This window comes from Ischnura elegans, chromosome 9 (genome assembly GCF_921293095.1).
Source record: "Ischnura elegans chromosome 9, ioIscEleg1.1, whole genome shotgun sequence".
In the NCBI taxonomy this organism is placed as follows: domain Eukaryota; kingdom Metazoa; phylum Arthropoda; class Insecta; order Odonata; family Coenagrionidae; genus Ischnura; species Ischnura elegans.
In genome coordinates this window covers 114,402,019-114,462,966 of record NC_060254.1, presented here as the reverse complement: position 1 = coordinate 114,462,966, position 60,948 = coordinate 114,402,019, and the positions used below count along the sequence as shown (strand labels likewise).

General features: G+C 38.5%; 1 long non-coding RNA gene across 1 annotated transcript; it reads left to right on the top strand.

Annotated features, from left to right (window-relative positions):
- The first annotated feature begins 1,459 nt into the window (after positions 1–1,459).
- On the top strand, positions 1,460–48,961 carry LOC124165932. Its single transcript, XR_006866358.1, has 3 exons — positions 1,460–1,998; positions 15,908–15,990; positions 48,916–48,961. It is a non-coding gene; the product is annotated as an uncharacterized LOC124165932 (long non-coding RNA).
- Positions 48,962–60,948: the final 11,987 nt, after the last annotated feature.

Sequence of the window (60,948 nt, the reverse complement as noted above, 5' to 3'; positions counted from 1 at the left end):
CCTTTGATATTCATCGATAAATTTTATCGTGTCTGCCTCGGTAAACGGTACCCTCCGGCAACTCATCTACTCCTATAGAAACTAGGTCCCTGTGACGTCACGTGGAGTGGCATAGCATGGGCGCCAATCTGGCCTTTTTCAAATGAGGATAAAATTGACCATTGCCATTCGTCTAAACCAATATTTCTAAAACCAAATAATTTGTATATTACGAATACACTAATGGTGGGTAACGAATCGCAATCAATGCCTTTCGTTTTCTTTGATGAAGGAAAATACCATATATTGATTATTCTTATTCACCGAAACCGATAGGGAGGCATAATAAAGGACCACGGAATTTTGGAAGGAGCACACGAGGTTCAATAGCAATCAATTGACCCATTGGTTTCGAAGTTAGCAGAGATTTACGTTGTTTGCAACAAATCCATCAATTTTAATTGTATAGACAATATGTTTTTGCAAACTGTTAATACAAGTTTTGTGTTTCTTACGTCAAAATTGCTAACTACTGGAACGAAAATTACGGCGAAATAAACGCAAAAACGGGTACTTTTTTTTGAAAAAAATCAAGTAAGGGAAATGCTGTGGAGCTGAAGATTTTTTAAGTAAAGATTTTTAAGTTCCACAGTTAAGTTTTTTAAGTATCAACAATCCTTATTTAAGCCAAGCGCCACCAGCTAGCAGGGTACTCTGGTACCTGCTAGCATTCTGCGTCGTATCAGCGCTCAAAGCCTCGCCCCTAAGGTCACCTTACTTGCGGCAGCGGGAACCAGAACGACGTCACACGGAGTTTACCCAGCATTCAAACTTAGCCGTCGCGTTTTCGGGCGCTCGAAAATTTTCACTTTTCATTCAATCGCGAAAAATAGAAATCGTCATTTAAAAATCTAAAAGTGTGAAATACGTACTCCAGGAGTAATAATCTTTCGATTTAGGCAATAAAAAATAATAGGAAACCACCCTATTCTGATCGCTTTGTCTCTTTTGCAAAGCCGTTTAAATTCGCGGTGAGAAAAATTCGCTGATTATAAAATTCTTTATTTTGTAACATTGGTGTCTCTTGAATTAGCGTTTGCCGAATCTTTCCTGTTCAAAATAAATGTGCCGAGGTCCTGCCCAAGTGTAGTGCACAGTCCCCGTGGTACGTCTCGTGGGGGACATCTATGCTGAAATGAGCCGATGGAGAAATATGACGATCGTTATAATATTATACTTATGGATTTATGATTCCCCACCTCACCTTACGCTTTTACTTTACTGTCGAATCTATTGTATACCGCGGTGAGAGTTGGTCTTTTATCCCTCGCTTCATAATGAATCAGGCAATGCCCTCGGAGCGAAGAATGCCCATACGAATCCACCGAAGTGAGTAATAACTAAAATTTGCGCGTGCGGTAGACAAGGCGCATCACTGCCGTTTAACCGGACGTACCTATGCATTTTTTTAGGGACTAACAATTTGTGGGGTCATGTACTGACTGGTTGAGTTGATCGTGGCTTTAGGCCTTCGGCATGACTCAATATTGATTTGAGGGTGGAGAAAATTTCCGATCGGTGCGAAGCCACTCAGACCATAGTCCAGTTTCTGGATGGCCGTGTGATGAGAATGTCGAGTTTTTCCGAAAGGCGTGCCTTTTCCGTCTTGTGAAGTAATTATTCCATTTTTCAATAAATTTAAGGAAGTGATTTATGCATCTAAAAAACGCTTACTGTTCGTTGCGCATTGTGAACAAGTGCATTGATCTATGTGGAGTGGGATAAAATCGGTATTTGGAAATCACTGAGTCAGTCCATGGCATAGTGATAATTGTGTTCGATGGTGTGTGTGTGTGTGTGTGTAAGCACATGTGGTGATTGTATTACATTGTGTTTAGCATTTTGTGATACAATGAGAGTTACAGAAGAGGAATAAGACATCAAACGATACTCGGACCTTAGGATTAAACTTCATTCCTGTTGAAAGAGTCGGGGCTACAAATCCAAGGAAACAAGCAAGTAAGAATGATTTTAACATTTTTAAACTAATTATTAACTTTATCTAATAATATCCCCATGAAGTTCGGATCACCCTCGTTTGTAAACCAGTTAAAATGCATAGCGAGTGGCAGCTGAATGGAGAATCCTATATTTGATAATATTATAGCCTCTTTCATTTGAAATTGGCTCTCAGAATATAGTTCAATTGTTGGATAACCGTTTGACGGGTGTTGATTTTATTTCTCTGTGGTGTGCCTGTTCCGCCTTGTGAAGTAATTATTCCAAATTTTCCAATGACACGTATTATTTCCACGTAAATTCAATTCCACGCATGTGAGAAAATTATTATGTCGGAAAATTTATAATTGTGAAATTTGTAATAATTACTTACTCTTAGTTTAGTTAGAATTCTTTGCCTTAAAGGCGCAGCATTAGTATAGTCTCGGAGACAAAAACCTTACCACCCAGGAGCCGAAATTTTTCTCGAGAATAAACGTCGAATTGGCGACGACGCTAAACCAACCTTTCGACTTCGCAGAACAAAAAAACCCTCGTGAGTTTGAAGGGAGGGTCAATTGTTCGGACTCGAGCGCACCCAATCACAAAAATCACTCTGCTACTCAAATTCCCTTCCTCAATAACTAATCACTCCATTTGGACCCCACCTAAGAAAAGTCTCTCCCATTGCAGCGCTTGTAGGTTTGTTGTGCTCCCACGAGGAGGCGTGGTTCATCTTATGGTCTCCCACCTAGCGCGAATTCCTCGCCGCGTTGACTTACGAAGTAGACTAAAGTTCTCATTTCCTCCGCGGCTATAATTTCAATAATTATAGTGCGCTTTGCTGGGAAGGATGTGTGAGAATACAATTGAAAATGCAAAATGTCGCATCCATAGAATATGTCGCATTTGATAAATGGAAATGCCATCGTGATCGTGGTTATGTGGGATGTCTGACTGCTACGTGACGCCTTTCACAACATTAAATTTTGGCAAAAGCGACCCCCCCCCTTTGGCAATGACTTATATTGAGGTCATACATGCGTGTTAAAGATTCAGCTCAGAATTTTCAACGTTTAAAGTAGAAATTTAATATTTTCCTTTGGGAAAATATTCCTTAATATCGTTCTTATTAACACGTTGGTATCTGAGTAATATAAGTTTGCACTTATGAAGGCTGATTTTATAAATTAAATCGCATTATAATGAACATATAATAACATTTTTCAAATTTATAGCGACAAATATATACACAATTAATGTAAAATCTACTGACGTACCTTCTTGAAGTTGATCCATGCCCCAATTCCAATGCCTCCAAGTAATAATAAATTAGGTACTACTCGAAGTGGGTAGGGCAAGTGTGAGGAAAGAGTTTTTCAATTACTAACTCCAGTCTGTTTCATAGATCCTACAATTCTGGAGTTTTGTGATTGGTGAAATGCCGATTTAAATAAACTGCCTAACATCCTATTCGGTAAACACGTATGTCCATCATATGTATCACGTGACGTGGGAAATTCAGACATTAATGAACCCGGGGATGGAGGAAAATTAGGTACATATCAAAATGAAATACAATATATTAAAACTTAAATACTTTAAAATAAAATACTTTAAAACTTAATAACCAATTTAAGGCCACTAGGCTTCCCTCGAATGATTTCTCTTGTCACTCAAATGCGCATCAATTTGTTAATCGTGCGTACATATGTCACGTGATGCAATACCACATTACCATTGACGCTCTGAGGCATGTTGGGACCAAAGTAGTGACGTCACCCGTCCATTAACAATTATTACTATGAGCTCTATTGGTATGTACCGGAAATTTTTTATTAATACATGGAATAAGCAGTCATCACTACGACATCCACGCATACAAAGTGTTCATAAGACGTCCGGAAGTTAAAAAAACACTTTTCCCAGATGTATTATAGGTAGAGCTACTCTACCGGCTAAAATTGGTTCACATGGAATATTTTGTGCACCATCCCGGCGTTTTGTGTATTTTGCGTATTCCCCTTCCCAAATTGAACAAGCCATGGAATGAAATTCTACAAGAGGGTTTTGTGTTGGATCACACCACTCAAAAATTCTATAACTCTGCTAAGGATGATCATCAGCTGATGCTGGCTAAAATTTCTATTGATATTATCCGGTATCAAGTCAGATAGTTGTATCTACCAAGGAAAACAATCGTAATGAAATTAAACTTCTGATATTCATTTCAGGATTGATTCGCGATTTGTTCTGTGATTGAAAGATTAAGTGGTTTATTGTTCTGATCCACCATTAATCAAGTGATGAATTTATTTGTGAACAAGGCTTTGGCATAGCTGTACAGTTACGGGCGTCGAAAATTCGGATTCATATTTAGCGCAAAACAAGTCGAGGTGAATATAATTTACTTACATCAACATAATGTTATGTCTGTTGGAAACACTTCGTGATAAATTTTTGGAAATTGATGCCTATTGTGTTCGCGCGCAAGGACATTTCGTGTATGGAGTAGCTGATATCCGTAAACACCCTTATAGTAACCTAAGTCAGACCCACACTCCAAGAAATAATAAATTAGGTACTATTCGAAGTGGGTAGGGTAAGTGTGAGGAAGGAGTTTGGAGGTGGGGGCTCAAACGGTTCCTCAAAAATGTGCGAAAATCTGAAGGTCGTGGGAGGTAGCAAATCGGTCCAATAGTCGCTTGTTAATTCCATGGATTGCATTAGCGGAGGGTATATTTCGAAATGAATTTAATTTAAATTTCGATCTTTTTCTTCCATTATACACTGGAGACGCGCAATAGCAAGGAAAATACTCGTCGTCACAAGTGGAATTTTTTCGAAGATAAATTCCCTCCCCAAGAGGGAACTCTCTAAATGCATGTTCGTATAAAATTACTCTTTTACCCCGTCCTAACATTCACTGAGCTATCCAGCGGTCCAGACCAATTTAAGGGTCATCACCAAAAAATGTGAATATCACTTAGGATGGGGATGAGGGGCGCTTGTGAGAAAAAGTAGGCTTATTGGAATATACAAATGAATGGTTATGGGAGTAGGAGGCGAGTCATCTGTTTTGCAATATTTAATCTTCAGGTTTGTGATGGTGAGCCGTGGAGGGAGTTGGTACCCCTGTATAGATTGCAATATCACTTGCATGTACATGAAAATTAACTTTTTCACTTACGATTATTCCGGTGTGTTTCCGCTCCGCAAACATGCACGTAACGGTGTCCCCCACCAGATTTTCTTCTCACTTCATAGGCGTGACAACTGTCCCGACGAACACCGGGATCATTTGGCAGGACGACTCGTAGTTCAGCAACTGCAAAATTGCACACGCTAGAAATATTACTGGAAGTCGGGACAGTTGATAATCATCATAAATGAATGCTTTGAATAAATGCTAAGTATTATCTTCATCTGCAGTACTTCTTGGGAATGTATAGATAAAATGATTAAATGAACCAATGGCACCAGAAAATATAAATGATTAACCACAGATTTGTATGCTAATTAAATCTTGCTAAGAAACAGGAATGTAACTTGAGGAATTGAAACATTTAACTTTTATGGGACTGAAAATTGAGAAACAATGCCGATAATACATTAAAATCCACGCGATAAGTTTCGGGAATATTAATCATGGGTGCCAATTGAAGTGACGGTACTAAGTGCACGACTGAAAATTTGGGTTGGGGCGTAGAAGTTTAATTGAGTGGGATCATAAAAAATCTAACCAATTTCATCGCTCACTCATTTCCTCAAACCAAGTGATGGTTTGTATACATGCAAATATGGAAGTGATAGCTGAAAGGAGAATAGTATTGAGTGCTGCGTGAAACGGTTTTCCGAATTTCCGATCTAAGATGACGGCACTTAATAGATAGGACTTGTACTTCAACACTCACGTAATAATCACGATCACTCCATTGGATTTTGACTCCGCGCGCACGTCCGTACAAAATCTTCTCCTTTCACTCCGTAACAATCAGTAAATCACATTCCCCGTAAACAGAGAAGCAGATACAATGCTAGACCATAGGATCGTTGTCAAAACACACGGCGATGAAGAAGGATGCTGAAAAACGCACGTAAAAGACAGACACTAAGAAGTTTTTATTGCATTCCCGAGAGATTATCGGAGAATACCAAAGTTCGAAGGAATATCAGTTCTTACCCTCTATCACCTCTTAAGGAGCTATTTAGAGTTTGCTATATATTGGAATAGTATAATTTAATTCCGAAAATCGACATTATCTTTGTATTTTGAAGGTTATTTGTCAAAAACCCGCGCACTAAGTGATGGAATGAAAATTATAATGGCAATAAAACTACACAACAATTTTGTACTCACTCGCTTAATCACGATCGATAACGTGAATTTCGTCCAAATAGCCGCTGTTTGCGCCAGGTTACCTTCTAACTGAAGCTTCACTTGCACACAATTTTCACTCCTTTTTAATTTCTCCAGCGTGGTATGTGTGCAATAAACAGTCACGTCGCTGCATCCATGAATCCGTTGGGCGTCACATCGATGTAAATGGAGTAACTGACGGTGGTATGTCGGAGTGGACACTGTTGCGCAAAGAGTGCGGAAGTAGTTTGAAATGGCACGTGAGAATGAGTCATAGTCTATCGAAGGTAAAATAAGATCGTTAATATAGGGTGGGGGAGGAGATATACCGCGAAAGTTAGTGGGTGTGGAGGTCAACAATGGAATATAGTGGGACATGATTGAATAGGGCATTGAGACCGTCGGAGAGTCAAAAGCGGCCGGGCACCGAGACTAGCGAACTTATTGGGAAAGACGTCACAAGAAAACAAAAGACAATCAATTTTCGCCATAGGCGAACAGCATGTGACGTACCAATATTTACTCTCCATAAAAATTAGATTTCGGAAAAATTAACTATTTTACACGAATTGATATGAAGTATTACCTTTTAATATTTAATTCAAATAAATCCTATTCATTAATATATTATAACAATCCATTTTATAGTTTTTTTTGCGAAAATATATCTGACTTTCTCGTGACGTCACATTCGTTGTCCAATCAGGTAACTATCCTCTGGCGCTATTCATTCTGAAGCGCTTCGATTCATCAGTTTGATGTTAGCCGGCTTGGAGTGAAGAGGTAAGTAAGCAAGCCATCTTAAAGTTATCGGTTCCTTTTTATATGTGTGCCATTACTGTTTCGTGTTAGAGTTTATGATATCATTATATTTGGTGCGATTAATGCCGATAATTATTTTCGATTACACTGCTTTATTTCGCCTACGATAATATTTTACCGTTTGCAAAGTACGACATGGCTTAAAGGGAGTGTGCCTTTGTAATACTGGTTAAAGTGCGTTTGGTGGGGACATGAAGCAGGTAGTCCCAGGTTGGGCGTGGCCACCCTCGGAAGGGTCGCTAATCCTCGACCCTTTCCTCGACGAACTCACCTTCGCTGGCCCACGCCTTCCACCCTACCAGCGGGGGGCCTCCCTCCCTAAAAGTGACCGTTCCCACTGCAATTTGAAAATCAATCAATCGATCCAATAATCAAAAAATAAATGTTTTCATCGTACTCCTGTCAAGCGTGTGATCAAGTACGTCTTTGAACCGTGTTTCTGCGATGAAAAATAACGATTTTGTTAACTTTGCTGAAAACGTGGTTTCGGACCACCGGAAAATGGCAACAGCGGTTTGAAATGGGCAAGGTAGCGGGCTGTTTGAATGAGTTACGAGCGTGAGTTTGGCCATGTGGTACCGTTCAGTAGCACGCCAAGGCTTCAGTTAATTTACCAGAGTATTTTCTTACTCACCAGCTACTGATACTAAGTTCGCAGGCTTTCAAAATGTCAATCTTCCATCGTACTGCAAATGATAGCAACGGTATCTCAATAAGTAGATCATTACGTTACTCGCTATGATGACTACCCTAGAGGTGCCTAAGCTGTGTGAGTTTTAGACAGTGACTGCGAATATTTCGGAGTGCGTACATACCTCACGGTTCGTCTACGTCTACATAAAATCCCGCAAGCCGCCTAAAAGGCGTGTGGCAGGGGGCGTTAGGACACCCCCTTAAAGATATCCATTCTAAATTCTTTACGTTAGTCTTGTTAGTGCTAATACCTCATTGATGAACTCGAATGGAAATCTCTATCAGACCGCAGGCTGAAAAATAAACTGAACCAATTAGATAAATTCAAGAGGAGTGTATTTTCAGACGAAGGTAGACATATGTTACCAACCAACGCCATTGTACCACGGTAGATCAAATCATATAAATAATATCAGAGAGATAGACTGTAGAACAGACAGATTCATCGTCTTTTTTCCCACGATTTATGAGACTGTACCGACAGCATTTCCACGATAGATCATTATTGAGGTTTCGCATGATCTACTTTTCCTGAATACATATTGTGCTCTCATTAACAAGTTTTGCGCGTCTAGGTGTTCTACATCTACATTTTAACAATACCCCGCGAGCAACCTCTAGGGTGTTTGGCAGGGGGTGACAAATCACCAACATGCAGCATGCAAGAGGACCGCCACATGCACACCGCACGGTCATATAAATATTACGCATACTAGTAAAATATACATGCTTGTCCATAAAAAAACTTGCTAATGGTTATTTATTCGTAGAGCAAATACATACAAGGTTAGAACTATGAAAAAAACATGCAATGAGTGATCCTAGCGAGCGACGCTATTAATCCTATCAATTGAGACGACGTTGCTATCCTTAATAGAACGAGGGAAGAATGACATTTTAAATCTCTCTGTTCTGCAGTTTATTTATTTTATTTTATTCTCATGATCACGTCTACTATAGTACGATGGTAAACGAAGGATATGATTCTCGTCGTCTGAGAAAATATCTTTTTTTTCCTATCCCTTTTCTAAATCCGTGCTGTTCTTTTACTGAAAGATTTTGGCAATCTAAGTAGAGGTTCGAGGTTATCGTAACTCCCAGGTAGTTCACTTAGTATGTTGCCTTTATGTTAATACCATCCACAGATTAAATATGGCTATAATTGGACGAATTTCGCAAGAAATGTACCGACATGCATTTGCTCAGATAAGATCGAGTCCCCACTCTTGGCTCCACAAATGAACGTTGTTTAACGCCGATGATAGAATTTCATAGTCAGAGTGGTCCATAATTTCGCGATAGATGACAGCGTTGTGACCAAATAAACGAATTTTACTGGTATGCGGGAGCAGAGATCATTAATGTATACAATGAACAACAGGGGGCCGATTACCGAATTCAATGAATCAAACAAGAATTTGGCTTCTACTTTCCCCAAATTATTTGTTTGTAGTGTAATTACAAACAGTGGCGCCGACTCGCTGGGGCTTGAGGGGGCCCGACTCCCCTCAAAAATTCATTATGGGTGTGAGGAAAAAATGTCAGGCTTGTCGATTTTCCCCGGATTGTCTACATATCGACATTCGAGTTATCACGTTTCTAATGTTGATCATATGACTCTTCTAAAATGCTTATAAGCTTAAAACTCACTAATTATAAAATTTCCCAGTGCAAGATCCCCCCCCCAATATTTTTTTAAGTCGGCATCCCTGATTACACATCGGAGGGAAAGGACTTGGTACTCTTCTGGATGAAGTCAACGGAGGCCACCCCCTGCCAAACACCCAAGATGTGGCTCCCACGGTATTGTATAGTACGTACTTGGGGATAGACACAGGTAAAATGATGCTGCATGTGCCACTTTATTTCATCATTTCATAGCCAAGTTGTTAAGTTATAGAACGAATGATTCATTCTAGAATGTAGAGGAGACAGCAAAATATTGTTGATATCTATAATTTTCTCTACCCACCATCTCCATCGCGTTTGGTTGGCATCTAGCTGGGTGACACTGATGATTATTAACAAGTCTGCTACCACTATGAAATTGATTTGCCAAAAAATGCAAAGCAAAGCAAAAAAATATAGGTAGCAGCCCTGAAAAGAGCTTTGTTATGATGAATAGATGCAGCCATAAGCGTTGTCAGTTCCTTTACATACTACTTCTAAACATTTGTGTAAAAGCACTTGTGCGCTTTCACCAAATCACGAAATAGGTCCTCCGTCGTTGAGAGCCTGGATCGCCAAACAAATTCTGTGAGGAACGATTCCAGATTTCCCACACGTAATCTGCCGGTCCTCCTCCTCAAGTCCCGTTTCATTACTGACCACACGCTTTCGATGTTTTGCGTGTGGGTGCTTCTATCTCCGGGACGAACAAAATTCTGAGAGTGGTTGACGGTATCATGGATGTACCCCAAACTCTCCAGACCGGCGTACCCTCGCCACATATCTGTTTTAATCGTCGTTCCCATTCTTACGTATTTTGTTATTGCCTCGTTGAGAGTGGCGGCATCCCTTTTCTCCACGACGCAGAGAAAGGTCTCCCTGGTCTCCCGGTCAACACCACCAAGGACCCACTTCGTTTGGCAGAGACGACCGCGGTTATATTTTCGACGCCCGAATGCGCTCTCGTCGATCTCGACCACGTGCCCCGGACCGCCGATTTCTACACTCGTTTCCTGGAGCCAGGTGAAGACCATCTCTTGGAAGGCCCCGATGATGCTGGAAACCGTCCTCCGCTGGATGCCTATCTCCTTAGAAATTACACAGACTGGATAGCGATTAATCCAGCCTATGACTACGGCAAGGACGTCCTCCGGTCTAGTGGCAAACCATTGAAAAATGGTTCCCACTGTGATGGAGGAACATCTCCGGCATGTAGCCAACGGGCATCTAAATACAGGCAGCCTCCCCTTCCCCTTCGAGAGGGTAGTTCTCATGCTCCCACAGACGCACCAAGCCCCAAAGCACCAAGAATTGCACTATACCCACCACCCTAATATGGGCCTTAAACGCAGATATGCTCTTACAGAACTCCATGTCACTGGTTTGGCAGTTCAGTAGAGAGTAAAACTTTGCACGTAAAACCCTCTTTTTATAAGGAGCCATGCGAGTGTTGGAAAGTGAATGCGAGCACCTTAACGTATTTTCGCAAGAATATTTTCTTAAGAATTCGTCAATTGTCGTAATGACAAGTATTCTTTGAATTTCGCCAGACGTCAGTGACATATAAATGCATTTATCTACCACTCAGTCCTATTTCAGCCATTGCGGCGAAGTTCTTTGTAGATAAGGACTCTAGAACGCTAACAAAAATGCACCCCATGAAAGACCATCCAGATTAGTCGTGCAATTTGCATTGTACAGGGAGGGTCGTGGGAATGAAGTCGAGGACGGAAATTCCGATCTGGACTCTCAGCCTAATGACGGTCGGTCAGGACTAGCTTGGGTTTCGAACAGGTAACAAAAAATTAGCTGGTGCAAACGATAACTCAAAAGCTTTCATAATTTTTCCATGGGCATATGAGACAGCAATTTTTTGAAAATTTTAAAGAAGAACGTAGTTTTCATTTTTAAAAGAGCTGATTTAGATCGGTAAATTTCATGTCATCGATTCATATGTAAAATGCTTTACCCGCGTTTCAATAATCACGTAGTTTTCATTTTTAAAAGAGCTGATTTAGATCGGTTTAAGATTCATCTACATCTACATCCACATCTACATCTACATAATACCCTGCGAGCCACCTCTAGGGTGTTTGGCAGGGGGTGATCAATCACCAGCATGCAGCAGGCATTTGGACTCCCACATGCACACCACACCGTCCAAAAAACGTCCTGTATAATAACAAACTATACTACTATATGCTGTTAGAAATAGAATATAGAATAGAAATTCAGAAACATGCATTAAGTTTTACATAGGTTAGTAGGCTACACTACAAGTCATGCAATCTATTTACGAGTTCTCGTCAATCTATTTACAAGGCATCGCGTGCAAAGAAGAGCTGCCAGGTATGTGAAAGGTCGTTACGATAGTCTTGTTAGTGTAACTGACCTCTTAGATAAACTCGGATGGGAATCTCTGTCGGACCGTAGATTGAAAAACAGACTAAACCTTTTAGATAAATTCAAGAGCAGTGTCTTTTCTGACGAAGTTAACCATATCTTGCGGACGCCAACGTACTACGGAAGATCAGATCATATAAATAAAATAAGAGCGATAGATTGCAGAACAGACAGATTCCGAATGTCATTTTTTCCACGATCAATAAGAGATTATAACGGCAGCAATAGAACTCGTAAATAGCATGATCTACCTTTTCTGAATCCGTGCTGACAGTCATGGAGGAAGTTACGTCTGTCCAAGAAAGTCATGATATTGCTAACGACGATATGCTCAAGTATCTTGCCTATGATCGATGTTATTGAAATTGGACGGTAGTTGCCTGGGTCATGTTTGTTTCCCTTTTTAAATATGGGTGTAACGCTTGCAATGTTCCAGTCTAGCGATAACTTTCCTTCTGATAGTGACTTCTAGATATTATCTCTTAGTAAGGAGTGATCTGTGGAGCTAACTCCTTAGTTATTGAGCGTTGTGGAGCGTAATTTTCTTTAGCTTCAAGTTCCTTCAATTTATTACATGACGTAATGTACTTTCTGTACACGTTGTATAAATTGCTCTGCTTCCTAAGTTCCCTTCTGAAATCGTTGTTGAATTTATTATTTAATAAATGTATTTGTGATTTTGAATTTAGGTGTGCAATTAAAAATATGAATAGTTTCTTTTGCTCTCCCGAAAGGTTGCTATTTTTGAGATAATTGTTTGCTGGTAGCTCCTCTTTGCACGCGTTCTAACTCTTTTTTAAGCCTATTTCACGAGGATCCCAAACACTGACAGCGTATTCTACATGGAGTCTAATGAGGGAGAAGTAGCTAATTTCTCTCGCAAAAATGAAAAAGACACGTGTAGATCTTTTTTGTGTGAAAATAAAATAAATGCGGGACAATTATTAAAATCGAAAAATGATACAAAGGAAGCTCTTCTGGGGGCATCGAATGAATTCAAACGAAAAATAATGGGCAAATATGGCCATTATTTTAGCCCTAAGGCTTTTTGATTATTCGTAAGAGAGGTGCAGGTAAATAGCGCTGTAATAATAACGCTATAGCAAATAATTGTCACATGCCAAACACCCTAGAGGTGGTTAGGCCGCGTGAGTTTTAGACGGTGATTGCGAGGCCCTTTATATATTCTCCCCAGAGAAAGGAAAGAAAATTTTTTAAGAATACTTTAACTATCGCACTGACAGGTATTCTTTGAATTTATCACACATAAATGCTCACATATACTACTCACTACTCAGTCCTCTTTCAGCCATTGCAGCAAAGTTTTTTTTGTAGATATGGACTCTTAAAGCGCTAAAAAAATGCACCCCATTAATGACCATCCAAAATGTCGTGCAATTTGTATTATACAGGAAGGGTTGCAGGAATGAAGGCGATGTCGGAAATTCCGATCTGGACTCTCAGCCTAATGAAAGTCGGTCAAGACTAGCTTGGGTTTCGAGCAGGTAGCAAAAAATTAGCTAGTCTAAAGGATAACTCCAAAACAAACATATTTTTCCATGGGCATATGAGACAGCAATTCATACAATGAACTTAATCCGTCTTTGCCGAAATTCTGAGCATTAATCGGAACAGTACAATAGTATCAATACTGTACATTGATACTAACCAATGTTTCCCGGATCTTGGTAAGATTTCGATCGAATAAAAATCTAGCTGGAGGAATCGAGCTGGAGGTGGAGTATTTATAGCTGTAAAGAATTCAATCGTCAGCCAAGCGGTAACCGTAACAGAGACCAAGGTTGAATCTTGAATCGTTGAGTTAATAAATGAACAATATAGTTGTCCCAAGCCGCCACGAAGGAAGCGTTCAGGAATGCATTCACGAATTTTAAAAGAAAAACACTAGTAGAGCAGTTACGGAATAACTCAAGAGCATCATGGTCTTATGTCCGGGAAGTTGAAGGTAAAACGATCGATTTTTTCCACGGTCAATAAGAAATTATAACGGTAGCGATAGACGCATAAGTAGATTAAATGACTTTTAGTGTAACCTACTAACCTTTGTAAAACTTAATGCGTGCTGCATGCTGGTGATTTATCACCCCCTGCCAAACACCCTAGAGGGGGCTCGCAGGGTATTATGTAGATGTAGATGAACACACCGTATTCAGCTTATTAATTAAACACCTAGACGCGCAAAACTTTAATGAGAGGTCAACATGGATTCAGGAAGCGCAGATCATTTGAAACCTCAAAAATCATCTATCGTGGAATAAAATATATTCGGGAAATAACAGGTATTAAGTAAATTGGGTTTTGTAAAAAAATACTAGGAAAGGGCGACGACAAAGTGAGATACGACGGCCATTCAGTAAGTATTTAGAAAAGGTAATAAAATCAAATTTAACTGGGTCAATTGTTTTACATTGTTCATTATAGTCTTCTTTTATCAATACAAATTTGTCAAGCATTTTTTCAAGCATTATGAGCCGTCGTGAAAATTTAGAAACATGCATTAATGTTTAAGTAAGTTGTAAGCTACAATATAACTCATGTAATCTATTTGTGAGTTCTAATGCTGTCTGTACAGTCTCTTATAAATTGTGGAAAAAATTCTGAATCTGTCTGTTCCACAGTCTATCTCTCATATATTTTTTTTATGATTCGATCTACGTGGTATGCTGGCGTTGGTAAGATATGACTACCTTCGCCAGAAAATACATGTCTCTTGAATTTATCAATTAGGCTAAGTTTATTTTTCAGTCTGCGGTCTTATAGAGATTTCCATTCGAGTTTATCGATGAGGTATTAACACTAACAAGATTAACAAGAAGTAAAGAATTTTACCGTACCTGGCAGCGCCTCTTTGAATGAATGATCATTAATGGGGTGCATTTTTGTCAGCAGTTAAGATTCCTTGTATACAAAGAACTTTGCCGCAATTTTATTTCATTTCTCTGGAGAAAATACGTAAAGGGACTCGCAGTCACCGTCTAAAAATCACGCAACCTATCCACCTTTCGGGTGTTTTTTGACTTTTTGAAGTAGTTCGACTGCTTTAACCCTTCAATATCCGACTTAGGGAATAATTGACCCTTTATCTCGACGCAGGTTATCTAATCGGAGCCTATGTGGAACTGAAGGCAAATTAACTGAAGCCTTGGCGTGCAAATGAGCGGTACCAGATGGCAAAATCATGCTCGTAACTCATTCAAACAGCCCACTACTTTGCCCATTCCAAAGCGCTGTTGCCATTTTCCGGTGGTCCACAGCCACGTGTTTAGCAAAGTTAACAAAATCGTTATTTTTCATCGCAGAATCACGCTTCAAAGACGTACTTGATCGCATGATTGACAGGAGTACTATGCAAACAGTCATTTTTTGATTATTGGATTGATTGATTGATTTCCAAATTGCAGTCATAGGGTCACTTTTCGGGAGGGAAGCCCCCCCCCTGGGAGGGTCCAAGACACGGGCCAGCGAGGCCGAACGCGTCGAGGAAAGGGTTGAGGATTAAGGACCCTACGGAAGGTGTACCACGCCCATCTTCGGACTACCTGCTCCATGTCCCCACCAAACGCACCTTAACCCTGAGTTCTTAATATTTCGTGTTCTGAGTTGAAATAGACGCCTCTCTTTAGTGTACTCGCCTAGTGGTTGTCATTCCTTAAATTTATCTCAATTATTCGGGAGTTTCCTCCGAATACAACCAAGAACTTTCAGTTCTCGTCTTTTATTTTCTCTCCTTGTCCGTTGACTTACATGGCCTGAGCAATCAATAAGTAAAGACGATTGAATAAGTAAGTGGATTTACTATCATTTCTCGCTAATTTAATTTCTCGTTGAAAAATTTCCGTCGCCTTGATAGCCTGATTTTGCTGCAATAGTACAATATATTCAGATTTTATTCATTTTGTACTCCCGATTCGTGCATGATAACAGCGCTTTGTTAATATATGTCTTTTTTCTTATTATTTTCAGAAAATTGAGCCGTGTGAAAGTAGTGGTGTGCTATTTTACAAGTGATATTTCTTGGAATCCTTCCACATCGTGAGGAATGAAAGGTAAGCAATTTTCTTCTTTCAACATTTTATTATGTTATATGCCAAAACGTTGCCATTGGTATGCTAAAATTCAGTGTTTACTAGAAATAGAAGTTTTTTATGACGGGCGTGATATACTTAAGCGCAGTAACACACAATATAATTTTTGTTTGGCTTCTTCCTTCGTGATTTCTTAAAAATTTTCAAATACCAGATAAGATACGAGGTGATTTTTGGGTTCGCGTTTTTTACAAGCTGTTCTCGAGGTGGAGCAGACGGATTCTTGTACTTATGATCCCATTCATAGTTTATTTGTTTGGCTAAACGTATCATTAGACATCTTACAATTAGAGGTATCTTAGATATTACCTGCACTTCGTTATGAATATTAGCGTCTTCTAAATACACTTGACAATTTATCTTCTCATTACATAGACACTTGGTGCATAGTTGACTTGATTCATTTCGCAGCTGTCATTTTTTTGAGGCACTAGATTGGTTTTCATGTAATATTAACACGTTTACGTCACATTATTATTTTCTATCGATTCTCCTGCTGTTATTCGATAGTATTTTAACTTGATAAAATAATCTTCTACCATAGAAATTTTCTGAAAATCTATTCGCCGTCAATGCACTCTCTCTTCTTGGCAACGGCAGCAGTTTTTGATAAATTCTTGCGCTGGTATCTAAATTTGGTAAAGCGTATCGCAAAGGCTCCTAACTTAATCGTTCACTTCTTCCAAACGCATTTAATTATAAAGCCAGTTAAGGATTCTGTGCAATTACGAAATCCTTGCTATAGATACTCCCGTGTAACGCTTGAATAACCTATCCTGCTGTTTTTTTACTCTTAGGGACACCTATCACAGTCCTTTTATTGTTTTCCATCGTTGTTTATGTGGGTATTTTTCAGTCGCACATTTCCGTTGGAGTATTTGACTCCGCAATAAAACAAGAAAACAAAGTTTTATGAAACATACGGTTGAAAATGCGATCGAATAATTGTAACATATTTGCTTACTCCTGAACTCTGCTTGCTGAATTTTGCGGAAGGGAGGCGTTTATCATTAGAGTAGTTGAAATTAATTTTAGTCTGTCGCAAATCTTTGACTGTTCCGAATACATTTTTTCTTAAGTTCCTTCCTTTTTTAAAAGTTGCCCTCACTTCTGCGGTGATGACTTCAACAATCTCTATCTTCGGCCATCCTTTTCATGTCGTTGTTGTAGTTGCATCCCATTTCCAACGCCAAAACTTGAATGCATCAAGGTCTCGGTCGTCCTTTCTTTATTTTCCAAAGAATATTTCCTTTTATGAGATTCCGTTTGAAGTGGTGTTGCTTGGGTAACTGTCCGATGATCTCAAGTTTCTTATTTTCCTTCTTTTTACCATTTGTTCTTTTTCTGGATGGACTTCATTTGGTGCGTGCCCAATTAGAATTGTGTCCACAATGTTCTTATACTCCTCCTTCTAACCTCATGTCTGCTTTGCTCAAGTTTGGTCACCTTCTTCCTTAGTGTTCATATCTCACATCCATGTGTCGGCGCACTACATTCAAAAAGTTTAAGCAATTTCTGCCTAGTCTCAATACTTAAACTGATATTTAATGCGAGCCCTCTTAAATTGAACGATTTCATTAGCTAACGCTATACTGTTTTGACCTCAGAAGATCATATTTCATCATCCCTCAGTGCATCTCTCCCTGTAAATCGAATACTAATGATGTTTTTTGTTATTTTCAAAAGTTCTGAAGGTATATTCTCAAAGTTTATTTAAACGGGGCGTTAAAAAATGGATGGAATTTTATTGCTAATGATAAATAATATCCTCCCGTTCAATAATCGAATAGCCTTATTCGTTCGCTACTTCACGCCTTTCGCGTAACATAAGGTTTGATTATCAAGGGTTGAAGTGGGGAAGTGCTAGCAAAAATGAATTTAAATTATCTTTCTCAAACTTAAAACTGATAAATTCCACACGGATTGAAAAAACAATTCGTTCATTCTATGAAACAATATTTGATTGAGGGCAAAAGAGGTAATGACCCTCTTAGCATAATAACAATAAATATTTCTTGCTGTGTGCCTGTTGCCTTTGGTATGCGATGGCCTTGGAAGCAATATGGCGAGCTACACATTGCTTAATGATCTTCCATTGGAGAATCCTACGATTTTAAAAAATCTTCGTAAACCTTTATCGCAGATTATTGAATCTGATGTTTTCATTTTTCATTATTACAAAGCGTGAGAGTTATTTCCGATTTCTTCACCTTAGGAATTTCACGAAGAACTCAATCTTACCCAAAAATTGACTGTTCATACAAGGAATATCTGAATATTGATATTTGTTAAATGTCTTTGAAGAACGCTAAAAACTGTGTAGCATTTTTATAAAATGAAATTATAATTTACTTTAACTTTAAGAGTAAAAATAACGGAGTTAATAAGACTACAGTAAATTTTCGATTATTTTCATCGGTCCATCATTCCTGAGATGTGGCAAATTAAAGTTGCTCCGCCTTCTTCTAATGGTTTTTGAACTTCTTTTTGCTTCTACCCATATTACCCCTTATTTATGACTTATTGAAGCGAACCTCTTTATTTTAATTAGTTTTCGTCAACACCACTATACGAATCCTTTGACTCATGACTTTTCTGCCGCTTTCGTTGTCGATGCTTAACTCTCATTAAGAAACGTACTCCATACGTAGCATGTGAAAACTTATTTCCTTGCGGTTAAGCTTGCATTCTAAACTGTGCGTAGATTATTCTTTGCGCAGAATACATCCTTTCCTTAAGTTACTGAACTGACTGTTTCTTGTTTGTCTTCGTGCTTCGCTGCTTTCTCTGATTTCCTGGGTAGTGAAATTCTTTCTCATCTTAAAGCTTTTGTTTTTTTTTTGGTTAAACGTTTTTCCGAGTCTCCTCTCTTTTGATGCTAACATTTGAGATTTTTTCGTGGATGTTCGGCTGCGTATTACCCTTTTCATATTTATCAGGTTCTTCTCTTCTATGTGTCGTTTTTCGCCAGCAAATCGTTAATTCATGCTAATTCTCTCGTCACGGATTTCGTCTTCTGTAGCCCTCTCTGTGATTTATTTGACTGTTTTCTCGATTTCACATGAAAAATTTCGGGGAAATGTTCACAACTTGTCTCGTTCCTTTCGATATTTATGTTCTGCACGGTTTGGTTCACATTTCATCACGGCTTTTAAATAGACTGTGGGGAATTCTTCGATCATTGTACGAAAAAAAACATTTCTTTGAGAACTATGACAAATAAATTCAAATTCACGCTGTCAAAAGGCCACTCCAAGCTGACAAATGCCATGAACTTTGGTCTGTTCTTTTAATTCTTTTGTTTATTTTCAGTCTAATTAACAACATTGATTTTCCTGGGACCTTATAATTTCTGAATTTGACTTGGTCCACTTCCAGGAATTATTCTGGTCTTCGTTCTATTCTCCTGTAAATGATTCTCTTCGATATCTTTAACGAATATTTCATTACTTTGATCCTCACACTACTCTACTCCCTTGTTTTTCGGAAGAGGAATAATGATGTTCTCCCTAATGTCACTTTGTATATCCCCTGATGTATATATTTTGCATATGGTTTATAGAGCTTGTTTAAAGTCTAATTTTTTGGATTTTCAATTAGCTCTGTAGACATATCGTCCATTTATGAAGCATTATTCTTTCTCAGGTCTGACATTACACTTTCAAATTCCTATCATAAGATGCTAGCTCTCATTTCATTCTTTTCTGTATCGCATTCCTCTTCGATCATTATTTCTCTTCCTTTGTATCACACTTTCAGGTATTCTTTCCATCTCAAAGTTCGGTCTTCCATTACAATCAGCACACATTATTTCGTGCCACTTACAAACTTGCGTTTTACCTTGAAATGGTTCCTCAGAATTCTGTAGGCAGCTCCCACTTTTCCATGGGAGAGGTTATTTTAATTTTCATCGCAATGGTTCTTCATCCATGTTTATGTACCTTTCCTCGGTTTTCGACAATTCTCGTTCATTATTCTCCTGGAGTAGTACTTTTGCCCTTCCGTTTTCACACTCCTGAGTTATCTTCCGTCTCCCATGAAGTCCAAGTCTTCATCTGAGAACCATTAATTTTCTCGACTACATTTCTTTCCGTCTGAGCCTCGATTTTCTTCTTCCTTTTGTTTTTATCATAAAATTAGATGAATTTTCATTCTCATTCCATTATGATCACGGTCGACTTCTGCGCTACGTCAGCTTATGTAGACCTTCTAATTTTTGAACTTATGCTTCGCAAAAGTGCGCAATGCATGAAATCTTATTTCTGAACTAAATATTGCTTACGTATTTTCGAAGAATATATTTTTTTGCATGCGATTCTTAAACGGTGGGTAGGCAACCACTTACTTGTGTTCTGTTCAGAATTCTAGGAGCATTTATCGTCATTAATTTCGTTTTATTGATCCGTAATTTCCCGTTAATCTAACATTCTTCCACAATTCCAAATCCATGAAACAATAAGATTTTATTACGTTCAAACCTGCTTGATTTTCCCGCTTACGTCTTCTAACACTTCATTTTCACTGACTGAAGTTGGTGTGTAAACTTGTACCGATACGATATCTAACGTTTTTGTCTCTATCCTGACCATTGCTAACTTTTTCTGCAGGAAGTTTTTCATATGCATTTTGGACATTCCGGTCAGGGAGATAGATGGTTCTTAAATGAATTTGTATTTAAGCCTTTATGTAGACATTCGATATCAATTTAATGTGTTTGGTTCCATTCCCAATCACATTTCTTTATTTAATTTTCCCGAATCTTATGACGTATCTCGGATACTAAATCTCGGAATTCGACTTTTCATGGTGATTAAGGAATACTAACCACGCCTTCTTAAAGAAAAATTTCAACGTAAACTCATGAATGCATTTTGGATAATATTTTAACCTTCTCATCTTTCTTGCTTTGTACTCTCTCCATTGCAAACACATACAGAAGACTTTTAAAATACTAGTGGATGAATTTATTGATTGCTTCAGACCTCGGTAATATGGCCAAAAGCTTCAATTAAATACTATCAACGACACCATTTATTGTTAATTCCATTATTAATAAATCATTTTGAAGAAATTTATGCAAGAGCTGGACTTCATATTGCATATTATACAGTATAATAGTATATTATGTACTGGTGCTCGGCAGCGTAGCTCTCTCAAATATATATTCATTGTCAAAGGAGAGGGAAGAAAAGAAATTAGAAATAGGAGTTATGGGCGATGCTTTGGGGATGCGCCAGGGATTTTTATAATTAGTGAAAAATTGTCTTGGACAAAGGCGGAAATAAGATTAAGGGAATCAGAATCAAGCAATTCACTAGATATCCGCAACCAAATGTCGCAGATAGATGGTTTTTAACTTATATTAAGAATAAGACTTCTATTTCTAAGTCTACATCTACATACTACCACGCAAGCCGTCTAAAAGGCGTGTGGCAGGGGGTTTAGGGCACCAGCCATTTGCGCATAAAAACGAAATGCTCTAACGAAATTACGACTATCATTTATTAAAGTTCCATATGGTTCGGGGGAAAAACGAATTCTCATATCCTTCTGTTCGGTAAAATATCTCTCCCAATTTATCGCTTTTGTCGGACCTGGAAATATAGTGGGGCTCTAATATAATGTTCTCCGTGTTGCTCTTAAAGATATCCATTCTGAATTGTTCAAGCAATCTAAGCCTAGCGCGCAGCCTCCGAGTCACCAGCGGCTTCAACCCTAATTCGCTTAACATCTAGGTAACGCTGTCTGTACGCCCGTAGCAGTTTTTGACGAAACGCGCAGCCTTCCTTTGAATTTTATTCAGTTCGCGTATTGTCTTTCTGTAGCTGATCCCATACGCTCGCTGTATATTCAAGGTGCGGTCGGACGAGCGCGAAATATCACCTTTCTTTTACTTTCTCATTCGAAAATATTTACACAATACGCTGGACGAATACTAATTTCTTCGGGGCTATGCCGCAAATATTCTTTATATGTGTTCCCCACGTGAGGTTCGAGGTTATCGTAACTCCCAGGTACTTCACTTCCTCTGTTGCCTTTTTGTTAATACCATTCACAGCATAAGCATGGTTATAGTTGGATGAACTCTGCAAAAAATGCACCGACATGCATTTGCTCAGATTAAGTTCGAGTCCCATCTCTTGGCTCCACAAATGAACGCTGTTTAAATCCGATGACAGAATATCATAGAGTAATTTGCGATATCTAAATCTTTTGCTAAATCACTAATTTTGCGATAGAAGACAGCTCCGTCAGCAAATAAACGTTTTTGAAATAAAATTAGATGCTTTCCCGGCGAATATATTCAAAAAAGATTCAACTCCCTTCATTCTGCCAGATTGGAAGCCCGAATAGCCTTTTTTGAAACGTAGTTTTTTGCTAATTCGGGAGCAGAGGTCATTAATGTATAAAATGTACAAAAGAGGGCCGATTACTCTTCCTTGTGAAACACCTGATGTCACTATTATTACATCAGAGCTAATTCCGTCAGAAACTACTTTTTGTTTACGATCATTCAGGAAGATGTCGCGTCGAAAGCTGATGCGTATCCAGTTTACCACTGTTTCGTTTAATCCGCATGACTGTGATTTGCATTAAAGTTTGTTGTGATGGACCATGTCGAAAGCTTTCTTAAAATCAATGCATCAACTTATGTTTTCGATTCACCAGATTTAAGAACGTCGTGTATAAAGAGCTCGAGCTGTGTTTCGCATGATCTACCTTTTCGGGATCCGTGCTGACAGCCATGGAGGAAGTTACGACTGCCCAAGCAAGTCATGATGTTGCTAACGACGATATGCTCAAGTATCTATCCTATAATCGTTGTTAATGAAAATGGTTGATAGTTGTCTGGGTCATGTTTGTTTCCATTTTTGGATATCGTTGTTACGCTTGCAATTTTCCAGTTTAGCGGTAACTTTCCTTCAGATTTCACACTTCAGAGACTTCTTGAATATATTATATCTAATTAAGGTGCGATTTGTGGAGCAAACTCCTTGACGACACGCGCGGGTATTCTCTCCGTACTCGGAGATATACCATTCTTTATTGATCTTAGTTATTTAGTTACCCATCACGTGGTATAGAGATTTCTTTCATCGATTCCTCAGTACATGGGACGTATAAATTGAATTTGGTATCTTCTGTACTTTATATCTTTCGAAGTGGGAATTTAACGTTTTAGCATTTTCAATATTTTCGGTGACAAGTTTATCATCTTTATCAAATAACGAATCTACGGTTGAAGATTTTCACGGAAGCTCTTTCGCATACGACCAAAAGGATTTCGCATTTTCTTCTAGTAATTCATCGAGTAGGTACTTTTTTCTTGAAATTTCGAATTTCATTTCGCATTGCTTTCTTGGTTATTGAGCGCTGTGCACACGGAAAAAAATTGATTAAGACTATCAACCTGGTGTGATAGGGAGTATTTTTGTTAAATATACTTAAACTTTGGTGTAAATTATTAAGCTCTTGATTTATTTTACCAAACGCTCTTGATATATTTCATCAAAAATTTTGATATTTCATAATTTGGTCAGTTGCACGAGAGAGTTTGGTAAAAATAACTTAATTAATTCAATACAATTCAGAGATAGGTAACTTTTATCGAAGTTATGATTAATTTTACGGATTTTGCTGCGTGTTTGGTAAAAATTATCAAACTCTAATTTGTTATGCAAATTTGGTTCGATAGAAGTTTCGTAATCTATTGAACGGTCTGTCGTTCCTCTTTTGTTTATATCAATACACATTTGCAGTTGAGAGATTCTTAATCCGGCCTTGCATAAAAGAAAGGTTGGTAGAAATGACTTTATTTTCATTAAGTGTGATGGCGAATACGTTTTAATTTTGTTTGCGTTCATTTATCTGTTTATTTCAGCTTTATATTGCAATCCTATTGATTCTATTCCGTCTCCTATCCCTGTTAACTTTCAATTTTCACTATCTATGGTACTATTAATTATCCGTTATCGAATGCTGCGCTTCAGGATTCCTCTTAATGTTTAATTTCAAAGAAGGCATATCCACCATACACTCCAAACTGAGTTCAATTGGTCCTACCGACGGAATCCAGCAACTGTGAAGAGGCGAAAGACAATTATATCATCATTTGTCAAAGTGACTTCAGGATAAACCGAATTCTATAAATGAGGCAAGGTGGGGTAAGTGCGACCCCTAAATAGCATAGATCAATTTCAACTAGCTTAGGAAAATTATCTAGGCTTGCTAAAAACATGAAATTCAATGCATAGGATATATGTGTATCACCGAAAAAGATAATTTGATTTACATTCCTCTCTCTGTAAAGTGGTAATTTTTATAATTTTTTTCTTACAACCTTGTCAAGGGATCGCACTTACCCCGCACATGGGGCAAGTGCGTCCCATGGCTGATGTGCAATATATTTCCACATTACGCGGCACATGGGGTAAGTGCGGTTAGCCCAGACATTCAGCTGTACATTGCTTTTTAAAGTACCAAATTATGTTCAACCATTCTCGAGAAATCAACTTTTATCTTAGGTAGTGTAAGTAGATTTTTTGGAATTTGTTTTTTTAATCATGACACAATGCGGAATTTTGGTCAAATTTGTTTTTTAATGATAGTAACAGTATTTGGCTTCTATTCATTAATTTACAAGTGTATTAAAATAGGTAATATGCATAAAAGCTTAATAAATAATAACAAAAATAGTATAAATCTTGTATAAGACCACTTATATGAATACAATTAGATTGTAATGAACAAAAAAATGCTTCTCCTATGTAGCTCTTGTTATTAATATGAAAAAGCGAAATGAATAAAGCTCATGGTCTTCAAGCAACCGAACACTGAATATTAATTTGTTTATTTTAAGTTGTACCCCGAGAAAGATTGGCAAAACGTCAACTTTCCTCGACGGCCAACCGAGGGCTTAGGTAATATTTCTACTATGTCTTCCCTTGGTACTTCGCTGGAATCCTCATTCTCTGGATAGGTGAAACTTATTTCACTCCCGAAGCATGTCTTAACAAAGCAAACCGCGGGATCACCTGATTCATCTATCTCCAGAATTTTTCCCACATAGTGGGCAACTGACTTTTTGGTGCTGAATCTCGCCAGTATCCAATCTCCTTTTTCAATGTTAGTTACCAAATTTGTTGAAGTTTTTCGACTCATGCCGTCTTCTGTTTCAGGAATTAACTCCATGTTACCTACATCATCCTCGTCAGAAGATATGATACCCAATGCTCTTTCAAAATCAATGTCGGAGTCCTCTCCAAATTTTTTAATCACTTTTTTCTTTCCCCTACCACTGAATTCTTCTTGACGTAAGTTTTCTTTCATTTGACTGCAGATGTATTCCCCTGTTACCACTTCTGCGCCTTTTGCTACTCTTTTCCGTTTCATACCCCTCTTTCCTTGGTCTAAAGTGTTTGCATTGACAGTCGTCAATAAAAGTTCCTCAAATGACACTTTACGTGATGTTGCATCCTGACTCACAATGGATGGCTCAATGCAAAAACTTGTTGATGGTGTAGGATGAGATGATACAAGAGATGTATCAGCTGCAGCGTCAATTGAACTATGAACTGAAATTAACGTGGATTCTATCTGTTTCTGTTTCCATCGTTTCAATGCTAATGGGTCATACATTTCATCTGCTATGACATCACGGTTGAAAGGAAAAATGTCCCCTTTTCTGAAGCCATTTCGAATAACTTCTTCCTCAGTTCTTAGCCAAATGTCTCCAATTAGCCTAGAAAATTGGCTCTTAGGTAAAATTAGTCCCACGTTTTTTCTCTGCCATTTTATTAGCTCAATATCCCATTTCGTTTTTAAAGATTTGTATACGCTAAGATCAAGAGGCTGAAGCAGGTGGCTAGAATGTGGAGGCAGCTTTAAAATATGCACTCCATTTTCTTGAGCTAAGTTGATTAATTCTATTCCCAAATGAGTGGAATGTCCATCATAAATTAGCAAAACAGGTCGTTTCTCTCCTATTGCAGGCAAGAATGTTCTCTGGAAGTAGTTTTGGAAAACCTCAGTTTCCATCCATCCATTCTTAGTAGCAGCATATGCAGTTCCTTGAAATCCTGTATTTTCTGGTGCGCACCAACTATCCCAAACGTATTTCCCTTTGAATACTATCAGTGGAGGGGCTTTAACACCATTTGCACTTGCGGCCATTAACACAGTGACGTTCGAACGACCAGTTGAACTTATTGTACGAGTTGAGGGAAATCCTCTCTTACCAACAACTCTTGTCTTCGTTGGGTCCATAGAAAATGAAGTTTCGTCCAGATTCCATATGCATTCCGGGTTATCATTCAGACGTAATTCATCGATTGTCTTTTGCAACAAATCAAAATAAACATTAATTACAAAAGGATCACATATCTTCTTCCTTGCATACTCTACACTTTGAGGTTTCTTAATGGAAAGATTGTGCCGTGAAATAAATCCGAGAAACCAATCTTCAGAAGGTTTGCCATCTTTAAAAGGTGTTTTCATGTCATTTTTACGTACATAATCGGCTACCATTTCCAGAATCTCTTTTCTTGACAAGCCAAATCCATGTTTCTCCATACACATAAGCCCTTCCGCTAATACTCGTTCTTCGGAAATTGCAATAGCGGTACTGCGACCAAAGGATGCTGACTTAATGCCACGTCGTCCTTGTAGATGGTCATGAAGAGTGGTCTTAGGAATATTGTAATATTTGCTGGCACATTTTGTCCCCATTCTTCCACTTCTAATCTCCTCGAGAGCTTTTTGTAGGTCATCCTTACTATACGTCAGTCCTTTTTTTGTTTTTCTTATGTAATTTCGCACCATTTTACCCTGCAATAGTAATTTTTGCTCACATTATAACAGCTACCCCCACAATATACCCGAAGTTATTGAATTTATGTAACTAGTTCTTAAACAGAGCGAAGAAAATACTCACGAAATATCTCCTAGAAATATGAGCTTGATTTTCTTACTTATGCCCACAGGAAAGGTCTAAAGTTTAAATTTGCGTAAACAATTTCACCATGGTAGATCCTTGGTAATGGCACCTACAAAGATGCAATTTTTCTGGTAAGAGTACAATACGAGATATTTATTGCATGCAAAACTAACTAAAGGAAGCTTTCTTTATCAAAGAAACCTTCAAAATAAAATTTGATGTGAGGACTCTAATATAACGACCTAGTTTCATAATTCCAAGGTATTTTGTAACATTTATACAAGAAAGGAAAACGCAAGAACTGCCAGACCGAAACTAAAAGGCAAAAACTGAAGGTTTAAAGCACGAACCGTTTGAGAGAAACTAAAAATTCAATCGATATTACAACCTCGTAGCCTGGGGTAAGTGCGACCCCCTGTCGCACTTGCCCCAGGCAACGGGGTCGCACTTGCCCCGGAAGGTAGGAGAGAATGGTAACGACGGGGAAAGTGCGACCCCCCTTCTAAACTAAATATAATGACCCGAGTTCCAAAATTTGAAGTAAAGCGAGGAAAACCAATCCATGAAGAAGAGAAAACAAGATATAGTTCTTACCTTTACACCTCCGATTCGTTGATTCTGAGCGAACTGCGGTGTCGTGATTTTATTTTTCCAAGGGGTTCAGCTCTTTGCACTTAAAAATACATGACATTTTCACCTAAAATCACTGTCATTGTAATTGCTTTTTATAAGTTTGGCAAACTCTGTTCCTTTTTTTGGCCAGCGTTCTTAAATAGCTTTAAAATATTCATATATTACCACATTTCTTATATTCATTTCCTTGTGCGCCCACATGGACATCATCACAGTCAATGTTGTTGAGAGGGCAAATTCCACTTTTTGCGAAAGTGCCGAAATCATTGGGGCTGCACGGAGGAATTTGATAAATAATATCTTTACGAATATGAATTTATGTCAACAGCCGCAGCCTCACTCCTTCGTGAGCGGCGACTTGTGTAAGCCCAATGAAATGCGCGGTGGGCAAAAACACATTAATGGACCGACTGGGAAATCCTCTCGTGAAAATTTTAATTTTCTCTGTGGACGTACAGTGGCGTAAAAAAGTATCCCAGCAGAGTTTGTGCCGCCACCATCGCTTTGTGGGAGAATGGATGAATAATGAGGCGAAAGGCGATTATATAATCATCATTTTTCAAAGTGACTCCACGATCAAACGAATTCTTTACACGATTTAATTTTTCCAAGGGCTCCTTGCACTTACAAATACATGAAATGTCCACGTAATCCATGAAGTTTCCCTCTCTAACGGTGTATAATCTTTGGAAAGATACGAGGGAAATTCAATTACGGTCTTATTTAAGCCACCAAGGTCGTGACGGTTAATTTGCCTGCCTCGAACCGAGGCTCGAACGTATTTCGCACGGCTCACCAGAATGTTAGCTCATTCGATATCCTTATCTGTTGTGCCTTCCTTTTTCCTCTATCTCCCTCTAAACCTCCTTTCCTTTTCTTCTTCGAAACTACTCTGGCTTTCGTCCTCGAATTCTCTGAATGCCCACCTCCACCTCCTCATTTCCTCGTCTATGATAATTTACTGCATGAATATTCGCTGTACGTAATCTGCAAGGCAGCAATGGTGAGGAGCGATTTTGAGCATCATGAATTTCTCTAAACACCTAAACAAATCATCACTTAAAAATGTTTTAGTAACTTACGTTACTTGCGACTTAAAATGTTTCCTAAACACCTAAACAAATCATCACTTAAAAATGTTTTAGTAACTTACGTTACTTGCGACTTAAAATGTTTCCTACTCACATTTGCTACAAATTTAAATGACGAAATACAATTTTCCGAAGTAAATTTCATAAATCGTAAAAAATAAAATTTTATTTTGTCTTAGGGAGTGGCCAAAACAAACAAAAAGGACTTTATTTTTCTTCGGTTTGATAAATCGCTTCCTTTTAAATTGCTCTGCAAACCAATTTATTTTTTAATTGAAACAATTCATGACGTTTATTGCTGTCAAATTACTTTTGGCAATATTTAAGAGCCAAAGAAAATATCTAAATTAATGTGGACATAAAAATCAATGCACGAAAAACATACTCTAATGAATTAACACTTCACTTGGGACTATATCTCTTCCTTTAATTAAATTTGAAATCTTGACAGCATTTCGATGTATTACATATTAGCGTCATCAGTTTCGCTAGTTAGCGTTTCTCCCAGTAGTACACAGTACTATTAGTCTTTCGCTATGTTTCCGCTAACGTTAAGCTAGCTACCGCTACTACCTCCAACATACCGACTACTTCTCCCTTCTCGCCTGTTTACAAAGGTATCTCAAAGCAAGATAGGAAGCATATCCTTCTTGATCCAAAGAAAATGCGTTCTGGTGATGTGCTCGTCAGTTCTTCCAGAAAAGCTAAAACTTCTTCAAAGTCAACTCATTCAAATGCGTGGCCCATGTAATCTGCGAGTTGACTCTCTTGTTTATCTCAAGTGAAAGCTTGCTATGGCCTGTAGTGATTTTTGTCGTTTCGTTGAGATATGCGAAGGAAAATTCAGAGTAGCTTTCCGTACGTGCGCGCGTGATGCCGTCGAATGCGCCTCAATTCTACGGAGTTCATCGCGAGTCATGCTGTGGGTTGCGGGAGACTCAGTGGTCGGTCGCGTATTTGGACGACGAAGAAAGGAAATGATTTGCCTTGTTTGAATTTCCTTCACTGACCAGAGAATAACAACCCATTGGAAAGGAAACAGACTCTCCCGTTGAGCGATAGTGGTGGCGCGAACTTTGTTGGGGTACTTCTTAGTACAGAGGCGGAAAAGTTAACGCAGAGCACATTTTATTCTGAAAGGGAATCTCAGCTCAGGAATCCTTGAAGACGATCACGCAGTGGGCTGAAATCGAAAAAAAGCTGGTCAAAACCTTAAAATCGATTTTTTTGAGTGCGGAATTTGAAACTTTACACAGTTGTTGTCAACACATTAGTGCATTTTTTGACGCAAACTAGATAAATTTAAATTTAAACAAACTAGACATTTAGATAAATTTTCAAACAAATTACTTTGCCTCAAATTTGAACAAATTTCGCAAAAATTGCCATCATTGAATATTTTTCGAAATTCAGAATGTTAAAACTAATGCTACACCTTCTGTAGTGATTCAATACAAACAAAAACTTATAATTTTATTATGCGATTTATTGTTGTTAATTCTTGGCAAATTTCACGACTCAGTTGTATTATTTGTGGCCGATACGATACAAAATATTGGACCCTGTCTTTTGTCGAAATTTTGTGTTCGTTCAGGATTATAAAAAAAAGGATCACCGAGTTACCGCGAGATATTTACACCACATATACAACAAAACCTATAGAGTATGATAACAAAAGTAGAATTGCGACCACCTGCGACGCTGAAATTAAAATCTGTTTTTCGAACGTTCGGCACAGTTCGCAGCTCGCTGTTGGCCACGGGGAATATCGTGATCGACAGATGTTGGACCTTTAATCTTTTAAATTTGATTAATTGTATACAAGCTATATGATATTGGTACCACATTTCATTTCCATTTCATACAACCTTATTTCTTCACTTTCTTGCGATATTTATCGTCAATATGATACAAAATAGTGGACCCTGTTTTCTGTCGAAATTTGGTGTTCATGTGCAATTATAAAAAAAGGATCACCGAGTTACCGCGAGATATTTACACCACATATACAACAAATCCTATAGAGTATGATACCAAAAGGAGAATTGCGACCACCTGCGACGCCGAAATAAAGATCGATATTTCTAACGTGCGGCGATATTTCTGCGGTGGACGTTGGGAAGTGAATCTTTTAGCAAGTGGATTGTGTATAAGATATAATTTATTTAGGGTCACATTTATTTTACATTTCTTAAAACCTAATTTATTCGCTGTCTTGCGATATTTATAGTTGATTCGACACAAATTGACAAATTGGAGGACTCTGTTTTTCGTCGAAATTTTGTGTTCATTATAATAAAATTATAATGAATTGAATGAATTATAAAATTATAAAAAACGATTATAATAAAAGAATCTCCGAGTTACCTCGAGATATTTAAGTTAAAATTACATCAAACGTTTTAGTGTGTCCATCCAAGAAAATCAACAACTACCGTTAGTATCACGCAAAATAAAAATCGATGTTTTGCCGCACGCGCAGTCCGCCGATAGTATGGAATGCCGGACGCGGCTAACAATAGGGTTGTTCACCAATTTTTTTTACTATCGTAAATGAAAGTACACACCGAGGGGATACTGGCGGCAGCTACAACGCTTTTTTATTAAAAAATTTAACCCTTAAAAGGCTAAGCGAAAAGTGTGGAATACGAGGGTCGCCTCAAACGCTCCGAGAGGGCACGATGGTTGCCGAAGGCATGCTGACGTCACACACAGCGAACTTCTCGCGGAACCCGTTAACCCCGTCAACAAACTTGTGATCCTTTGTCTGCGAAAAAATAACGAGGGTGAAAATGGAGGGAATTAGGAAGAAGGCGTGTATATATAGTGCTTTATACCGCTTTGTAAATCGACGACAATGAGAAATCCGAGAGAACGTTTCAATGCAATGCCCCTTAATTCTCGTATGCGAAGGAAATGATTTACTGCAGCAAGGCGAGATGACCAAAAATCAGTGGAAAAGCATAGTATTATTGCTGTGAATATCATTTTAATGTTAGTTTTAAATGTATGTTAAATTCCATTTTTATATATTAGATTTATAACGTCAGTTAATGTGATATACTGTTTTACTTGCGGTCTTCCTAAATAAGTCGAACGGATTTCGATCGAATACAATTTTTATTGAATCATTTGAAGGAAAATAATTTACGAAAGATTAAGAATAATGTTTACACTACTATTCAATGATCACCGAAGTTAATTGATGCCAACTTAGTCTTAGATTTAGTACACCAGAGATTGCCATACAGCCGCCAAACATAATTTTTGTTGATGAAATATTCTCGAGCACATACTCAGCTGGCAGCTTTGGAGTTGGTGGAAACAATAATATAATTGAATTAATAATGAAGTTACCGCAAGAGGTACTTAGGAATACCTAAAGATCCAATGTACGTCATTGATTTGCTCTTTGGAATATTTAAGTTAGCTACCAGAGACATTTTTATCACCATCATCAAAATTAAAATCAAATTACAGCTTGGAGAAACCAATTCCAAATCAGTAAGACAAGAGTTTCTTCTACTATCCACATAACTTTATCTCTTGTTTCAAAGTACTTAAAAAATTTAATAATTTTTCCGAAGCATAACAAATTTTATCTACCTTTGTATTTTCAAGCCAATAGGGGTGTTAACCTCAAACGAAAATACCCATTTAAGTAGATGATAACGGTGAGTTTTGGCTAATAATTCACATTGGTGTAAAATTTCTGCAATAGGTGCATTACATGCATATCAGTTTTGGCCTCCCTTCCCCCCACAGACCACCCACTCAAACTTAATTCCATTGAATTGACGTACATATGGCTATTCAAAGCATTTCTTCCTCCCGGCTTAAATATCAATCGATAATCCCTTAATTACCTCAACACACTCTTTCCCCCCTCTTTGGACCCTACCTCCCCACTATTTCCCCTTCCCTCAGCTATCCTTTACCTACAGTCTCTTACCTAACTCTGAGGAAGGTGGTAATACGCCACCGAAAATTTAGTACTAACTGTGAGTGTTTTTTATCCTTTTTTAGTGTGTTCTATGATTCTTCCCAACCTAGGGTTTTTTACAATATTAAATAAAATTGTGTACGATGGTTAAAACTCTCACTCTGCCAAACACATTTGCCGTCTCCACCAGAATTTCGGATACGCTCATACACGTGGTCAAGCTAAAAAGTGGAGTGGGGGAAGAGAAAGGATTATTTTACTTTTCCCCTCCCATCACAAAATTTCGGCGTGCAAATCTCTGGATGCAATCGACGTTAATTTTATCACTTTTCATAAAATACTTATTTTTCATCGTAAAATCTCGATCAAAAGACGAATTTAATCGCTCAACCGCGAGGAATATTATTAGCGCCTTTATTTACCGCTAAGTATTGGAATTAAAAATGCAAAAAATTTACTACAACAGGTGATATCTGTAGGGGTGAGCTCGTGCTGTTATGGCCGTCTCCCGACGTCCCGGATAACCTCTGGGTGACCGAGGAAAGGGTTCGAAAAAGGGTCGCGCTCGACCATTGTTTGGGTCCAGTATACCTGGCTGGATCTTGGTCCTCCCAAACTACTTCGAATCCTATGATTTTTCAAATTTAATTCAAACTGCCATGCATCGTATCATGCTTGGATAGCAGCTAGGTCATTCGTTAGTTCATCTATGTCTTTGCTGGAACGGATTTCTCTGTAAACTACAGCCTCCTCTGCAAATAATCGTAGCTTACTGTGGACTATTTCACCAGTGTCTTTTACATCAAGAAGGAATAGGAGTGGGCCTATGGCACTACCGTGAGGGACGCCAGAAGCGACTCCAACTTCGTTGGAGACTTCACCGTCTTATACTACTTACTCTCTGCAAGCGGTTGCTCAAAAGTTCTCTTATCCAGGAAATGACATCTTCATCTAGGCCGTAAGGCTTCAGTTTCATAAACATTTTTCTGTGGGGTTCATTATTAAATCTTCTTTTAAATCAAGATAGATCGCGTCTAATTAAATTTTGTCCTCTTCGGAGACTAATGTATCGTGGGAGAAAAGCACTAGCTGGGTTTCGCATGATCTACTTCTCATGAATCCACGTTGAGTTCTCATTACAGTTTTGCTCATCTGATTATGTCATTACTGAGTTGACTACGATGTGTCGAAGGACTTTGCATGAGATGGACGTTAAAGATATCGGTCTGTAATTAGATGGCTCTTCCTTGCCTCCACTTTTGAATATTGGCGTTACATTAGCAATTTTCCAGTCATAAGGTACTTCGTGTTGCAATATGGATTTACTGAATATTAACTGCAAGTATGGGTGATATCTGAGGGTGATATATGGGTGATATCTGAGGCTAGCTTCTTATACACGTGAGAAGGGATTTTGTCTGCACCGGGTGATATATTTGGACTGAGCGAATTCAATGTATTTTCTATTCCGTTTGTACTAAATGTCAAAAGGCGGCATCTTTCGTATGCAGAGATTGTCGGATGAGATATCAGTAGGCTCGGTGAACACACTCATGAAGTAGGAATTTAATATATTTGCTTCATCGGAATTGTTTGTCAACTAATCTCCACTATTGTTTCTCAGGAAAGATACATCAGATCTTTTACCTTCCGTAAAATAAGACCATAATACTTTTGGTTATCCCTTAACTGCGCTATTAGTGTTTTTTCTTTAAAATTGGTGAATGCATTCCTGAAAGCTTCTTTCGTGGCGGCATTAAAAAAACCTATATTTTTTTTAAATTATCAACACGCGGGAGTTATCGTGCTGACATTGTTCATTTTACTATGACACGCTCTTTGTCGCCTCAATGATTTTCTCATTTCCGCGTCATACCATCTTGGTCACTATCTTCTTTTTTGTTTTAATAGGGATGTGGATATTTATTCTCTAAGTTGCGAGCGAAGGAAGAGCTATCCAAGTACCATTTACATTTAACTTTATTATTGATTCTTGAAACGCAAGGAAAGCGTTTTTCCGACGACTCTTAAACCCATCAAAATCAGCTCTTAAAAAATACTCTACGTCCTTTTTTAAAATTTTCAGCGGTATTTAGAGAAAAGTGTGTAGTTACTACCCTATGGTCCCTTATTCCTACGACGGTGCTCACGTTTATTACCTGATGAGGTATTTTTGTCGCTAGTAAATGAAGCATGCTTCTTCTATGTTAGGTGCGGTTTAGGTTTGGTACATTGTCCGATGCTATTTAATCCAATAACTTTGACGTAAAAGTGTGGGAAAACGCCTCGGAAATCACTTTATCCCTCCCATCAGGAATAAATCTATGCGTCTCTTAATCTATAGAAGGTACAGTGTGATTAATTACTGCAAAGAATGAAGCGGTGCCACTTTCACCGCAGTTTCAGTTTCAGCACTTTCTATGGTATCTGTGGGAGGGAATTTTGTCGGAAGGAAATAGGAAAATATTTCAGTCAGGTATTCTTCTCCATCAAGTCCTTTTTCGTATTACATAAATGTTCTATCGTTTTCAATAATATGTAGACACTCACGATACACCCTTAATTGATGGGCTCGGTTCGGTGAAAAATTGGAAGGTTGGCATATGAATCAACCTGCATCCTTTTCCTTCACGGCACCAAGAGCCGACGAGGACGAACGTGGAAGCGACCGAGCTACCAGACCTTGAGTCAAACTCCAGCAGCGTTTTTCAGATGACCCTTGAACCCATCAAAATCAGCTCTTCAAAAAATGAAAATTTTACGTACTAATCGCTCGAAGCCATGCGTATGTCCCGAGGCCGTAGTTATGGTCGATTTTGACTTATTGCCCGGCCATACGATTAGAGGAATAACCCTGCTGGAGTCTAACTCCAGGAGCAAATATCCCATCGAAATTAATATTAGCGGGTGGAATGCACTAAGGTAATTCACGTCCCCGCAGGCGTCGGGCCGTTGGAGTGTTCACTTTCGGGCTCCGGGACGAGGTTTTTTTCCTATCTTTAGAGTTATATTTGAACTCACCGTATACCTTTTCCTAGTGCGTGCCTTCATGGGTGAGTAGGTTTATACTGTGCGCGGTAGTGGCGGTAGATTCATGGGAGGGATCTAGTCCACAATAATCATACTTTTTCTCATTTTTTAAAAGACGCACTCTTACCATCAACATAATCTATGCGGGATATTCGGCGAGAAAAATTCTATGCTAAATATTAGTAATGAGTAAGGTTATCCTCAGAGGTAATCCGCATTGGGCAATTCTTCACATCACGTGAAGTAAATTTAAGAGTAGTAATGCCGGAAACTAAGGAAAAATCCATAACAATTAACCCAGGGAAATTATATGAAATTTTATGAGCACACCCAGTGTAATTTGCCCATCTTAACTACATTAGCGTAGATAAGGACCATCCGAAATGCAACCTTCAAAATATGACATTAACTTTGTCGCAATTCATACTATTGCGTTATAAACAAGAGCGCTAAAATTGAGTACAAATTTCGAGACGCGGTTATGGTCATAGTGACAGAGAATCGACTTACGAAGGATATATGAGACAGCGAAGTTTTTCCTCCACTATTTAAAATCTACTATTGCGACGGGGAAGGTGGCGGAGTTTTTCTAGCAGTCAAATCACATTTATACATCGCCTCCCATGTATTAACAGACATTGAAATAGAAAGGGTATGGTGTACAATCAGACAGCGATTTGATATTATTTCACTATTAGAAAATAAAAAATCTGCATTTTATTTGAGACACAGTAGAAGTGTTATAATTATTCTGCGAGATTTCTATCTCCCACGCATAAATTTGGATTCTTGCTCTCTATAAAACCGTATTCAAGGAATAGAGAAATCTGCGAGATCTTATTAAACGGAAATCACTCAATTGCACAAGTAGTTGACATGTTCACGAGGGGAAATAAACTATTAGACTTTTAAGCAGAGAGCCGTACTAAGGTGATAAATCAAATCGATATCGTGGACGGTATATGTGATCACAAAGTAATATTTGCAGCCTTAAAAATTGGAATAGATTCATCTGTAAAATCAAAACTGATAATTATTTCTTGGTATATTTGGGGGTTAAACAGAGAGGCACTAGGGAAGAGAATAGACCACTAAGGCACTAGAGAAGTAACCATGAGTTACATAAAAATATTTATGGCGTCAAGCGCATTGCGAAAATATTTTCGGGCGAGGAAGTAAAAGAGAGTGCGATTAATGAAAAACTGCTACGTCCTGAACTATGTGCTCGATTTTAGCGCTCTTATTTTTAACGCAATTGCAATTAACTATGACCAAGTTAGTGACATATTTTGTAGATTGACTTTCGGTTTGATCTTTTACACGCTTTTGTGTATTTTTTTACTTTAGAAGTGCTTTTTACATTTGGTATAATTTTTCCCTGAGGAGTACGCATTTTGGAATGTTCATTATTTATTTTCCGTCATCACCGCATCTTAGTTTACTCTGATGTGAGCATTTCCGCAAAATCATTTTAACTTGTAGCTACTCGTAGCCTAGACTACGTTCGGTTTTATAACTTTTAGTCGTTTAAAAAAATTCAGTATCAACTTTTTCTTGAGTCGTCTGCATAGATTATGCTGATATAAATAATATTATATTATTATGCTGATAAAAGCATATGCCCCTTTGAACGAGGAAATTCAATACTTTCAGGTGCTAAAGTATAAATAATACTTTTTATGTTATTTTTAAAAGGTTTCACTTGATATTCTGATGCCCCATTTGTGGCAGTGTGATAAGGAGGAGAGAAAAAAGTTCTGGGCGGGCTGAGGTGATCGGCTGCCCTAGGGCACTCGATCCTAGCTAGGCTGGGGCTCATGATATAGGGTCCGTATCACGGGAGAATGCGGGTGTCCAACCCCGGAAAATTTTCAGAAACTGCATACCGGGAAATGCATTTTGTCGCTTTTCTGGCTCTTAAAAACTAGATAATAGTTAATAAAAATAAATATTTCGTGAGAGAAAATACTATGAAAAGTGTAAATTTCACAGCTTATGCAATTTAATAATGTGTTATGGTTCTATTATCTATTTAGTGAATCCATTCCATGAAACTGCACTGGAATCTAAAAACACCTCCGTAATAACCTTTTCGAATAACCCCTTTAAAAAGGCAGGATGTCTGTTTGTCTATCCACTATACATTTCCATATGACTCCACGGATTGCAACCAAAGTTTGTACGTTGGTACATCTCATGCTCCCAAAGTGCGTAGTGCCACCTCGGTTTGTGCCCGACGCACAGTGGGGCCAAATTCGGAGAAAGTCGGCAAAATATCAAGGATTTGTCTGATTTGCATAAAAATTCATATGGTTGCATATTATGGGCTGGTTATTAGGAATATGCAATAAAATTTTAAGAAACGGAAAAGCGGAAAAATTATAAACAAATTAAAAGTTTGCATTGAACTTTTAATTGTCTTTTTACTAAGAACGGAAATAATATCATATAATAACCTTGAGAAAAACACGTGGACATATATAATCACATTTATATGTTTATAAATTTTATAAATATTGTTTTACAAGACAATTAATAGTTTAAGATATAAAAATTCAACTTCCAATATAGCTTTCACTACATAAATTTCAAGTAAAATATCAAATCAATCACTTCTTAATACAGATAATACCCTTTTTCAAAATAAATTCTAATATTAACAAGTTAAACGCTAAACAAATTCTTAAACATATATCAGAAAAAAATTTGATTCACTTTGAATTTTTATTAATCGCTGTCTTCGCTTTCACTGTCCGTTGTAGATCTACTAACACTCTGAAGAAGAGCGCAGACATCCGGTTTTAGACTTCCATTCTTTCTCGAAGGTAATGGCCGCAAGGATGAGATAAGTTGATCTGACGATACCATTAAAATGTTGAAAAGATCTCTATTAATATCTTCTCTGGAGGTTTTTCTGCATCTTTTTTCCCGGAATCTCCTGAAATCTTTATTGCGCGCCTCCATAGCCTCTTCACTTAACATTCCGATGGGAAGAAGTGCAACTGCTATTACATCCGAACCATGAATTAATATTCGGTGAACTGATGCGGGAATTGGATACCATGGGTAGAGACGGGCATAGTGCCTAGCTGTATGAATTGCATACTCTTGGAATGCTTGCACATAAACAGCGTAACCACAGGAGAGAGTTCGTAGGATTGTGTCACACCGGCTAATTAGTTCCTCATCTAATTCAGTTACTGCGGCTGACTTTGAAGCGTTCAAGAAGAAACGACGCGCAGTATTTCCGTCGTTACTATTGCCGCTACCTTGCTTGACGATGTCTACTAGAAGACCCATCTCAGACTTGAACTTTTTTTGAATTTCAATTTTCCTTCTCTGTATTAGATCTTTAGTATCTGTAGTTTTTTTCCATTCTAGAGTCTCTAACCGGTAGCTTACGTGTAAAAGCCATTCAAAGAATCGAATATAGGCATGGAGAGTTGAAAGTCCATATCGAAATGATTCTGTATTAACTCCCCTTTCCAGAACTTTGTCGATGTTGTTCATTTCCCGGGGGAGTGCGCCACAAAGGCAGCACCGTTGAGACGAAGTGTGTGTAATGGCGTTGCATACCTTACCGTCAATCATTGACATTATCATTGTATGGCGTACTTGAATAGGACCACAACTCGGTATGACAACATTCGAAGGTTCTAGTCTATCAATTTGTGTCTGAACGTTTTGCTGTTCATTAAGAATTGTTTCCTTATTTTCTTTTTTAAACTCTAGCTTTAAAATCCTGCAATACCTTGTAGATGAAGGGCGAACATTCTGCCACACCACTACCTTTGCACTATTGTCTTCTTGGTAGTACAACTGAAGAGGGACGACACACGTCATTATAAGATCACTGTCGATAAAATTGTCTTTAGAGACCTGTTTTTACATAGTTTGGAAGCTGCTAACATCAAGCCCCCACCTGCAGATCAAATGTAAATTTTGGAGAACGATGGGAGAAAGGTCTCCATAACGTCCGCTTGCAGCATGGCGATTCTGGAAACAGTTATGTCAAGTAAGGCCTGTACGTTAACTTCAGCCTTACGTTCAGTGATTATGACCGCAGTGTTGCACGGATAACACTTCCGTTTGGCTAAAATATACAAATACATTATAGTGTGCAACAGTACAAGTAATATATCGATCAAAATATTTTAATTAGAATCTAAATACAAAATTATTACGTTGAAAATATTATAAATACCTGAAGTTTTTGTGGTCGTTTTTGTAGTTCCAGGAATATTAATCACAATTTTCGCATCCAGCCAATCTCCATGGTAGCGAAGAAAGTCCTTTTCAATGCGGTGAAATTCCATCCATTTCTTTCTCACTTCCCCACAAAGCCGCCGGGCCGTCCTTTTCATTTTCTCCTCTATCACATTGTCTTTGGGAAAACCAAATACTTCATCCAAATGAAGATATACACGCTGGTAACGTTCTTTCCATGGAAGACGGTTTTCCGTCATCAACAGCTTATATAACTCATGCCTCGATATCGTTAACATAACCACGAGCACGTTTTAGAACACCGGAGAACCCTACTACATACCACTGGCCCTATCTCAATCACCAGCGAAAAAGTAATGGACAAAATCTTCTCGGTGGCGATATGTGAGAGGTTTTGTTGCTTCCTATACCGCGGCGCGCGCCGCGGAGCGCTTACCAAAGTAATACATAGTTGCACTCTAAAGCAATTATCTCAAAAACCTGCGCGAACCAGCACCCAATTTTTTTCTGGCACTTCGAGCACATAACAACCATTTGATTCAAAGTAATATATCGATCCGACATCGTTAGACATTTTTTGTAGCTCAAGTGACATTTTGTGTTATTCTGAAACTTGTAGCACATGTTATGAAGGCCTAAAAAATGACTTCTTCTAGAAGTACTAGGGCCTGATATTTAAAGGCAGTGATCATCAAGTATTGGTTATCTCGTGGAGGGAAACACTTTTTGCTGGTACTTAGCAGTAGCCGTGAAGAACTTGACGAATGAAACCAAAATCTGCGCGTGCTGGCGATGCATTTCTGCATCACTCATGTTTGTAGGGTTGCTGTCTCTACATTAATGATTGAAACGGAAATATTTCTTCAGATTCCATTGCTCCTGACATTGCATTACCTGAGAAAAAAATTTAAATAAAATCCGGACATTATGAATTTTAGGGTTTTGGCAGACCAAAACGGTTTTCGCCCCACTGTGCGACGCGTCCTTTACATCCTTTTCTCATTACCCTTTGTTATGTCACGGTATAGAACTTCTGTGGTTGGACATCCTGCCGGGTAGGCACACTTCTTGACACTCTCAATGCCAAATATAGCTCATATGATTCAACACTTTACTATTACTCCTCTCCATGCAAACCTTTTTGCTGAGGTATGCATTCACACGATGCTTTTGGTCTAAAACACATTAGGGTACACATAAAGATCAATGTTGTCGAGCAGGGTAAAAGCTGTAGTCGGTGGCATAGCCAGGAATTTCGTTCAGAAGGGCTCCAAAACCAAGGGGAAAATTTTTTAAAAACAGGGTCCTAATTAGAGTATTTATATTTCGAGTGGGGAGGTTTTTGACTAATTTTTGACATTTTCCATAATCGAAAAAACTTCATTTGTCAAAGAAATCTATTGTAAATTCATGATTTTTCAATATTTTGTTCTCTTTTATGAAGGAAAATAATAGTGTTTTTATATTTCAAGTGGGGAGGTCTGGACCCCCTGCACGCTACTGGCTGTAGTATACGGAAATTGTTCTTTCCATTGGTTGCTGTTACATATGAATACCATCACTTTGTACATCGCTTCTTCCTTCCTAGTCACAATGAATTCCGAGTTCAAAGTTTCCCACTTCTCTGGTAACTATCCTTCACGAGCAACTCCAAGTGGCCATATTGGCTAGCCATATTGGAAATATATCTTGAATTCAATATTGTAAGATAAATTATCGGAGGATTATCCGGAAAACCATGCTATATGTCTATTTGTCATCTTTTACACAAAAAGGAGTGTCATAAGGTCACCAAGTGGCAAATCTCTTCGTGTTAAATTGTCAATTTCTTCGAGAATAATTCTTGAGCAATGAACTTACTGCATGAGTTCCTTGGCAGGGAAGAATAAGAAATCATGGTCCTCAAATGAGTCTTTTTGTGATAATCCTGACAAACTCACTTCTAAAGAGATGGTGAAAAGTAAAGGGTTACTGACTCAATGATAATTAGGTCTTTTTAAGATAGCTCTGATGAACTATGTACAGTCACTTTCAAAAGTAGGTCCCCACGGCCAGCGCGAGCAACTACGTTTTTCTCGGAGGTTGAACTTCGGGTATTGGCTATGCCTTCTGTGTCTTGAACGGGCCAGTTTGACTTACTCTCACCGTCCGCGCAAGTCTTCCCGAGGCATTCTTCACTATTCCTTAATTCTTCGCGACTTCCCCGACTCCCAGTGCCACAACACAAGGCGAAGCATATGTTCTCAGTCATGGGATTCCCACCCTGATAGTATTCTGAGATGGATATTCCGAGTAGTCTGGCTTGCACTAAAAAATAACGAGACGTATCTGCGTCGCAACGCACATATGAGGAAGAAACGAAAATTGGAATTTACGTCTGAAAGAGTATTCAAAAAGTTTCCTACAAAATAACCTTCTAGATTATACCTTTAACACATTATTACCAACACCATCAACATATGTATATTGCTCTATGTTTAAGTATTTCAAACACACTGTTTGGCGCATTCATTATTCCTAACCATTTTCTTAGGATACATATGTTTACCATGGTTTATACTACAGTTTTCTACGTATCTCATCACGCGAGAAATCAAAAATATTAATGTGCGCTAAATTGTTATGTTTAATTCTGTATCATATTTATTCCAGTCGTTACTAACATATCCCATATGTACAAATATTTAAATAATGCTTTATACATTCGAGGTATCAGGAAGTAATTAACCGACATCTTTATGTTCATCGAAAGTTCGAATGTCTTAATAGTTACCAAAAATATATTTTCTATAATGAAAACACCAACGGAAGCATTAACTAAATGACTTGTGTGCCTATTTCTTACCATTTAAAGGCACATTAATACTATATGTTTTATCTTTGCCCCTTCATTGAGAGGTTAACCTAAGTCTTCCCCTTTTTCGTTTCTTTTTTTTCTGCTAAAACCAGTCGTAATTGGCGCCTGCTGATATCATGCAGGGCAATATCCTTCACATTATTATGTATAAGTGGTTTTACATCATAAATAGAACTTACACTCATGTAATGAATACCTTGAGTCAGTCTAACGTGCGAACAAATACTGGTCATATTCCTACTGACACCAAACTACGCACGCATAATATTCATCCGATAAAAATATACCGTGTTGGGTACCTAATGACTATTTCTGCATTATTAATACAAATTAAACTTATGAGCTGCCAAATATGCTGCTTGGGATGTAGCGTTTGACGGTGTGGAAACTTAGGCGACGACAAAAGAGGGACAAGAAAAGAATGAAGGCATCCGAGATGTGAGTATAAAAAAGAAAGGAAAAGGTGAGAAGGATGGAGAGGAAAAAAAGAAGAAGTGCTATCCATGGTCGAGAGATTTTTGGTAAGGGGGGAGGGGAAGGATGAAAGTAAGGATATGGTTAGAATGAAAGGGCCTAATGCGAATGGGCGTCACTTTTAATTTAAGGGGTAAGTTCAAGTTGGGAGGGGCGCAGGCACGGTGATACGTAAAATCTTCAATTCAGAAGGGCAGGTAAATGATGTTTTTCTATGACCACCATACTTGGTTGACTCACCATCATAACTCCACGCACATGTTGCTTGTACTGTTTTTCTTAAAAAAATAAACAATATTAATGTAAGAGTATTTCCCATAAACAGAAGGACAACACTTCCTACGACGCATTATGGTCTAACAGCCTGCCATTTCATTTGATGCCAATAAACATCTCGCTGCTTCTTTTAGTGAAACTTTATGTTTATCTTAAAAGCAATTCAATAAAATTTAAAGACAATCCAATTGCTAATTCGAAAAAATAATGCAAAATTATCTTCTCCCACAAAAATTTGCCGTACTGGTAGTTTTGACCGGTAAAAATTTAAAAACTTCTTCTGATTTTCTATTCACAGTATGGGAATAAGTTGCGTTATTCAAAATGTAGGCACTACTTGTAGTCCGAATAAGCTACTACTTGGGAAGTGACTGCTATTTAACTTGTAAATATTGAAAAAATGTCTGAAAATCTTTAACCGCCGGCATGGATGAGCGCGATGACGGATGGTAACCGTGACGCAAATGACAATATTTACATAGGCGTATATATTTACGTATTTTTCACCAGGCGATGTGAAGAAAAAATATTGGAGTAACATGCTCGAAATGCTCCGAAAATTTATTTGCACAATATGTTTTGTATAAGTTTACCAAACTACACAGATGTCTCCTCTCTTCCTCGTTCGATGGGTTACTTGCCGGAAAAACCCATATGTTCTTCTCCGCTTTCTTCGGTGGTGGAATTGTTTGGCTGTGTTGGGGGGGGGGGGGGAGGTTCACGCGGCCTTCCTACCTCTGAAATCGTGCGTGGGGCTCTTGACGACGGTTAAAGTAGTCAAGTTGCACCATTTGTACTACCTGATCAAGTCGAATCGATCCCCAGTGGACAAGGAACGTGTAAGCAATACGCAAAGGTCGACTTCGGAGAATAACGGAGACGGCTGCGCCAGGTATGGGGACCGACTTTTGAAAGTGACTGTACATAGTTGCTCAGCGATCAATGGAATAAAATAGCATGCATGCATACATATGGGGACTAAATACATATTGTGACGTGAGGAGGTGGGGGTTGGTTGGTTTATTGGAAAGAGGGGAGAAAGAGAAGGGAGGAAAAGAGGGGAAGGGAGAATAGGGTGGTTTCCTATTATTTTTTTATTGCCTAAATCGAAAGGTTATCACTCCTGGAGTACGTGTTTCACCCTTTTAGATTTTTAAATTACTATATATATTTTTCGCGATTAAATGAAAAGTGAGAAATTTCAAGCGCGCGAAAATGTGACGGCTAAGTATGAATGCTGGGAAAACCCCGTGTGACGTCACTATGGTTCCCGCTGTCGAAGTGTGAGGTGACCTTTTGGTGAGGATATGTGCGCTGCTGTGATGCAGGAAGCGGACTATCCTGCTAGCAGGTATCGCTCGGCTTAAATAAGGATTATTAATACCCTATCAAACAAGGGAAACTTTCTGGCCACAGGAAGTTTAAATAGTTGATTATTAAGATATGTTTCCCTGAGCTCTGTGCCTCATGCATGCATTGGTAATTTCAGACGATGTAAAACTCCTATCTACTCGTATAGAAACTAGGGGCCGTATTCTTAGTCGACCCTACATATCCGTCCCTACATAACAAAAGTCCCTACATGCGTTTCTCAGTCGACCCTACATAAGTGGTGGGGGGTGATTCCGTCGTCAACTTCTCTGAGATGACGTAGATGATGGCGCAGCGCCAATTTTCCATACTGGTGGCGTAATGGGAACTAACTATGAAAGTAAGAAAAGACGTCCTATAATTTTCGGGCTCATTGTTAGGGCAACAGCTCAAGGTAAATAAACAATCGGTGTCGTCCGTCAGGTCGTGTCCAGTCGTGTCGGTACCTTAATTATCGCTACAAATACACTCATATCGAGCCAAAAGTAGAACCTTATTGTCTTCAAATTATGTACTTCAAAAGCGGTCTGTACAAGATAGTAATAAGAACGGAGCAAATTGATCATTGACGTGGAAACTTACGTTGCATCATCAAGGTTCGTCGTTCGCTTTTACCTTCCGTAGTTAAGTTTATTATGTGGCAAATAGTGGCATGAAAATACGTTTTCTATGGTTGTACGTAAACGAAGAATTGGATTCCCAAAAGTATACCAAGTACCAAACGTGAAAAATATTATATATTCGTAGAAACCAGATGCTTGTATACCGCTATATTCTTCTTATTAGTTTGTAGCAGGCGTAGGAATTGTCTGCTAGCAATGATAAGGCACTGTAATGGTTTGGACGATGTTAATTAATCCGTTCCATATTTCAGACTGACTTGCCGGCCAATTCAAATTCAAAATTCAACGGCCGAAAGGCCGCAGTATTTATTTCTATTGGTGCACTTCCAGAATGTTCTCTGTTACTGTTCTTGAACATGAAAGAAATTTCTAGAAATGAATTCTAGAAGGCAAGAAAAAATAAAATAATTACAATTTCCGGCACGGGGAACCGAATCTGGGCCGTCCGCTTGGGAGGCGACCGCTCTACCGCTGGGCTAGCCGGCCTATTGATGAGATTCGATGATGGAGCGCAATTTATGTTGCCTCCGGGCAAGCGGTGTGGCGGCGAGGCAGAACGTGTGGCCGCCACAAGTTCAGTCAATTTTATAATTTATTTAACTTGGTGGCTATAAAGTGGTAGTATTATTACTTTTCCGTTGTGTTACTGTACATTTTAAAATGGTTTGTGCGAGCTCGTCTCCCTTAATATGCATTACAACGTAAATTATTTAATCGAGGTGATCAGCAGGCGATATTTGGCCGCCATGTTTTTGTAGGGTGTAGGGTTGGTTCGGGTACCCTACATCTAGTAGGGCCCGTTTAGTTCCAAAAAAGGCCATATGTAGGGCTTGATGTGGCGTATGTAGGGTGAGATCGGTTTATGTAGGGGCTGATGACGTATCCAGGGTCGATTGGCCCTACAGGGTCGACTAAGAATACGGCCCTAGGTGACGTCACATCGAGTGGCATTGCATGGGCACCAATCTGACCTTTTTCAAATGAGGTTAAAATTGACCATTGCCATTCGTCTAAACTGGAATTTCTAAAACAAAATAATTTCTATATTATGAATGCACTAATCATGGGTAACGAATTGGAATCCATGCCTTGTCTTTTCTTTGATGAAGAAAACTACCCTATTATTATGTGGGGAGGCTCATTGCGATGATTAGATACACAAAAAATTAGAGCTTATAACATAGATTCTGAGTTCGACAGAATATTTAATGCAGAAAAAAGGGAAATGTACACACAGAACACATGAAATTGTTCAATATCTTTCTATGCTTTGAACATCAAACTGGCCAGTGGATATTACCAAAATGATTAATTCAACAAAACAAAGACAACTTAATAAAAAGAAAACAGGAAGTTTCCTTCCAATCAGTCTTTGGCCTGGTTTCTCACCAAGAACACCCAAAAATTAGTTAACAAAAAGAAAACATTAACCTTAAGCATACTTATAGATAGAAAAGTACACCCTGTCCTAAAAAACTTTAGTGCACGCAATCACTCAAGGAAGGGGGGAGGGGAAAAGAGGATAGAATCATAAATGCAATTAAAAAAACTCATGGGCAAAGGCTCTTCAACAAAGGTTCCGGCATTGTAACGTCCACCCGGGAATGCTCGCAGAGTAGTCGACGATAAATTGGGCGCCAGTGTGGGTAATGTAAAAACTTCCGCCCACACTCGGAAGCGGTAGGAAAAGGAATAATTTTCTTTTTGTGATTCTCTCAGAGTAGTAGGCGACGGACAACCACTCGCTGACGCGTTCACCTGTTCATCACTGAGAATCGGGAGTGGTTGGGAAAAAGGACGGGGTGATAAAAGGAAAATATAAAAAAATACAGGTACAAAATACTCCGGCAATGCCAGACTACTTAAACTCAAAATCAGCCTCGGCCACCAATTCCTAATAGTCCTAGTCGGACGCTGGTAGGCTCCGCTCGACAACTTCAACTCTCGCCGACTGACCCTAAAAAAAAAAACTCCCCCGAGCTCCCGACGGTAGCAACCTCCCCTTCCCTAATTCTACTCCCGTCCGCGGCCTCCGCGGCTGTCTACGGAAGTAACCCTCAAAAAAAAAAGAATGGCAGTGGGCGCTCCCAAGCACCAGCTTTAAATAAACGTCACAGCATCTTCTTTCTTCGTTTCTGGGGGGGGAATCTGGGTTTCTTTAAGAACACTAGATCAGGGCTTTGAGTGAAGGTTCTTCTTTACTAGGGGATACAATTCATGATTGTGGTTCGGATTATCAATTTTTCCTGCCTTGTTCACGGCTGAGGGATGACCTCCTCAAATGGCTCCTTTTCGGCAATCGCCGAGCCTAAATTGAATGGATGAGGCAGATACTTTGTGGAGATCCATTATGAGATATGAAGTGAAACACTTTGCACTTTCCACATAAAAATGTATTAAACTACAGTCGACATGTTTTGCTGCTCTGCAGAATTATCAAGACTCCCACAAAATATATCGACTGTAGTTTAATAAATTTTTATGTGGAAATTGCAAAGTGTTTCACTTCATATCTCATCGCTAAACCATATACACACCCTGGGCTGAGAGAATACTCAGTGGGATGACATGGGTTGATCTTCTTCTTATTGATGATGGAAATCTACCATTCATTCTCCTGTTTCCTGTTTCCGCTCATATCCTCCTTCCCGGTCCAAACTCCACTGCCTCCAGGTTCTCCTTCTCTCCATAGACCACTCATGTAAAGAGGCGCTTGCCCTGACAAAATGGCAGAGTCTCCGGCAGCATGATAAGGCCAGGGTTGATGTATCTCTTTCAGGTGGTGGCTCCTTAGGTTTCATGCCTCAAAGAGGGTTGGTTTTCAGGGGGTGAGGAGGGTGGGGAGAAAATGAGAAAGAGGCCTATTTCTAGAGGTAAGTCACCATGGGGGAGTTAAAGTATGTTTAATCTATTTTGGGGGAGAGGGTGAATGTATAGGTGAAGGAGAATCAGGTGGTCGTAGGCAGCCTTGCACCATCACTCCTCGGTGAGTGTGGGTGGGTGAGGAGGAGTGCACTCTTCTCTATTTGGGGCCAGCTCATACACAAAGTCACGTGATGGGAAAACCCCAAAATCTGGAGGTGGGGAATTGGGGGGAGGTGAAATGCATTACACACAAGTCCAGTCACACTGAACTACCCACACACACACGGTCAAACTTATATAACACAAATAAATGAAGCTCTCCTTCCCTCAAAAATATCCATTCAAACCAATTTATGTAACCTGCCAAATTTCTACGGTTACAATATGCATTCACAAATGGTATACATATATTAAGCTAACATAAGGAACTGGCATAAAGGTACCATATTGAGGAAATTTATGTGTACTATGTATTATAATTTCTTCGATTTTATGATACATATTTGGATAACTTACAGTTTGGTATTTTTCATTCATGTCATTTATCCACTCTCTTCCAGGATTGCGTGGAGGATGAAGCAAAATGATGGGAGTTGGAAGATAGAAGAAAAAAAGCAAAAAGTGTGTGAACCTTGCATGCATTTTATCTGATGGGTTGCATGATTGAGCAAAAATTTTGAGCCTTTTGATTGTTCAGAAACAAAAGGATGGGTGTGATTCCCGAGTCCTCCAAATTTAGGAGAAGAGAGAGACTCCAGGACAAGAAGACCACTCCAGGAAGAAGAATGCGAGTGACTTAGCTTAGATTTGGCCCTTAGGACCATGAATCATTGTGCCAAGTAAGACTAGGTTATTTTAGGTGAGTCAATTATACTTTTTGTCAAACTGTTACAAGGGGTGGTTTTTAAGGGTTGTACATATTTAAATCGGCATCGTTCTTAAATTAGGGCATTTTGACGAAAAATATATTTTTTGTGGTAAATAATTTTTTTCCTTAACCCCGAATAAGGGTTGATTTTTAAGGGTTTAAATATCATGAAGTAGGAGGAGGTTTTCACCCCTAAAAAAATAAAAATAAATTACTTGAATTCATGAGCCTCATTGCATAAAAGTTATATTTAATACCCTCATGTATGTATTTATATTGGAGAGCCCAAGAGATGTGCGTGAGAAAAATGTGAATGTTTAAATTTTTTCCCACAAGCATAAATGAGTTTCTACTTTAAGTTTATTTTCGGAATGGTATGTATTCATTGAAATGAAAAGATAACTCGACTTCTGAGATGGAGTATGAGAGATAAATAACAAGTTTAGTGACACCCAATTATAACTTAATAGTGGTCACTAGGGTATAGATTTTATTTATTTTATCAATATATAATGTCTTAATCTAATTTTAAATTGAGCTTAATTTAAATTGTTATGAACAAAATCGACCAAATATTGCCAACACCAATTTTGCTTTAGAATATATTTTCAGGCTTGCGGAACGATCAAATTCAAAACTCTTTCTCTTTTTATGTCCCTCTCCTTCGTTAACAGCGAGGCGATGACGGTTTTGAGGCGACGATCACGCGAGTTCAGATTTTTTTCAAGAAGGCGCACAAGTCCACGTTATCAGGAGTTGTAAATAAGGTTTATTGTAACGACTGGAAAAAATACGCCATTTTTGAGTAGAGAAATTGAATATAGATCGTGAATTGAATATAGATTGAAATGAAGGGGGTTCGTCGTAAGAATTGTGGTGGTGCACTTTCGGGCGACTCTTAAAGGGTTAGCCACTAGCCAGCCGACAGTTATTCATCGAAGTGTGATTCGCTCCTCATATCAGTGATCGGGAAAATGTCGACATGGGATCTACTATAGTTGCTAACGCTCAAAATATCAAGATGGTAACCTCATTTTTTCGTAAGGTTAACAGTAAACCCGTTTTGGTTTGGGGGATGTTATCATAGACGTTAGTTGACACTATTAAAGCGATGAAAAGACTTGATTTGAGTTATTTAGATTAGGGTTTTTAGCAGAATTTCATGCATGCTGATTTATTTTACAGATAACCTTGATTAATGTCACTTTAATTGGTCGATCTTTTTCAGGGAGACGGAATTCCATAATCTTTCGTATATTGTTCCTTATTTTGAGTTCAATTGAATTTAATTTACAGGGATGAACTGCGTGTTATCCTGGATCAGTCGTTTTTCCTCCAAATCCTTAACTGTGTATTGCGCCTGCAATTGCAATTCATAGTGGTGAGTATTAATTATCCAGGATTGTGAATGAGTCAGATGGCAGTAAGTTATATGCATTTTAAAGTTCATTCGGGATGTTCCGACTTGAAATAGTAAGGTAATCGCTAGATTACACATCGTTAGTTGGTTTTTTGTTCACTTGTCCATATCCCAACCTTCTTCTTTTACTAGCATCTCGACGTCACCTCACCCGCATTCAGTATTATGTCTTATGCTTAGACATAGTGAAAGTAGTCATCCCTAGACCACCAAGACAAGGGTCTACCCTGGATCACAACTAGGGGAGGGGACAAGCCGTAGCCGTGCATTTTCTAAATATTTTGCTTGAAAAAATTATTTCTTTAAGTACACGTTTTATGCTCAAACCATTTTTATTCAAAATAAATTTTGTTCCAAACTTTCCTTTTGAATTACATTAATTTTCGATTCTGGGGAGGGGGGCAGTTGTCCCCTCCTGACCCCCCCAACTGAGTACACCCATACTGTGCAATTAACACACTCCTTTTACATCGCGGAATGACTCAACTGAACCATGCCATCGAGGCGATTGCCGGTAAGTGCGGTCTCTCTTTCAGTGATAGTCTTAGTAGCCCAGAGGATTAATGGCAACTTATCCTTTTTGAGAGTCAAAGACTGCAATTCCAGTTAGCATTTAGATCGTATTGTGGACGTGAAATATCGCTAGGGAGTTTTTCTGTTGTTCTGTTAATAACAGCTCTCAGAATGCGATGATTTTCATTCGTAAATAAAATATAACACCCTCTCCCCCCAGTCATTGTTACCTGAAATAATTCACCTTGTCATGGTCAATACGAGTACTTTATTAATAGCTTTATCCGCTGCCATCGAATCTATTACGGGTATCGACAAGCGCTCTCTAAAGAGGCATTATGATTGGAAAAAATCTGGGTTTTAGTAATAAAAAGGCGTGATAGTTATAAGACAGCTGGCGATAGTAAAAAGAAGTTATCATATCATTTTTCCATATGATCCAGTGGTCTAATACTTATTTTTACTGCTAATTTGCAAGTATTGTTCTTGTACATCAATTTATAGATGCGAACTTCTTTTTTTAAATCAAAAGTGTTTTCTTGATCCGTAAAAGTATTTGTTGTTAAGATTAAAACAAGAATGGATTGGTAAAATTATATAGAAAAGAATTTATATACTTTTCTCACTCTTAGTTTAAATATGCTTGCAATGGTTTATTACAAATAAGCAAAAACTCTCAAAAATTAAATAATGTATGTATGACAGTATCTTTTATTCATTTAAAAAACCTCTCCGGTTAGTTAGACCCACCGCGACTTTCCAGATGTTAATCCTGCCTCAATATATAAGCCTATTACTTCCTCCTCTTGTCTTACAAGGAAAGTGGCGAAGTGAGGGTCTCAGATTTCGATCTAACTTAGTTAGTAGTGTCGTAGTCCATCGGGAGCTGACCACGAATCATCCCCCATATGGGGTTATATAACCGATGGTTTTAACAAAAACGAGGTTAGACATTTACAGGTTGGTTTTATTCCCTCAGAAATACGGTCTCAACAACTAGGAGCGGTGGTTACTGTACTTGACTCCTACCCGGAGATCCTATGTTTGATTCTTGGCCGCGGCATAATTTTTTTCTATCTTCCATTTTACAAAAGGCTGCTGTTCATCATTATTTCCATGATTTTCAATGAAAATTTTATTTTTATGAGTTGAAATCTCTTTCTGCAATGTGGTAGCATCAGATGTCACAAAATATGATTTGGCACTGATAATGTAGGGAGGAATGCGATGATAATAAAATAGAGGCTCTTGTTGATCACTCTTTTCCAAAATCATAATGAACTTATTATTCATACTGTGTAAAAAATAAAACCATGGTCTATTGCGCAATTATCTAAAATACTGTATGTAAGCGTAATTTCTTCTAAATTCAAATCAAACTAGAACGCGGATTAATTTGTCAAATATATGCTTTGGGATACCGGTGAGGCATGCCCATTGCATGTATTGTTATTTTGTGGTCGATTCGCGCCAATCATCTCCGGGCTATATGCAGATGTTGTGTAATACGCAAGAAGCAAGAACAAACTGGGGTATTTCTGCAGTGTCAGTCATTTGCAGACAATGCAGCAAACTGCGGAAGCGACTTTTCAGGAGCCCTCTCAATAGATATCCTAACTGACAATAAACAAAAATTAAAATGATTCTGACGTCGCATCAGGTGTCCATTATCTCGGTAGGGGACAATGAGGTTTGAGTGCAGCTTGTAAGCAGCATCGCGTAATAAATGACTGTCACATGGAAATTTTGTTGCATCGCCAAGAAAGTCTTGCACTTCCGACAGACGGAAAACTCGTTGATCATGAGGTGAGCCTACGTGCCCACCGTAGCAGTTTAGGAAACGGGCTTTATGGTCACATATTCCCTGTGAGAAATAATGAATGTTATATTGGTATCTTTGCATCATTCGAATTGAAATTTGACCAGGGTCACATTACTCAGTTAGTAATTACCTGCAACTGAATGGAATGATATTTTTTTCCGATTAATATAGGCTACCGGATTATGTTTTGGAGCAGGAATATGATTGTGTGTCCCATTGATAGCTTCCAAAACTTTAGGAAAGGCACTGATGGCCTCAAAACCTCCCCAAACGACCTGCGCTCCATGGCGCCTAGGCCATCGAATTACGACAGGTGCTAGCGATATCAACGCCTTTGTCACTATCCGCACAGTCAGCAAGGCAGTTGCATGGCTGACGTCAAATTTTTCACGAATTGACCTGGGGCCGTATTCTGTAACTCCAAACCGATCGGTGCGGCACCGATTCGTCGGGTGCGACGTCACACCAACTCCTGGTAAGAAGTCGTGCGATTCTGTACGAACCCGATCGGTACTGCACCGACGAGAGGACGGGAGATCGTCGGTAGCCGTACCGACAGCAAAAAGGTGTCGGTACGGCCACCGACTAGCGGGTTTCATGAACTCCCCGGTGCGCATTGTACGTTTTATATTGTTTTTACCTCATCACCGAGTAAATAATGAGGTTTTCTGCAATGTTATCTTTTTCTGCCCCTTCGAATACGCCTCTATAATTCACTGTGTCATCATCTATATTAATTACCTTGACAGAAATATAAGATAATGGTTAATAAAAATGAGGTTTGCTTACATATAATGACTTTCTCTCATTTATGTTACCACTTTCACTCGCTTGTAATAGGCTTTATTTCTCTCTATCATCAATTATTTGCTCCTTTGACATAAAATATATATTTTTGATTAAATATGAGTTATGCCGCAATGTTATCACTTTATCTCACTCTGAATAGGCAACTATTATTTCACTCAATTTCGGATATATTCGGATTTTCCCTGTTTTAAAAGGAGGGGGAACCGTACCGTCTGGTTTGATACCGACGACCATACTGAATCGCTGAATTTGCCGTCGTCGGTATGGAAACCGTCGTCGGTACGGAATGATCTGCTGTAGGTGGGCTGGGAAGGGAAACCGACCGGTGAGGTACCGACGAAATACAGAATACGGCCCCTGAAAAGAGTACAATAAAATAGAACAATGATATATGCATGTTCAGACAATCCCCGAGTTAAGCAGTAGTTATTTTCCCATAAATCTTGGGTTGTAATGACTAACGATATTATCAATTTACTAATGTCAAATGATTAAGCACTTACTATTCAATTCACTTACATCGAGAATTTTAGAGACTTACTTGAGACATCTGAGACACTTACTTGAGATTGAACGTTAGATATAGGAATATTTAGCTCATACGTTAGTTTTCTCAATTCTCTGTTGGTTCTAGAACGTCGACTTAAAAATCATTGTTTGCATCGCATTTCCGCCAATTCGTTCCTAATTCCCAAGATAGTCGCGAGCCGCGCTCAGCAGGCCTTTTTGCCACCGGTGTCCTCTCCTTGGGGTACATGAGGAAACTGAGCCAAAGTAGTCCCTACTCGGTGACCAGCGACTTCTTTTCTGGGCCAGGATAAGGGAGGAATAATGAAGTGTGAGGTGCTAACTGACTAAAGTGAATCATTCCGAGCATGGGAAATCCTGATTCCACAAGCTTTTATCGTGCATGTAACCCTAATTGGCTCAAATTTATCCTACATAATACCCTGTAAGCCACCACTAGGGTGTTTGGCAGGGGATGATCATTTTTCAGCATGCAGCATGCAATTGGACTCCAGCATGCACACCACACGGTTATAGAAATATTACGAATTATACCAAAATATAGGTGAACACTCATGCAAAGACAAAACTTTCCAGTGGTTTGTAGTTCCTATAGCAAATCCATTGCAAGGTTAGAACTATGGAGAAAACATGCAATAAGTCGTCATAGCGAATAACGCCATTAATTCTATTAATTCATAGACACCGTTGCTGTACGTAATAGTACGAGTAAAATGGCATTTCAAGTCTCTCCGTTTTGCAGTCTGTTCCTTTACTCTCTCCTCGTGATCACGTCTACCATAGTACGACGGTAAACGTCATCCTAACTTGACTTCGTTTAACACCATAATGTTAAGCCGGTCGATACGAATACATTCGAATAGTGATACGCCCTGCGCCAAAAATTTAGTGCTGCGAATGTTCTGAGATTCAGTTCTCACCACCTCTCCGTTTACTCGCATCAACATTGTTATTTTTTTAGTATAAGTAACAATGAAAACTTGATTTTCCTTCGCAACGAACACCTGTTGCAATCTAAATGATACCTCCGTGCCGTAAAGCTGGCACTCCGTGCAAAAAAGGGAGATTCAATATCTATAAAGGTAACCAACCTTAGCATCGCGATCCCTAAACAACGCAAAGGAAAAATACGATATAATTTGTTTGAATTTAAAACGAGGGACATGAAATAATTTCAAGTTGTAAATTTACGTATGATTTTTTTGTCAGCTTGATCATAAAATTCGCCTAGAAATTTTAAAATAGCCAGAGTGCATGTAATAGAACACATGGCAGCAAATTAATGTAGCGATAGCTCACCGTTAAAATTTAATTAATGGTGTTAGTGCATAGAGGGTGGCGCCCTGAGACACTTCCCCCCCCCCCTCGTCTCGCCATCGCACTATTACTACCTCCCCTTAGCCACCAACTCCCTCCCTGCCTTGCTAGCCCAATGACGCGTAAACCGAAACTCACCCGTCTGACTTCGTGGTGCACTGTGACTCAAAATCAGTTCAGTGCATTTTACTCTGCATTCGTGCCGGGCAGAACCCCATACATTCCTTAGCAATTTCTCATCCCCCAAGAGGTGTAAGTAAGAAGCAGTGCAACCGCTTTCGGTGTTTCCACTTAGTCCTCATTCTGTTATCGTGAAGTCGGAGTCTCACAGCTGTTTTATTGGTGGTGAGAGGCGGATGGTCTGTTGCTGAAGAATGGAGGTATGTCTTTACTTGTAACTATTATTCCATGCTTTTTCTGCTTATTAAATCATTATATTTTGATCGTTAGGTGCAAAGTAAAGATATACTCTTTGGCAATAAGATAAAGTAAAAATTACTGTCGTTTATGCAACTTGCGTTTTTGGGGTTTGACTCTCTAGATCCTACCGGAAGGACTGGTTACGCCATAAAAACACATATTATTATTATTATATTATTTTAATTATGGGAACCCTGTGCGGAACGAGGTCAGCGATTTATAAGTGCCGAAGAATGTGCTCCGCAAGCGGCAACAACTATGTCTAGTCCAGATTATTGTTGATGAACTTATGAGCAACACCAATCTGGACTAGCTATAGTTTATTACCGCTTGCGGAGCACCTTTTTCACATTTTAAAATCGCTATCCCGTTCCACCCTCGGTTCCCACTATCTTATTTGATACAACGCGCAATTTTATATAAGAATTTGCCATTTTATTATAGTTTAATGAATGAGCCAAAAATGTACGTGAAAATTTACCTCTTAACGAAGCCATGTTTCACGAATGCCTTATCAGAATACTTAATCTCTTCAAATTTGTTTCTCCAATTTGGAAAAGTTTCCTTTCATATAAGCTGTTCAGAGATATACATCAGCTTATTACAGGTTATTATTATTCTTATCATGAAAACAAGTTCTAAAGAATGGCTTAAATACGCATGCATCAAATTAATTTTCGAGGTAACCATTCCTTCTTCTTATAAAATGGATGTACTATGTCCTCGGTGCAATTTCTTTTACGGGTTATAACTCTTGGAATATTTCATGTTTTCAAGATTTGACGGGAAAGCAGTGAAAGTGTTAAGTTTTAATGGAAGAATTCATGGTCCTCAGTGTTTAGAATGTGTAGTGCTGGTGAATATGTGTATTTTGGGGAATCGCCGATGGACAGCTGAGCTCTGCCGCAGATGGACGAGTCATCGAATAAAAGGTAGGGAGCATCTTCCTCTTGCACTCAAATGTGAAGTTTAAACATATTGACAGACAATTTTTGAAACCAAAATAGATGTTGAGCCCACTTTTTCGGACGAGGATGTGAATTTTTCACTTTAGACGGCGTCTTTTAGAAAATGTCAAATTTTCATATTCGTTTAGATTTTACGTTTGATTCTGTACTTCCATGGGAGAGAATATAAATATAGAATAGAAAAGAAAAAAATAAACTAAAATAGAAAAAATATAATTCTAAAATCAGTTCTAAAGATGTAAAATGCAATATTTACCCTCATAATTCTTCGTGAAAAAACAATAATTCCTTTAGTTTCTAATTAGTTGAGTTACGGTGCCATGGGAAACGTATTAACCTTAGAAATTTCCGAAATCACATATTTTACGCTCTAAAATATTCAGCAGCTATGCGTCATTCTTAGGGGCTAAACGATTAAAAAAATTAACGTTTTTTTACCGCAATCAGTATATTACTATTTATATAATAGTATAATTCTTATACTAAGCAACAAAATCAAAATTATTGAATTTATTTGACAACATTGTTGAAAATCGCAAAAAAAACTCATCGTACGTAATTAAACAAAGCCTCAGACTAGGGGCGTGGATTCGAGACCTCGTAATCATTAAATGTTTTTAGAAATTGCATTCCTTCCGAATCTAGAACTGCCATCAAAATCAATGGCACCGACTCCATGGGACTTGAGGGGGCCCGAGCCCCCTCAAAAATTGGTTACGGGTGTGACGAAAAAATGTGCCTGGCTTCTCAATTTTCCCCGGAGTGTCCATATATCAGGATTGGAGTTATCAGGGTTCTAATGCTGATCATATGACTCTTCTAAAATGCTTAAAAATTCACTACTTATAAAAATTCCTGGGGCAAGATACCCGGTTTGGGCCCCCCTATTATTTTTTTTAAGTCGGCACCCCTAATCGAAATCAGCCGTAAAATTGAGGACAGTTACACACTGCATGTACATACTTTACTATAACTGCTAGATATACATATACGTGCACCGACAGACCAAATAAAATTATGCTCTTTTCCCATATTTGAGAGAAAGCGCTAAAATGTTTAATTTTTAATGTCTAAAACGTTATGTACTATCGTTTCCGATAATATGCAAACACCCACGATCCCCAATTTAACTGATGTGGTGGGGCCGGTAAAAGCTTGGAAGGTTGGCACATGAGGTAACGGCATGCTTCAACCGCACGCCACCAAGAGCCGATGAGGACGGACGCGGGGGCGATCGGGCTAGCGAGACAGGAGTCAAACTCCAGGCGCAATAGCCCATGCGGATGACATGCACTGATGAAACTCACGCTCATGTTTTGGCCGTCGAAGTGTTTTCATTAGGGCCCACTGGCAAAGTTATTCCTCATTTTAGATTCATATTTGGACTCATCGTTTAAATGTGAGATAGATGTGGCTCCGTAGCTGAGTAGGATAGTTTCAAGCGGATTAGTAGCGCTTGAGTTTTTGGCGGGTTCGAATTCGAAGTAATTATATTTATTCATTTTGTAAAAGAATAATTCTTAAAATCAGCATATTAGACACAGTAAACTCAATGCGTAAATAATACCGAATTTTTTTTAACGACCAAATTTATTAAAATAATGACTATCTACGTTAAAATACATTTACTTCGAGGCAGATTAATTCACTGAGAATAAATAAGCAGAGGAAGTGGCAGAGGTTGCATCTTCGTGTCCTTTCGGCTAACTACTGTCCAATCTAAGTTGAGAATAATTCTTACTCGTATTAACTACATTTCTTAGTAAATAACCAGAGACATTCATAGGTAAAATCATTTTGAATTCCGTATCGTAAGAAAATTAATTGTAATTCAATCGATAATTATAGTTTTCAAATGTCTAGTACTTAATTACGAAAACAAAATGTGTGAATTTACGTGAATTAAAGAACAAACGCTTTCCTAACTGTGTGAGACCACATTTTACTTACTTATTACAAATAACTGCTATTAGGCTTTTCTCTGGTGGCAGCATTAGATTTAAACAAATGAATGAACGTTTACCTATGAAATAACGAATTAAATTGACAGAAAATACACAAATATTATTTAAAAAGACATTAATTCTACTATCAAATAACTAAAATGTGAACATTGACCAAAAATAAACCTATTTCAAACTCGCCATAATAAACCGCAATGTCATCAAACAATAATCGATGAGCACTTATTCTTAAAATTGTTGTATTTACGGGGAATATCTTTAAAATATCGTCAGGGACGTTAATCCACTCCTTTCTTCCTCTTTGTAGGTTTTTTTTTTTACAAAATATCTGTTTTCCGCTTCTTTAACTTAATTTTGAATTTATGATCGTTCCTTCCTATTTCCGTCCAACTCCGCTCTTTTGTAAAGGCTTTGAAGACACCACATAACCTATTAATGGCTCTCACCATTGAGGTTTCCATCCCAAAAACCCTGGCATAACTGTGACTCTGTTCCCACTTCTATGCTTCTTTGCGGGACCCCTGATATTATCGCTATCTCCAAGGAATATCCAACAATTACTCCTACCCTCCGGTATCTATCTTTCAAAAATTCTCTTATCCATGGTTAATCTATCTGTCTATCTGTATGTGTATCTGTCGATCCAATTTATTTTATATATCAATTGACCATGTGACACCTTATCATAAGCTTTTTTGAAATCAATGATCACTGCATCAATTTCACTGTCTTGATACAGGACTTTAGCAATGTCTTGCGATAACCCCAGTAACAGGGTAACTTAAAAAAGCCCTTCCTGAAACAATAGTGATACAAAAATAGCCTGACATTTTAATCCTAGAATTCGCACTAGTACCTAGCGATAACCTTTTCAATTGAATTCCACACTACTGACATTAGTCTTGATTGGTTTATAACATTATAATTTAGTTTTATCGCCCCCTTGAAAATGGGTGTGACAGTAGCCATTTTCCTATCGCAGGGCAAGTACCCATTATTAGGGTGACGAAAAAAATTATTCTAATATATTACCTCATCCCCTAGTTTCAATGTATCGATGGGCATATTATCAGGGCCCATTGATTAATTTCTCAACTTTTTCCGCATTAGTTTTAATATTTCACGATCTGTTACGCTAATAGCTATAAGAGCCTTCTACACCGAAAAAATATATCACAGTAAAATCACGGACTAGCTTGAATAAACGGTTGGGAGACAAAGGTGATCATTATTTCGGTAATTAATGAATTATTATGAATAGTCGTTGGATTAAGTAGAGTAAAGAGTTCATTTACCAATTTATTTCTCCTTATTTCCACTGCTTGAATGAATCTGTGTAGAAATGAATATGGTAACGTAGATAGATTCATCAGTTTAATAATTAAGCCGTTTAGAAAATTCGATATTATCTTTTCGTTTAGCCATCTGCATAGAGTATGTTGGTGTTAAGATGTCTTCTATTTAAAAATGGATAAATTATGATTACTTCGGACTCGAACCCTCCCAGAACTTTACAACATCTACCGCGCACAGAAAAGAACTAATCGCCTGCAGTGCCTCGTATCAGTGAGACATAAATGGTGAGCCCTAATATGAATCTAAAGAGAGGAAAAACTTCGCCACGGAGCCCGAAAGTAAACAAACCTACGGCCCAACGCTTGCGTGGAGGGGAGTCGCCTCAGTTCATTCCATCCGCTAACATGAAATCCGATAGGCCTCTAGCTCGTGGAGTTTTTACTACAGCTTCGGTAGCTCATTGTCAGTCGCGTCCGCCCTCGTCAGCTGTTGGTGTCGTGAAGGCAATGGATGCAGGTTGCTTCATGTGCCAACCTTGCAAGTTATCACCGACCCGGCCCCGTGAGTAAAGTGGAGCTCGTGCGTGTCTACATATTACTGGAAAGATGGGTGTTATAGAAGACTGACGGATGGCATACGCGAATTCAGGAGGAAGGATGGGGGCACA